Genomic DNA, 72089 nt, shown 5'->3' with positions numbered 1-72089 from the left:
TGAACGATCTGAGAGACAAGGCAAGAAGGGCATTCTATGCCATCAAAAGGAACATAAATTTCAACATACCAATTAGGATTTGGCTAAAAACACTTGAATCAGTCATATGTGAGGTCTGGGGTCCACTCACCAACCAAGACTTCACAAAATGGGACAAACACCAAATTGAGACTCTGCACGCAGAATTCTGCAAAAATATCCCCCGTGTACAATGTAGAACACCAAATAATGCAAGCAGAGCAGAATTAGACCGATACCCGCTAACTATCAAAATCCAGAAAAGAGACGTTAAATTCTATAACCACCTAAAAGGAAGCGATTCCCAAACCTTCCATAACAAAGCCATCACCTACAGAGAGATGAACCTGGAGAAGAGTCCCCTAAGCAAGCTGGTCCTGGGGCTCAGTTCACAAACACAAACACACCCTACAGAGCCCCAGGACAGCAGCACAATTAGACCCAACCATATCATGAGAAAACAAAAAGATAATTACTTGACACATTAGAAAGAATTAACAAAAAAACTAGCAAACTAGAATGCTATTTGGCCCTACACAGAGAGTACACAGCGGCAGAATACCTGACCACTGTGACTGACCCAAAATTAAGGAAAGCTTTGACTATGTACAGACTCAGTGAGCATAGCCTTAATATTGAGAAAGGCTGCCGTAGGCAGACATGGCTCTCAAGAGAAGACAGGCTATGTGCTCACTGCCCACAAAATGAGGTGGAAACTGAGATGCACTTCCTAACCTCCTGCCCAATGTATGACCATATTAGAGAGACATATTTCCCTCAGATTACACAGATCTACAAAGAATTCGAAAACAAATCCAATTTTGAAAAACTCTCATATCTACTGGGTGAAATTCCACAGTGTGCCATCACAGCAGCAAGATTTGTGACCTGTTGCCACGAGAAAAGGGCAACCAGTGAAGAACACACACCATTGTAAATACAACCCTTATTTATTTCATCTTGTGTCCTTTAACCATTTGTACATTGTTAAAACACTGTATATATATAATATGACATTTGTAATGTCTTTATTGTTTTGAAACTTCTGTATGTGTAATGTTTACTGTTAATTTTTATTGTTTATTTCACTTTATATATTCACTTTATATATTATCTACCTCACTTGCTTTGGCAATGTTAACACATGTTTCCCATGCCAATAAAGCCCTTGAATTGAATTGAATTGAGAGAGAGAGAGAGAGAGAGAGAGAGAGAGAGAGCAATTGTTCCCAAATGAGTGAGCATTCATGTGCAAAGGATTAGCATTTCAATTGTTATAATTAGCAACTGTGTGTTGTCATCTCAGTCGACCCCGACTTACCTTTTGTACAACAAGCCACCATGCCGGTAGCCCACTAGGGCACATTCCCCTATCATTTCTTGTAACCATATTTACTTTGTTTGTTTGTTTATGCATTTCTGTGATTGTTAAGTTAGTTAATAAATAAATTATTAAGACAATTGATGTATGGATGACTCATAGTGAAGACTGGGTTCATGCAGATAACCAACAATTTACGATGTTTGGAATGAGACTAACGTGAGGTAAAATAAATAATTCATTAATTCGAAGACTAAAAGATATAAAATATCTGAGAAGTTATATTAGGAAATTATAATTTTGTAATCTGAATATTTTCCTTGGTGCCCCGACTTCCTAGTTAATTACAGTTACATGATTAATCAGTTTAATCGCGTAATACTAATTACAGAGAATCTTTGATAAAACTAAAAATCTTCATTTAATGATAATGAAGACACGACAACTGGAAGGGTCCAGTACCAAGTTAAAATCCCCTGTCATTATTATCTCTGATGAGGGGCACATTAACTTAAAAAAGATGTCTTGGTAAAATGTACAATCATTATGGTTAGGCCCATACACATTCACAATGGAAATGGGCTCAGTGTTAAGGAAGCCTTGAATGATCACATACCTACCCTTGTGTCTTTAATCTGAGATTGTAGCTGAAACGGGCAATGCTTATTAATGTGAATGGCCACACCTTTTGCCCGAGAGGTGAAAGATGAATAGTACACTCTCTCTTCAGTTTATAACACTCAGAATCAGTCAAGTGTGTCTCCTGAAGAAGAGCTATATCAACCTTATGCTGCTTTAGATAATTCAGTCCTGCCTCTCGCTAAATGGTAGAACGCAGATTATTCAGTCGACATTCCTATCGGTTCTAGACTGTGGTGACATCATCTATACGAATGAATCTTCTACTTTATTAAAGCGAATAGATGCAGTTTATCACAGAGCACTGTGCTTTATTACAGGGGACAAGTTTAGTACTCATCACTGGATTCTCTAGCAGAAAGTTGGTTGGACCTCTTTGATGTCACGTAGGTTGATACATTGCTATGTTTTCATTTATAAAACCCTTTAACAAAAAGTCCCACTGTACCTAACATCATTACTAAACTTTAGACACGAGTTGCCACCCACGGTCTCAGGGATGGTCTCAAGGATGGTTAACTCTGGAAATTCCTTTGGCCTCTATGGAGGTAAATCAGCTTTTAGTTCTTTCCCCTTATTTGTGAACAATCTTCAAAATGTTCTTAAATTTGATGTGTTGGTTCCTCTAAGGCAATTCAGAAAGCTGATTGAGTGGTCTAAGGCATTGCATCGCAGTGCTAGCTGTGCCACCAGAGACTCTGGTTTCGAGTCCAGGCTCTGTCGCAGCCGGCCGCGACCAGGAGGTCCATGGCGCACGCACAATTTGCCTAGCGTCGTCCGGGTTAGGGAGGGTTTGGCCGGTAGGGATATCCTTGTCTCATCGCGCACTAGCGACTCCTGTGGCGGGCCGGGCTCGGAGCACGCTAACCAGGTCACCAGGTGCACGGTGTTTCCTCCGACACATTGGTGCGGCTGGCTTCCGCGTTGGATGCGCGCTGTGTTAAGAAGCAACGCGGCTTGGTTGGGTTGTGTTTCGGAGGACGCATGGCTTTCGACCTTCGTCTCTCCCGAGCCCGTGCAGGAGTTGTAGCGATGAGACAAGACAGTAACTACTAACAATTGGATACCACGAAATTGGGGAGAAAAAGGGGTAAAAAAAAAAAGAAAGCTGATTCAGGATCTTTATACTGATGAATGTGTTTGTTTTTTATGACCATGTTGTTCTTTCTGCTTGCATCTTGTATTGATATTGATGTGTGTATTTTCTATCATTTCTGTAATTCAGGGCTCATCTGTAAGAAACCTTGGTCTCAGTATGACTCCCTGATAGAAAAAAGGCAAGAACCTAGTGATTTCTTTTCTCATTACCAAGCTTCTCCAGCTGGTTATGGCTACCTGTGTCACCACTGCTGGTGAAATCCTCTCTGTACGGTACAACTCTAAAATCTAAATAACTGTCTCTCCTTACTGTCTCCTCATTTGAATACATTGCTTACAAATCATCTTGCTCCATGACCATTATACTTGTGTACCGTCCTCCTAAAGTCAACGAATCATTCCTCTCTGAACTACCTGAACTACTCACCATTGCTGTCCCACTCTCCCGCCGCTTACTTTTGCTTGGAGATATGAATATTCACGTGGACTCAAACTCAAAACTTGCCTCTGATTTCATTATACATACTTGACCTCATCTGCTCTGTTGGCCTCAAAATAACTAATATTTCCCCCTCCCTGTTCCCACTGTCTGACCACAAGATCCTTAATTTCTCTCTTACCTCATACTCACCCCACAACACTGACAAACTCCTTATCTCCTGCCACAACGTCAAAGCTGTTGATCACCTCCAACTCTCTGATGCCAGCTGCTCTACTCTGCCCTGCCCCTTGACCACACCCCCAACTCTCCTGATGAACTATCTGCCCAATAAAATACTGCTCTGTCTGTCTCCCTCAACTCTCTGACCCCCCCCCCCCCAAACTAAACCTGTCTCCTTCTCCTCGCCTCGGTTTACCCCTGAGCTCAGTGCCCTGAAGCAAGCTGGATGCCTCCTGGAGAGCCCAAGAGGACGTCTGGCCTCACTGTTCACGGTGAGGTCAAGAAACTCCACCTCTCCACCTACAGAGATGCCCTCCGTGCTGCCAGGTCCACCTACTTCTCCAACATCATCACTCCACTAAGAACTTCCGGACTTCTCCATTGCCAGAAAACTACTACAGCCCGGTGATGACACCTTCTCTACTCCCTCCACTGAACTCTGTAACTCCTTCCTTCAGTTTTTCAAGGACAAAATCACTAAAATAAATCAATCACTGACTGATCAATCTCCCTCAACTGCCTCTCCCCCTGTCAACCTACCAACCGTCACACCTGAAACCCGGCTCTCCCCCTGTCAACCTACCAACCATCACACCTGAAACCCGGCTCTCCCCCTGTCAACCTACCAACCGTCACACCTGAAACCTGGCTCTCCCCCTGTCAACCTACAAACCGTCACACCTGAAACCCGGCTCTCCCCCTATCAACCTACCAACCGTCACACCTGAAACCTGTGCTGGGTCCCTTGATCTTCATCATCTACATCCTCCCCCTTGGTCAGATCATCCGTCACTTCAACCTTAACTTCCACTGCTAGGCCGATGACACCCGTATCTACCTCGCATCGTATCTACCTAGCACCGAATCCCTCCTCAACCCACCTCTGACCCACATTGAATCCTGCCTCTCTGCAATAAAAACATGGATGCAACAAAACTTCCTTAAGCTCAATAGTGATAACATGGAACTCCTCATCATAGGCCCCAAATCGACCCTCAGCAACGGTGGCAACCTCACCCTCACCATTGATGACACCACTATCTCTCCCTCCCTCCAACCTTGGCATCATCCACCTCTCTCATTTGACCAGCACACAAGAGAGACTGTCGAATCCTCATTCTTCCACCTCCGCAACATTGCGAAAGTCAGGTCCTCCCACTCCTGTCCTGCCGCTGAAACCCTCATACATGTTTTTATCTCCTCCCGTCTTGACTACTGCATCTCACTACTCTCCGGCATCAGCTCAAGCTCCCTCCATAAGCTCCAAATATTTCAAAACTCTGCAGCCTGCCTCCTCACCCACACCAAGTCCTGGCAGGACATCACCCCTGTCCTCTGTGAACTACACTGGCTCGCTGTCTCCCAACACATTGATTACAAGATCCTCCTTCTGACCTACAAAGCTCTTCATTACCTTGCCCCCCCAATACTTCTCAGACCTTCTACTCCCCCACCAACCCACATGCGCACTCCGTTACGCCACATTGGGCCACCGTGTCATCCCCAGGAGAAGCTCCAGAGCTTTGGCAGCAGGGCCTTCTCAAGGGCTCTGGAATTCCCTCCCTCCAGCCATCTGTGACTCGGAGTCCATCACTATCTTTCAGTCCCTCCTAAAGCCAAACCTTTTTGACAAGGTCTACACTTAAGCCCCCCCCCCCCCTCCACACACACACAAGCAAATAAATACACTACTAAGACACACCTCTCTTCACCATAGTGAGCAGCACCTAACCCTTACCCTACCTCATACCCTAAACCAGGTTCATATCCAAACCCCCCCGCTCCCCCTACACTGATACATCACACTCTTTCCCTTCTTTGACCCCACTCCTCTCTTTGTATTGTTTAGTCTGATGTTTTGTTTTGACTCCTATGATGTTGCTTTTCTTTTACATTTCTATAATTGTAAAATGACTTTGGGTCCATGAAAAGCGTATATAAGTCCCATGTATTATTATTATAATTAAGTACACCAAGAATAAACAACATTGCATTAACATGTTGTTACATAGTAATTACCCTTTAATTGCATATTGATATAATTGATCAACTCAATTCAGTGTTACCCGCCTAAGTTCATCAGTTTACACTTTTTTATCTTTGAAAGATAAGAAAGACTAAACAATTAAATGGAATTGAACATGAAATAAATGAAATGATGGATCTTTTTAGTTGTTAAATCTTTCAAGTCTTCTGATCCTCAGATTAGTTTAGTATTGTGTTTTCATAACAACATTGCACTGAACCTTGACAGGCACGGAGTATTAATTTCTACAATTTGCAGAGTCAAAGATGAAAAATGGGAGAGAGATTCTGTTTCATCAACCTGAGAAGAATGCCTGTGTACCAAATAATATATTTTTATGTGGCCGATGTCTTTCACTCACTCACTCACTCACTCACTCATTCACTCACTCACTCAGTCCCTCACTCACTGTCTGTCTGTCTGTCTGTCTGTCTGTCTGTCTGTCTGTCTGTCTGTCTGTCTGTCTGTCTGTCTGTCTGTCTGTCTGTCTGTCTGTCTGTCTGTCTGTCTGTCTGTCTGTCTGTCTGTGTCTTTTAAAAGGCATTGTAGATTGCTTAGCCTTACCTTACTGGCCTAGAAGAAAGCAATCAGATTGCCTGGCCTTGGTAGATTGGTCCAGAAGGAGGGAATGTGTTATACAATTCTGTAGGTCCCTGCTCTTGCCAATCTTTATTTTTCATCATTTTCTTCTTGTAAAGCACACATATGCAAAAGAAATGAACTACATAATACACGTTGTTTATTATTATTACCTTCAAAATGCCAAGTAAGAGTACAAAATAAAGTGCATTTGGCTCATTTCAAATTTGATCATAATTCATGTTCAGGTCCAGCGGGACCTGTATTATGTAGTTCATTACAGCAGGAGATAGAGAGATGGAGGATAGAGATGGAGGACAGGATCTATTACACTGTTTACAGATATATTTTCTCTCAGAGCAAAGGCAGATTAGTCATAAAATTTTACCCTTGTGATACGTGTTGGTAAAATAGTGCATGAAGGGATATGAAATAAAAAGGTGGAATGTGTTTTCCTTTGCCTTTTCTTGGGATTATCCTCAACTGTAGCTTTGGGTATGTAAGATTATTGTAAGTTAAATGTAAAACTAAAAGCATAACTTGAAAATAGGCTGTATTTGTGTTCCGACTCATGTAATCTGGGAGCCTGCATTGTTGAAGCTCATGACTTTTACTTGCTTTTTTCAAAGCACCACTCTACAGTCAACAACTGCACTCCACAGTCTAGCTCCTTAATTAAATAAATAAATGATGCGTTAAAACAGTTGTTGAAGGTAGGGAGGGAAGGAGATGGAGAAGAGAGAGAGCGAGAGGCGATGGAGAAGAAAAGAGAGGTTGGCTGACTGATCGATTGGGGCTTCATTTAAAGAGCTCCAACAGTGCCTGAGAAAGTCCACAAACTATCTTCCCCAGTTAGGCTGATGTGACTTACAGACCTTATGGACACACGCTGGGCTTATACAAAAAGGAGTGTAACGTGTGCTTTGAAAATCAAGAAGCTCAGCCTGCACTCCCAAATTTCAACAAGGACACTTTGTGTCTGGGAAATGAATGATGTGTTTGGTAGTATTACTGATAATACTGTGAAGTGAAGAACTACAGTGACAAAGGTTTACCGCACGGGATAGCAGGAGGTATTTAATATAACCCTCCTTTTCTCAGAGGGTATTATAAGTAAGGGATTCTACAATAAATTGAATTTAGAGGAAGGCTTGATAGCAATATGAATGAATTCTCATGAGAAAAAAATTAGCAAAAGCTTAAGTTACAATGAATAGACTACAGTTGATTTTCAGTTTTCCAAAGTCATGTTTGATTTGATTTGATGCTGGAACCCCTGTATAGTTCATAGTTTGTGTTGCTTTAATCTCTGTTTTCAAATGCAAAAAAAGAGCTCCTCCAACAGTTGGCTGCGTTTTGAAATATGATTACCCACATAGACTGTATTGATTTAGTGCTTCCAAACACTGAGACGCTTGAAAAACCAGACAACAGCGATGCTAACTCAAAGGCAAATACCCTTAGCATTCCATGCACAGATACAGAGCCACACACCTGTGGTATGGGACGTTGATGGCAATGATCTGCCGTATCTTAACATGGTCAGCAATTTCATTTAGACTCTGTAGAGGGAGTAGATTGAAATTGGAATCCGTTTAAGCAGTTCTCACAGATCATTGTCTCTACAGGTGTCACAAGGCATTAATTTAATGCTGATGCTTGTGAGGAATGGTTATAGGAATAGAGGCAGGTATAGATAGAGAGGTGAGAGAGGTATAAAGGTGGGGAACAGGGAATTGAATGCATGGCCGGCTCTCCATCTGAATGGAAATCAGAATGGAATCTAGAATGGAATCTAGAATGGAATCTAGGATGCCAGGCTTCTTGTGCTTCAATGGATGCACCATTTTATGAGGCCATTAAAATGGTGCTGCAACAGGCAGGGTGCAGATAAATCTAGTTTGGGCCATAAAGTGAAACAGACATTTCCTGCAAGTGGTTTTTCTTGCAATGGTGACACCAAGTTGAATGTATTACTGTCATATCTGTGCTCAGGGACCATAACAGAGGGCCAATAGATATGGCTTAATAAGACACAGACATAGATTTCTGGCCACAGTGATAAAACATGCTCTCTTTGTTTGTAAATTACAAAGTGGAGTCTAACACTGTAATACCTGACCTTTTAATGCAATTGACTTCTTTTGGGCTCAGTTTTATCTCCACATTTGGTCCATAATTTTGTTTTCAAACTGCTTTAGTGTCATTTTCACTCACCTGGCCTGTAGCCTCCAGTCTGGCAACTAGAAATAACAATATCTAATCAGTTTCTGTCTGATTAACATCCTCTTGCGTAATGAAGCATTGTAAATCCATGATGTAATTCTCCAAGTTCAAATTCTCTGAATGAGAAAACTTTATCATTGCAAGTGAGTTCTATTTTTAGAAAAACCTTTTAGTGTAATGGAAAAAAATCTTAAAGGAACTCAAGTGACATATCGCAAAGGTTTGGAAGATGCATGTCCTGAAAGTCATAGGGGGCTGTCTGAACTGAATCGCTCATCATTTCAACATACTATTCAGCAAACCAATTAGATGCAGACACCTCATGAATGTCAAAGTGTGACACAAATACAAAGCATCATGTATGTGTTCCTTATCAAATCCATCTCATTATGTAACTTTAAACCATGGCATTGTTGAATACTTGTTCCTAATTGGCTTGAAGGGCATTCTTGAGTGTGCCGTATTTCCCTATAACGCACAGTGTACTCCGAGTCGGTATTCATGTCATAAGAAGGAATTCCCCTCGACCACGCCCCAAAATTGGGGAAAACAAACATTCTATCCCATTGATCCCCATTGTAAAAGAGCCAGCTTCATAGTCAATTTTTTTGTTATAAAGAAATAACAAAACATGCTGAAAAGCTGATGTTCAATGTACACTACCGTTCAAAAGTTTGGGGTCACTTAGAAATGTCCTTGTTTTTGAAAGAAAAGCATGTTTATTGTTATTGTTAAATAATATCAAATTGATCAGAAATGTGTACTATGAGCATGCTAGCTAGTGTCTTTAGCAAGTGACATTTTCAACCTTTCCCTGTCCGAGTCTGTAATACCAACATGTTTTAAGCTGACCACCATAGTGCCTGTGCCCAAGAACACTAAGGTAACCTGCCTACAGTGCCTTGCGAAAGTATTCGGCTCCCTTGAACTTTGCGGCCTTTTGCCACATTTCAGGCTTCAAACATAAAGATATAAAACTGTATTTTTTTGTGAAGAATCAACAACAAGTGGGACACAATCATGAAGTGGAACGACATTTATTGGATATTTCAAACTTTTTTAACAAATCAAAAACTGAAAAATTGGGCGTGCAAAATTATTCAGCCCCCCTTAAGTTAATACTTTGTAGCGCCACCTTTTGCTGCGATTACAGCTGTAAGTCGCTTGGGGTATGTCTCTATCAGTTTTGCACATCGAGAAACGGAAATGTTTTCCCATTACTCCTTGCAAAACAGCTCGAGCTCAGTGAGGTTGGATGGAGAGCATTTGTGAACAGCAGTTTTCAGTTCTTTCCACAGATTCTCGATTGGATTCAGGTCTGGACTTTGACTTGGCCATTCTAACACCTGGATATGTTTATTTTTGAACCATTCCATTGTAGATTTTGCTTTATGTTTTGGATCATTGTCTTGTTGGAAGACAAATCTCCGTCCCAGTCTCAGGTCTTTTGCAGACTCCATCAGGTTTTCTTCCAGAATGGTCCTGTATTTGGCTCCGTCCATCTTCCCATCAATTTTAACCATCTTCCCTGTCCCTGGAAATCTTTTTGTATCCAAATCCGGCTTTAAACTTCTTCACAACAGTATCTCGGACCTGCCTGGTGTGTTCCTTGTTCTTCATGATGCTCTCTGCGCTTTTAACGGACCTCTGAGACTATCACAGTGCAGGTGCATTTATACAGAGACTTGATTACACACAGGTGGATTGTATTTATCATCATTAGTCATTTAGGTCAACATTGGATCATTCAGAGATCCTCACTGAACTTCTGGAGAGAGTTTGCTGCACTGAAAGTAAAGGGGCTGAATAATTTTGCACGCCCAATTTTTCAGTTTTTGATTTGTTAAAAAAGTTTGAAATATCCAATAAATGTCGTTCCACTTCATGATTGTGTCCCACTTGTTGTTGATTCTTCACAAAAAAATACAGTTTTATATCTTTATGTTTGAAGCCTGAAATGTGGCAAAAGGTCGCAAAGTTCAAGGGGGGCGAAATACTTTCGCAAGGCACTGTAAATGACTTCCGACCTGTAGCATTCACGTCTGTAGCCATGAAGTGCTTTGAAAGGCTGGTCTTGGCTCACATCAACACCATCAACCCAGAAACCCTAGGCCCACTCCAATTTGCATACCGCCCCAACATATCCACAGATGATGCAATCTCTACTGCACTCCACACTGCCCTTTCCCACCTGAACAAAAGGAACACCTATGTGAGAATGCTATTCATTGACTACAGCTCAGCGTTCAACACCATAGTGCCCTCAAAGCTCATCAATAAGCTAAGGACCCTGGAACTAAACACCTCCCTCTGCAACTGGACAGTTATGAAGCTGGCACGACAAATCCTATCTCCCCTCAGAAGACTGAAAAGATTTGGCATGGGTCCTCAGATCCTCAAAAGGTTCTACTGCTGCACCATCGAGAGCATCTAGACTGGTTTCATCACTGCCTGGTATGGCAACTGCTCAGCCTCCGACTGCAAGGCACTACAGTGGGTAGTGCGTACGGCCCAGTGCATCACTGGGGCCAAGCTTCCTGCCATCCAGGACCTCTTTACCAGGTGGTGTCAGACGAAGGCCCTACAAATTGTCAAAGACTCCAGCCAACCTAGTCATAGACTGTTCTCTCTGCTACCACACGGCAAGCGGTACCGGAGCGCCAAGTCTAGGTCCAAGAGGCTTCTAAGCTTCTACCCCCAAGCCATAAGACCAATGGACATCTAGTCAAACGGCTAGCCAGACAGGTGCCCCTGCACATTGACTCTGTACCGTCACCTCCCTGTATATATTACTATTTTTTACTGCTGCTCTTTAATGACTTTTTATTTTTATCTTTTATTCTTATCCGTATTTTTTTAAATTGCACTGTCGGTTAGGGGCTCATAAGTAAGCATTTCACTGTAAGGTCTACACCTGTTGTATTCGGCGCATGTGACTAACAACATTTGATTTGATTTGAAATACAGTATAGACATTGTTAAAACCTTTTTGGGATAGGGGGCAACATTTTCACTTTTGGATGAATAGCGTGCCCAGAGTGAACTGCCTCCTACTCTGTCCCAGATGCTAATATATGCATATTATTATTAGTATTGGATAGAAAACACTCTGACGTTTCTAAAACTGTTTGAATCATGTCTGTTAGTATAACAGAACTCATATGGCAGGCGAAAACCTGAGAAAAATCCAACCAGGAAGTGGGAATCTGAGGTTTGTAGTTTTTCAAAGCTTGGCCTACCGAATACACAGTGTCTATGGGGTCAAGGTGCACTTTCTACGGCTTCCACTAGTCCTCAACCGTCTTTAGAAACTTGTTTCAGGCTTCTGCTATAAAGGAGGGGGAATGGGAGCTGAATGAGTCATGGGTCTGACAGAGTGTCTCAGGCTCGGGATGCACGCTCCCGACAGAGTTAGCTTTCGTTCCAGTGCTTTTCTTCAGACAATGAAATTCTCCGGTTGGAACCTTATTGATGATTTATGTTAAAAACATCCTAAAGATTGATTCCATACATCGTTTGACTTGTTTCTATGACCTGTAACGGAACTTTTCGAGTTTTTGTCTGGACGAAGTGCTCGCGCCTCACGAAGATGGATTACTGGGCTGAACATGCTAACAACAAGTGGCTATTTGGACATAAATGATGGACTTTATGGAACAAATCAGTCATTTATTGTCAAACTGGGATTCCTGGGTGTGCCTTCTGATGAAGATCATCAAAGGTAAGTCAAAAGTTATAGTGTTATTTCTAATTTCTGTTGACTCCAACATGGCGGATATTTCTTTGGCTGGATTGGGCTCTGAGTGCCGTTCTCAGATCATGCTTTTTCCGTAAAGTTTTGTTGAAATATGACACAGCGGTTGAATTAAGGAGAAGTCTATCTTTAATTCTGTGAATAACACTTGTAGCTTTTATCAATGTTTATTATGAGTATTTCTGCAAAATCACCGGATGTTTTGGAATCAAAACATTACTGCACGTAACGCGCCAATGTAAACTGAGATTTTTAGATATAAATATGCACATTATCGAACAAAACATACATGTATTGTGTAACATGATGTCCTATGAGTGTCATCTGATGAAGATCATCAAAGGTTAGTGATTCATTTTATTTATATTTCTGCTTTTTGTGACTCCTATCTTTGGCTGGATAATGTCTGTGTGTTTTTTTGACTTGGCTATGACCTAACATAATCATATGTTGTGTTTTCGATGTAAAGCCTTTTTGAAATTGGACACGATGGGTAGATTAACAAGAGGTTTATCTTTCATTTGCTGTATTGGACTCGCTGCCTTTTCAGCGGAATGTTGTCGAGGTGTTTCGCTAGCAGAACGCCTGCCCTAGAAAGGTTAATGTTGTAAATTACTATTGTAGCTAGAAACGGCAGATTTGTTATGGAATATCTACATCGGCGTTTAGAGGCTCATTATCAGCAACCATCACTCATGTGTTCCAATGGCACGTTGTGTTAGCTAATCCAAGTTTATAATTTTTAAAGGCTAATTGATCATTAGAAAACCCTTTTGCAATGATGTTAGCACAGCTCAAAAATGTTGTTCTAATTAAAGAATCAATAAAACTGGCCTTCTTTAGACTAGTTGAGTATCTGGAGCATCTTCATTTGTGGGTTTGATTACAGTCTCAAAATGGCCAGAAACAAAGACCTTTCTTCTGAATCTCGTCAGTCCATTCTTGTTCTGAGAAATGAAGGCTATTCCATGAGAGAAATTGCCAAAAAACTGAAGATCCCGCACAACGCTGTGTACTACTCCCTTCACGGAACAGCACAAACTGACTCTAACCAGAATAGAAAGAGGAGTGTGAGGCCCCAGTGCACAACTGAGCAAGAAGACAAGTACATTAGAGTGTCTAGTTTGAGAAACAGATGCCTCAAAAGTCCTCAACTGGCAGCTTCATTAAATAGTACCCACAAAACACCAGTCTCAACGTCAACAGTGAAGAGGTGACTCCGGGATGCTGGCCTTCTAGGCAGGAAGGCTATCACTCCATTTTCCAACACCATGCCATACCGTGTGGACAATGCTTAATTGGAGCCAATTTCCTCCTACAACAGAACAATGACCCAAAGCACAGCTCCAAACTATGCAATAACTATTTAGGGAAGAAGCAGTCAGCTGGTATTCTGTCGATAATGGAGTGGCCAGCACAGTCACCGGATCTCAACCCCATTGATCCGTTGTGGGAGCAGCTTGACCCTATGGTACATAAGAAGTGCCCATCAAGCCATTCCAATTTGTGGGAGGTGCTTCAGGAAGACTTTGGGGAAAACAGCCTGTGGTTGCATTGATTACCCAATTGGCTCACAGCAATTTTTTTGTTGCGTGTTTTAGTCCATTACAAATCTACACTTAAGAAAAGTACGTCTTTGTTAATCCGGACGACGCTAGGCCAATTGTGCGTCGCCCCACGGACCTCCTGGTCGTGGCCGGTTACGACAGGCTGGGCGCGAAGAAAAGTACATGTCTAAATAATACTTTTCAACATTTCTGCCAAGCGTTCTCACTAGACAAATGTAATATTATATGGCTTCCCTCATGCCCCTTCTTATGACAGCGCTAACTTTACCATTCAAAAGTTTGGGGTCACTTAGAAATGTCCTTGTTTTCCATGAAAACATACATGAAATGAGTTGCAAAATGAATAGGAAATGTAGTCAAGACGTTGATAAGGTTTTGAATCATGTTTTTTAATTGAAATAATAATTCCATCCTTCAAACTTTGCTTTCGTCAAAGAATCCTCCATTTGCAGCAATTACAGCCTTGCAGACTTTTGGCTTTCTAGTTGTCAATTTGTTGAGGTAATCTGAAGATATTTCACCCCAAATTCAGGCAGCACCGCAATGTTCTATTTAATACTGACTGGTACCATATCAGCACGGTAGAATTACATGTCTATATAGTTTATTCTTACATGTTCTGTGTTTGAGCTGCTTTTGAAAGCGAAAGTAAAATTGAAAAAATTATTAGCATTGTTGAATTCGATTTTCACAATAGCAAGCTAGGACTGATGGTTTGGTTAGTTAAACTAGCAAGTCTGTTTGTTTGGTTACCAAGGCAGCTACTGTAGCTATCTAGTAAACGTTCAAGCTACTTCAGTGGATGAACACATTTTTTTGTGACAAATGTGTTCAATTATAGCTATGGTATAAATGGGATAATGTTCAGGAAAATAAGGCAACTCAGAGGAAGGTTAGTTCCACTCCACTAGTGAGACTTGGAACACCCCTTCCACGTCGTTCATTATTTTCCATAGAACGCATAGCCCCTCGTTGATTATCCCTTGCAAGATCTCCTGTTGATGCTGTTTGGAATACAAAACTACTTAATTTACTGCATTTACTGAGATATCAGCATTCCACCTCACAATACCAATGTAGCTAGCTCCGAGAGTGTATGCCACCTCACAATACCAATGTAGCTAACTCCGAGGGTGTATGCCACCTCACAATACCAATGTAGCTAGCTCCGAGAGTGTACGCCACCTCACAATACCAATGTAGCTAGCTCCGAGAGTGTACGCCACCTCACAATACCAATGTAGCTAGCTCCGAGAGTGTACGCCACCTCACAATACCAATGTAGCTAGCTCCGAGAGTGTACGCCACCTCACAATACCAATGTAGCTAGCTCCGAGAGTGTACGCCACCTCACAATACCAATGTAGCTAGCTCCGAGAGTGTACGCCACCTCACAATACCAATGTAGCTAGCTCCGAGAGTGTACGCCACCTCACAATACCAATGTAGCTAGCTCCGAGAGTGTACGCCACCTCACAATACCAATGTAGCTAGCTCCAAGAGTGTACGCCACTTGAGCCATGGGGTTCTTGATGGAACCCTTCCAACTCATTGAAACATTTCTACCCAATATTAGAGTAGCAGTTTAGTGATGCACATTAATCTCACCAGATAATAAACTGCTAAAGGACCAAAAGAGATACCCAGACACTAGAATTACAAAGAGATTACTCTTGCCATGTATGATACCATACTACAATGTAACTATTGTTACACAGGTACAGCAAGTTAATGTGATGTGTTACCCTAAATTATTCAATCACTCTTTCACTTAGGTATCGATTGAAGGGCACACAGCTAATCATTTGATTCATGATCACTCAATTACACCGTTGGGCACAATGAGAGCAAAGATACCTTGTCTTGTGGTCTGCATGTCAGTGTATACAGTGGAGCACATGACCAAAATAAAATAAAATGTTATTGGTCACATACATATGTTTAGCAGATGTTATTGCAGGTATAGTGAAATGTTTGTGTTCATACAGTAGCTCCCACAGTGCAGTAATGTCAAATAATGCACAAGAATACTGTCACGTTCATTAGAATAAATGTCGGACCAAGGCGCAGCGGATGTTGATTCCACACTATTTATTCGAAAGTGAAACTGAGTAAAGACAAAAACAAATAAACAATAAACTAATAACGAACCGTGACTACAGAGATGCTACGTGCACTAACTCAAAACAATATCCCATAAACACAGGTGGGAAAAACAGCTACTTAAATCAAATCAAATCAAATCAAATCAAATATGATCCCCAGTTAGGGACAACGATTACCAGCTGCATCTAATTGGGAATCATACACAATCCCCAACATAGAAAAACAAACCTTGAACCCCACATAGAAATAATAAACTAGACTAACTCCCCAGTCATGCCCTGACCTACTCTACCATAGAAAATAAGGACTCTCTATGGTCAGGACGTGACAAATACACACAAATCTAAAAAGTAAAATAATGGAATTAAGAAATATAGAAATATTAGGACGAGCAAAGTCGGAGTCTAGAGTATAAATATATATGCAGTGCCTTCGGAAGTATTCAGGCCCCTTGACATTTGGTTACATCATAGCCTCATTCTAAAATTGATTAAATTGTTTTTTCCCCCTCATCAATCTACACACAATAAAAAATAGCAAACGGAAATATTACATTTACATAAGTATTCAGACCCTTTACTCAGTACTTTGTTGAAGCACCTTTGGCAGCGATTACAGCATCGAGTCTTCTTGGGTATGACAATACAAGCTTAGAAAACCTGTATTTATACAAGCTTGGCACACCTGTATTTTGGGAAGTTTCTTCCATTCTTCTCTGCAGATCCTCTCAAGCTTTGTCAGGTTGGATGGGGAGTGTTGCTGCACAGCTATTTTCAGGTCTCTCCAGAGTTGGTCGAAAGGGTTCAAGTCTGGGCTCTGGCTGGCGCTCTTAATGACATTCGGGGACTTGTCCCGAAGCCACTGTTGTGTTTGGTGGAGTGCTGCAGAGATGGTTGGGAGGAGGTCGCATTGTCGCATGGAGGAATGGGCCAAAATACTAGCAACAGTGTGTGAAAACCTTGTGAAGACTTACAGAAAACCAATTGACCTATGTCATTGCCAACACATGGTATATAACAAAGTATTGAGATCAACTGTTGTTATTGAACAAATACTTATTTTCCACCATAATTTGCAAATAAATTCATTAAAAATCCTACAAAGTGATTTTCTGGATTTATTTTCTCTTGTTTTGTCTGTCATAGTTGAAGTGTACCTATGATGAAAATTACAGGCCTCTCTCATCTTTTTAAGTGGGAGAACTTGCACAATTGGTGGCTGACTAAATACTTTTTTGCCCCACTGTATTTCAATTGACAGGTGTGCCTTGTTAAAAAACGTTTCTTAACTGATTCAATCTGTTGTGTTGTGACAAGGTAGGGGTGGTATACAGAAGATTGCCCTATTTGGTAAAAGACCAAGTCCATATTATGTCAAGAACTGCTCAAATAAGCAAATAGAAACGACAGTCCATCATTACATTAAGACTTGGTCAGTCAATTCAGAAAATGTCAAGAACTGTCAAATCATCAAGCTCTATGATGAAACTGGCTCTCACGGGGACCGCCACTGGAAAGGAAGACCCAGAGTTACCTCTGCTGCAGAGGATAAGTTCATTAGAGTTACCAGCCTCAGAAATTGCAGCCCAAGTGAATGCTTCACAGAGTTCAAGTAACAGACACATCTCAACATCAACTGTTCAGATGAGACTGTGTGAATCAGGCCTTCATGGTCGTATTGCTGCAAAGAAACCAATACTAAAGCACACCAATAAGAAGAAGAGACTTGTTTGGGCCAAGAAACACTAGCAATGAACATTAGACCCGTGGAAATCTGTCCTTCGGTCTGATGAGTCCAAATTTGAGATGTTTGGTTCCAACTGCCGTGTCTTTGTGAGACGCAGAGTAGGTGAACAGATGATCTCCGCATATGTGGTTGCCACCGTGAAGCATGGAGGAGGAGGTGTGATGGTGTCGGGGTGCTTTGCTGGTGACACTGTCAGTCATTTATTTTGAATTCAAGGCACACTTAACCAGCATGGCTACCACAGCATTCTGCAGCGGTACGCCATGCCATCAAGTTTGCGCGTAGTGGGACTATCTTTTATTTTTCAACAGGACGATGACCCAACATGCCTCCAGGCTGTGTAAGTGCTATTTGACAAAGAAGGAGTGTGATGGAGTACTGCATCCGATGACCTGGACTCCACAATCACCCGACCTCAACCCAATTGAGATGGTTTGGGATGAGTTGGACTGCAGAGTGAAGGAAACTCCAAACTTGCAAACTTGATGATGGAGTTGGAGAATTGAGTGGCCACGTAGTCAAGGGTGAACAGGGAGTACAGGAGGGGGTTGAGCACACATCCTTGTGGGGCCCCTGTGTTGAGGAGCCGCGAAGTGGAGGTGTTGTTGCTTACCTTCACCACCTGGGGGCGGCCCGTCAAGAAGTCATGGACCCAGTTGCACAGGGCAGGATTCAGACCCAGGGCCCCAAGCTTAATTATGTACTATGGTACTATTGTGTTCAAGACTGAGCTGTAGTCAATACACAGCATTCTTACATGGGTATTCTTCTTGTCCAGATGGGATAGGGCAGTGTGCAGTGCGATGGCGATTGCATCGTTTGTCGATCTATTGGGGTGGTATGCAAATCACAGTGTGTCTAGGGTGTCTGTTAAGGTGGAGATGATATGATCTTTAAGTAGTATCAAATCACTTCATGAGTTACCTCCACTTTCTTGGGTCGAGGAACAGTGGTGGACATCTTGAAGCAAGTGGGGACAACAAACTGGGATAGGGAGAGATTGAATATGTCTGTAAACACTCCAGCTGGTATGTGCATGCTCTGAGGACGCGGCTAGGGATGCCGTCTGGGCCGGCAGCTTTGCGAGGGTTAACCTGCTTAAATGTCTTAAATCAGCCACAGAGAATGAGCTCTCACAGTCCACAGGAGCAGTGGTGGTCGGCGTCGACGACACCCTGTTTCCCTCGACTTGGATGGTTTTCCCTTTATAATCCGTGATTGTCTGGAGTCCCTGCCACATGCGTATCGTGTCTTGGCCGTTGAATTGCGACTCCACTTTGTCTCTGTAATGACATTTTGGCTGTTTGGCTGCCTTACGGAGGGCGTAGCTGACACACGTGTGATTTGATGAGAGTGGTGGTGATGGTGAGACACCCAGTGGACTGTCTCAGCGAGAGAGGACTCACTGTTAGTCTGACTAGAAGTTGCTTTACCCTCGCTAGAAATTAGTGCAGCTTGGAATCTGTCACAGATTGTCACATTGAGTCCTTAATGCAATCCTTTCACTCTGATAGAGCTGCCCTCAGAGGTACAGCAGGGCCAGACTGAAAATCAGTGAGCAAATTAGCAATGAATAAATCATTTGGCGGAAAGAGAGACGGGCCAAAGATCAGAGGAATCTGTGACGATTAGTTTCTAGAGTTTAAGGTTAGTTTGGAAAGCACAAAATGTGCTCATTTGTTTCACCTGTTCAAGCTGTTCCTCTGGCCGTGTGGCTATGATCCCGTGTCACAGCTGTTCCTCTGGCCGTGTGGCTATGATCCCGTGTCACAGCGGTTACTCTGGCTGTGTGGCTATGATCCCGTGTCACAGCGGTTCCTCTGGCCGTGTGGCTATGATCCCGTGTCACAGCTGTTCCTTTGGCCGTGTGGCTATGATCCCGTGTCACAGCTGTTCCTCTGGCCGTGTGGCTATGATCCCGTGTCACAGCGGTTCCTCTGGCCGTGTGGCTATGATCCCGTGTCACAGCTGTTCCTCTGGCTTTGTGGCTATGATCCCGTGTCACAGCTGTTCCTCTGGCCGTGTGGCTATGATCCCGTGTCACAGCTGTTCCTCTGGCCGTGTGGCTATGATCCCGTGTCACAGCGGTTCCTCTGGCCATGTGGCTATGATCCCGTGTCACAGCTGTTCCTCTGGCCGTGTGGCTATGATCCCGAGTCACAGATGTTCCTCTGGTCGTGTGGCTATGATCCCGTGTCACAGCGGTTCCTCTGGCCGTGTGGCTATGATCCCGTGTCACAGCGGTTCCTCTGGCCGTGTGGCTATGATCCAGTGTCACAGCTGTTCCTCTGGCCGTGTGGCTATGATCCCGTGTCACAGCGGTTCCTCTGGCCGTGTGGCTATGATCCCGTGTCACAGCTGTTCCTCTGGCCGTGTGGCTATGATCCCGTGTCACAGCTGTTCCTCTGGCCGTGTGGCTATGATCCCGTGTCACAGCGGTTCCTCTGGCCGTGTGGCTATAATCCCGTGTCACAGCGGTTCCTCTGGCCGTGTGGCTATGATCCCGTGTCACAGCTGTTCCTCTGGCCGTGTGGCTATGATCCCGTGTCACAGCGGTTCCTCTGGCCGTGTGGCTATGATCCAGTGTCACAGCTGTTCCTCTGGCCGTGTGGCTATGATCCCGTGTCACAGCGGTTCCTCTGGCCGTGTGGCTATGATCCCGTGTCACAGCTGTTCCTCTGGCCGTGTGGCTATGATCCCGTGTCACAGCTGTTCCTCTGGCCGTGTGGCTATGATCCCGTGTCACAGCGGTTCCTCTGGCCGTGTGGCTATGATCCCGAGTCACAGATGTTCCTCTGGTCGTGTGGCTATGATCCCGTGTCACAGCGGTTCCTCTGGCCGTGTGGCTATGATCCCGTGTCACAGCTGTTCCTCTGGCCGTGTGGCTATGATCCCGTGTCACAGCTGTTCCTCTGGCCGTGTGGCTATGATCCCGTGTCACAGCGGTTCCTCTGGCCGTGTGGCTATGATCCCGTGTCTTTCTCTGGTTTTCCACTGCCAGTGATGATACAATTTAGCGCTGCTTCATGAAGGCAATTATTCTTCAGAACAAGTTAAATATTTGACTCTCTGACATTTACATTTTTGCTGCAGATTATTTCAAAAGGTCTTAATCACTAGATCATGCAAATTATCTCATTTGACACATACATAATAAACTTGATAAGCTTTGATGCATTTTGCTTCTGTGGGGTTAGAAGGGTTAGACGTGCTTTCATTGCTCTCCTTGCCATACACACACGCGCACTCGCACGCACGCACATTTCTCCTCTACCAATGTAGACCCTTATAGCCAAACTACCCATCCATTTTCAATCGCCACCCTTCTCGGTACAGGGAGCTGCAGCTGCTTCCCATTCCATTATAAATTGGAGAGGTGCCCGACAGGATGTTAATTGGCATCTCATCATCTTCCCGAGCCCTGATTATGCTCCAGCTTCTAAAGATGAGCACCTTCTGTGCTGCATGGCACCGGGGCAAACCAGTGGGATTCACAAAGAATGGATCATGGCATGTCCAAAAGCCATGTCTATGAAAAAGAGACGGATACGGACTGGAGTTAGCTATGCTAAAATTATATTTCCACAGTGTTTACTTTAGATACATTTGCAATTTCACACTTCAGAGAAGGATAAATGAGCTATGCATTAATCATGTTCTTCTGGAACATACAGTCATTTTTCTTCCTAAGGCTTATCTCACAGCATAAACAAAATTCCCTTTGCCCCCTCTTTTGAGGTTCATAATGTATGTGTTTTGTGGAAATCTGGCTTCATGGTGGATATTGATGAAGCATCCTGTGAAGGTTGAATAACATTAGGTATTCAGTGCAGAGCTAAAAGCAACCCAAAATTTGCAGAAAACTTACCAATTATCCTGATATTCAGGCAATTGTTGTAGTTCCTATATTTTCGGCCGATCTTGATTTGCAAGTTCTCCAAAGTTCTCAACATGAGAGTCTGTAGACTAGATCTGACAGCTTTATTAAAGTGGTCTGAACCTAAAATGAAATCAGAACTGTATTACAATTGGTTACGGTTTGGGTCAAGGTGGGTATGTTTCAGAAGTATATAGCATTCTGTAAGAGATGTGAATTACTGGCATGATTGCAAAGCACTATAAAGACCCTGGCTGGGATATTATTGTACTCTAGACAAGGATTGTTTAATCTAGCCTAGGTGACGATGCAGAGACAGTCTGACTTGGATCCGGTAAGATTTTTGTCAATAAAGAATGTTCTTGAAGATCCGTCTAATGGAATTGGAACTGAGAGAGAGACTGCCAGGCAGTATTGCACTGATTAAAAATTAAATCTAATTCTTACATTACTCCACGTAGGCTGTTATGAGGTATGAGTAATGAAGAGTGCTGAAGTCTGCATAATACATTATGAATGGGCTAGAGTTATGAACATCTATAATGGATCACAATGAAGGTGCTGTCAAACTTTTTGTCATATCCAACCTTGGTTACTGAAAGTGTGTTTGACTCTACTGCTAAATCCAGATCAAATCAACGTTTATTTGTTGCATACACATATTAGCAGATGTTAAAGCAGGTGCAGCAAAATGCTTGTTTTCAGCAGTGTCTAACAGTACAATACTAATACACAAATAATCCCAAGGTGGGGCTATGGTGGGCAAAGTTGAGAGGATGGATGACCTTGTTTCACCCAGATCAGTGATTTTGAAAGGGACAACAGATGCACAGGTATTTCACATATGTACAGTACGTAGCTGTGACGTCTGGTGGTGGGCGGCAGTTAGCCTAGCGGTTAGAGCGTTGGGCCAGTAATTGAGCCAGGCACTTAACCCTAATTTCTCCAGGGTCACCGTTGATAATGGCAGACCCTGGCCGTGACCCCGCTCTCCGAGGATGTCTCAGAGAGAGTCGGGATATGCAAAAAACACATTTCCAATTCACACATTAATATACACATGTACATGTGTGAAACAGGACAAATATACACACCCACCAAAGTTTTATTAGGTCACCAGGCCCTCCCACTGGTGAAACAACAACACAGTGCCTAATGGGAAAGGTTCTATTCAGAATAATGAAGACATCCGTTGACTCATTTCCTCTAGTAGACTGAGTGGTATTCTTCTGTGAAAGAAAACGTCAGTCAGTGCCCTCTGACACAGTTCACATTTTACTATGATAAAGTCCCTGTAACTCTGAGTTACCTTTGAGGTGTGTCCCTATTCCCCTCACACTCTAGTACAGGACAGTAGGTCACTTGGGAACTAGATGGAGAATTAGGTCATGGTAGTCCAGAGCCCTGTTCTGTTTCACTTGGCCCACAGGCCCTTGGATGTACTGAAAGTAAAGATTGGCCTTATCACAAACACTAACTTTAAGTGATGTGTGACAAATGACTTTAAAATTGACTTTGCCTCCGGTGTGACACAAGGGTCAAAGGCACTGCATAACAGTGCTAGAGGCGTCACTACAGACCCTGGTTTGTTCCCAGGCTGTGTCACAACCGGACGTAATCAGGAGTCCCATAGGGCGGCGCACAATTGGTCCAGCGTCGTCTGGCTTAGGGGAGGGTTTGGCCAGGGGTGTATGCCGTCATTTTAAATAAGAATTTGTTCTTAACTGACTTGCCTCGTTAAAAAATATTGGAGTAATATAATTAAGTAGAACTCTTGTTAAAGTCCCAGAGTACATACCGTAGTTGTGCCAAATACCTTCCAAAGTAGTAATCCCGTTATATGCTTTGTTGTTCATTGGGCCATATTTGGATCCTTACAGACTTGTATTTTTTCCCCACTCAATCTTAAGTGTAAGCTATTGATGTGGTTGCCAAAACATTCTTTGTGAGTTGAAAAGTAAGATTTTCTTTGTGACCGTTTGTAAAAGGCTAAACTAGCGTTCTGCAGTTTGAACACGTCCCATGGCGTAGCCACCTCTGGCCTCAGCACACAAACTAGGAGACATATTTATGCCAGCAGTTTTTGTTGCTCTTTGATGGAAAATGTACCCTTTGTTCTGAGAGGCGGGAAACCAAACCTGGACTCTTTAGTATTCTTCAGGGCTGTGTCTTTCTCCCAAGTGAGGAACGTATTCTCCTTCGAGCTTGCTGCATCATTTTCACCCCATATATTTATTTGTTTTAAGAAATAGAGGAATAATATGAAAAGGATAAACAGTGAGGCGGAATGCAAATGCATTTTTTTCCAAAGCAGTCACGCTAGTTCCTCGGGCACAGCTGCATAGCACAGCAGAGCAGTTGCTCTTGCTTAAAGCACCTCCCTCAGGTAGCGCAGGAGCCTGTGGTTAAGCTGCAGTAGTTACATTGTTACTCTAACCAAATGAAACAGTATCAAAGCACAGTGGACAGATTGTTCTTCAGATAACATCCACCTGGAATCTGTCTGAACATTATAGGGTTTGTTTTTGCAAAAGATGTCATCATTTTTATTACATTGTGGGCAGATATCAAGTCTTTGATCTCTGTCAGAGAATGACAACTATCTACAGTAGATTCAGCCTTGCGGCGATTTCTGTCGGAGCGGAAGGTTAGCGGGCCGGAACATAAATGTAATAAATGACACACTGCAAATTGAACACAACTAAGCCCAAAATGAGATTGTATTTGAAAATAATAACAATTTCATACCTTGATTACATTGAGACGCAATAACATACTGTATATTCCCAGCTATGAACCCAGCCTAACCAATAACATACTGTATATTCCCAGCTATGAACCCAGCCTAACCAATAACATACTGTATATTCCCAGCTATGAACCCAGCCTAACCAATAACATACTGTATATTCCCAGCTATGAACCCAGCCTAACCAATAACATACTGTATATTCCCAGCTATGAACCCAGCCTAACCAATAACATACTGTATATTCCCAGCTATGAACCCAGCCTAACCAATAACATACTGTATATTCCCAGCTATGAACCCAGCCTAACCAATAACATACTGTATATCAGTTTTTTATGTTATTTGTGGAATGTTTTTTGCTGATTTCCTGGTGATTTTACAGTCTTTTTTTCACCCCAGAAAAAAAACATTTCCAGAGTGGATTTGGTCCGTTGGCCGCCTGTTGCCAAACCCCGGCATACTGTATATTCCCTGCTATGAACTCAGCCCGACCAATGGCATACTGTATATTCCCTGCTATGAAGTCAGCCCGACCAATGGCATACTGTATATTCCCTGCTATGAAGTCAGCCCGACCAATGGCATACTGTATATTCCCTGCCTTGAACTCAGCCCGACCAATGACATACTGTATATTCCCAGCTATGAACTCAGCCCGACCAATGACATACTGTATATTCCCAGCTATGAACCCAGCCTGACCAATGGCATAGTGTATATTCCCAGCTATGAACCCAGCCTGACCAATGACATACTGTATATTCCCAGCTATGAACCCAGTCTTCACGTAGAAGTCATCAAAGGCATAGACATAATAACAAAATAGATGTTCTTTCTCTAGTTGATTTAATTGGAAGGGAAATTTGTCTAATTCACCGGCATTAAAATGTGCCAGCATTACAAAACTTTCACTGGCACCGTATCTCAATATTGCTTTCATCTCTACACCCATGGCACTAAACTGCTGGCTTAGCAGATCCAATATAGCCTACATCAGGATCTTAATGTACATGTGGATATGTCAATATACAAGATTCATCTATAGCTTTACAACCTGTTTTGTTCCCCATTCTCCTTTAACCAGTCAGATGTGCACGGTCTAAGATGACCCCATCGATGTACACCACCCCATGATTACAGCAGGCCTGTAATCTCTACACAAGTTGAACGATTGATGAATTACCATATACATGGTGCCCACTTTGTTTTATGTGTGTCAGCAAAATCCTGTGGTGCCTCATTTGTAGAGGAGTTCTGAGCGATTAGCGAACTCCCCTGGTGAGGTCTGTGGGGAACGGCTCCCTTTGAAGGCCAAGCACCACATTCCAGCTCTGTGCCGTTCTCCCGAGACCACACGGTGCCCTGACCTATAGAGAGAAGGAAATCCAATCTAGTGACACAATGGCCTGAAAAATATCACTCATTGGCCCTAGTTCATTGAAAGCTGACTCTGGACACTGAGGTACGGGTAGCGGTGGCGCCGCTGCGATGGCCTCATCTGAGAAAAAGCAGCTGTCAGGAGAACTGTGTGCCCACAAGCATATAATAGAGCCTCTCTCTTTTCAACTATTTTTCACAGGTGCTTAATGGACGTACCAATGACTATTACTAAGAACTCTAAGTGAGTTTCCATTTTAAAATCCAATTTAAAATCAAAAGTTTATTGGTCGCATATACAGTTTTGCAGATGTTATCGGAAGTGCAAGTGAAATGATCCAGCTCCAACAATGCAGGAATATCTAGCAATACAATAATGCACACAATATCTAACAGTAAAAAACAAGAAATTAAGACATAACAGAACGACCAATGTCAGAGTATAAATATATATACGAACATGCTCAAATTTGTTGGCACCCTTCCACAAAAAACGATGAATGCACATTTTTCTCTGAAATAACTTGAAACTGACAAAAGTAATTGGTATCCGCCATTGTTTATTCCATATTTAATAGAAATCAGACTTTGCTTCTGATTGTCACGGGATTCTTCTGTTGAAGGAGAGGCGGACCAAAATGCAGCGCGGTAGTTGTCCATGGTTTTTTAAGGAGAAAACTGAACATGAACACATAACCAAAACAACACCGTGAAAACCCAAAAACAGTCCCGTGTGGCACAGGCACTAACACAGGAAACAATCACCCACAAAACCCAACACCAAACAGGTTACCTAAATATGGATCCCAATCAGAGACAATGACTAACACCTGCCTCTGATTGAGAAACATATCAGGCCAAACACAGAAACAGACAAACTAGACACACAACATAGAATGCCCACTCAGATCACACCCTGACCAAACAAAAAATAGAAACATACAAAGCAAAATATGGTCAGGGTGTGACACATATTTTTTATTCTACATAATATTGTAAATAATAAAACCATTTTTAAATTTTTTAATTTCTAATTTTCTTAATTGTTTTAGTTTTTTAACCAGGTAGGCAAGTTGAGAACAAGTTCTCATTTACAATTGCGACCTGGCCAAGATAAAGCAAAGCAGTTCGACACATACAAAACACAGAGTTACACATGGAGTAAAACAAACATACAGTCAATAATACAATAGAAAAAATGTAGTCTATGAGATAAGGGAGGTAAAGGCAAATTAAGGCCATGGTGGCAAAGTAAATTCAATATAGAAAGTAAAACACTGGAATGATAGATTTGCAGTGGAAGAATGTGCAAAGTAGAAATAGAAATAATGGGGTGCAAAGGAGCAAAATAAATAAATAAATACAGTAGGGGAAGCGGTAGTTGTTTGGGCTAAATTATAGATGGGCTATGTACAGGTGCAGTAATCTGTGAGCTGCTCTGACAGCTGGTGCTTAAAGCTAGTGAGGGAGATAAGTGTTTCTAGTTTTAGAGATTTTTGTAGTTCGTTCCAGTCATTGGCAGCAGAGAACTGGAAGGAGAGGCGGACAAAGAAAGATTTGGTTTTGGGGGTGACCAGAGAGAGATACCTGCTGGAGCGCGTGCTACAGGTGGGTGCTGATATGGTACCAGCGAGCTGAGATAAGGGGGGACTTTCCCTGGCAGGGTATTGTAGATGACCTGGAGCCAGTGGGTTTGGTGACGAGTATGAAGCGAGGGCCAGCCAACGAGAGCGTACAGGTCGCAGTGGTGGGTAGTATATGGGGCTTTGGTGACAAAACGGATGGCACTGTGATAGACTGCATCCAATTTATTGAGTAGGGTATTGCAGGCTATTTTGTAGATGACATCGCCGAAGTCGAGCAGCAAGAGCGACATCATTGATGTTTACAGAGAAGAGAGTCGCCCCAAGAATTGAACCCTGTGGCACCCCCATAGAGACTGCCAAAGGCCCGGACAACAGGCCTTCCGATTTGACACATTGAACTCTATCAGAGAAGTGGTTGGTGAATCAGGCGAGGCAATAATTTGAGAAACCAAGGCTATCGAGTCTGCCGATGAGGATGTGGTGATAGACAGAGTCAAAAGCCTTGGCCAGGTCGATGAATACGGCTGCACAGCAATGTCTCTTATCGATGGGGATTATGATGTCATTTAGGACCTTGAGCGTGGCTGAGGTGCACCCATGACCAGCTCTGAAACCAGATTGCATAGCGGAGAAGGTTCTGTGGGATTCAAAATGGTTTGTTAACTTGCAGTTTGGGTCTAGAGTGTTACCCCCTTTGAAGAGGGAATCTCAGACGACACGAAAGAGAGGTTGAACAGGCTAGTAATAGGGGTTGCAACAATTTCGGCAGATAGTTTTAGAAAGAAAGGGTCCAGATTATCTAGCCTGACTGATTTGTAGGGGTCCAGATTTTGCAGCTCTTTCAGAACATCAGCTGATTGGATTTGAGAGAAGGAGACGTGGGAAAGGCTTGGTCGAGATGCTGTGGGGGGTGCAGTGCTGTTGACCGGGGTAGGGGTAGCCAGGTAGAAAGCATGGCCAGCCGTAGAAAAATGCTTATTGAAATTCTCAATTATAGTGGATTTATTGGTGGTGACAGAGTTTCCTATCCTCAGTGCAGTGAGCAGCTGGGAGGAGGTGTTATTATTCTCCATGGACTTTACAGTGTTCCAGAACTTTTTTGAGTTTGTGTTGCAGGAAGCACATTTCTGCTTGAAAAAGCTAGCCTTGGTTTTTCTAACTGCCTGTGTATATTGGTTTCTAACTTCCCTGAAAAGTTGCATATCACGGGGGCTGTTCGATGCTAATGCAGAACACCATAGGATGTTTTTGTGTTGGTTAATTAAGGGCAGTCAGGTCAGGAGAGAACCAAGGGCTATATCTGTTCCTGGTTCTACATTTCTTGAATGGGGCATGCTTATTTAAGATGGTGAGGAAGGCATTTAAAAAAAATGACCAGGCGTCCTCTACTGACGGGGTGAGGTCAATAATCCTTCCAGGATACCCGGGCCAGGTCGATTAGAAAGGCCTGCTCACTGAAGTGTTTCAGGGAGCATTTGACAGTGTTGAGTGGAGGTCGTTTGACCGCTGACCCATTACGGATGCAGGCAATGAGGCAGTGATCGCTGAGATCTTGGTTGAAAAGAGCAGAGGTGTATTAAGAGGGCAAGTTGGTTAGGATGATATCTATGAGGGTGCCAGTGTTTACGGCTTTGGGGTGGTACCTGGTAGGTTCATTGATAATTTGTGTGAGATTGAGGTTATCAAGCTTAGATTGTAAGATGGCTGGGGTCTTAGGCATGTTCCAGTTTAGGTCAACTAGCAGCACGAGCTCTGAAGATAGATGGGGCGCAATCAGTTCAAATATTGTGTCCAGGGCACAGCTGGGGGCAGAGGGTGGTCTATAGCAGGTGGCAACAGTGAGAGACTTGTTTTTAGAGAGGTGTAAGTATAAGTTCAAATTGTTTGGGTACAGACCTGGATAGTAGGACAGAAGTCAGGCTATCTCTGCAGTAGATTGCAACCCCTCCCCCTTTGGTCGTTCTATCTTGTCTGAAAATGTTATAGTTAGGCATGGAGATTTCATAGTTTTTGGTGGTCTTCCTAAGCCAGGATTCAGACACGGCTAGGACATCCGGGTTGGCAGAGTGTGCTAAAGCAGTGAATAAAACAAACTTAGGGAGGAGGCTTCTAATGTTAACATGCATGAAACCAAGGCTATTACTGTTACAGAAGTCTTCAAAAGAGAGTGCCTGGGGAATAGGAGTGGAGCTAGGCACTGCAGGGCCGGTATACACCTCTACATCACCAGAGGAAAAGAGGAGGAGTAGGATAAGGGTACGGCTAAAAGCTATGAGAATTGGTCGTATAGGACGTCTGGAACAGAGAGTAAAAGGAGCAGGCTTCTGGGGGCGATAAAATAGCTTCAAGGTATAATGTACAGACAAAGGTATGGTAGGATGTGAATACAGTGGTGGTAAACCTAGGCATTGAGTGATGATGGGAGAGATATTGTCTCTAGAAACATAATTGAAACCAGGTGATGTCATCGCATGTGTGGGTGGTGGAACTGAAAGGTTGGATAAGGTATAATGAGCAGGGCTAGAGGCTCTACAGTGAAATAAGCCAATAAACACAAACCAGAACAGCAATGGACAAGGCATATTGACATTAAGGAGAGTAGAGGTCGACCGATTATGATTTTTCAACGTGGATACCGATATCGATTATTGGAGGACCAAAAAAGACGATACCGATTAATCGGCCAAATTATTTATTTTATTTGTAATAATGACAATTACAACAATACTTATTTTAACTTATATAATACATCAATCAAAATCAATTTAGCCTCAAATAAATAATGAAACATGTTAAATTTGGTTTAAATAATGCAAAAAATTGTGTTGGAGAAGTAAAAGTGCAATATATGCCATGTAAAAAAGCTAATGTTTGAGTTCCTTGCTCAGAACATGAGAACATATGAAAGTTGGTGGTTCCTTTTAACATGAGACTTATTCCAATATTCCAAGGTAAGAGGTTTTAGGTTGTAGTTAATATAGTATTTATAGGACTATTTCTCTCTATACCATTTGTATTTCATATACCTTTGACTATTGGATGTTCTTATAGGCACTATAGTATTGCCAGTGTAACAGTATAGCTTCCGTCCCTCTCCTCGCTCCTACCTTGGCTCGAACCAGGAACACATCGACAACAGCCACACTTGAAGCAGCGTTACCCGTCGCTCCCATCGCTCTTTGCAGAGCAAGGGGAATAACTATTCCAAGTCTCAGAGCGAGTGACATTTGAAACACTACTAGCTCGCACCCCGCTAACTAGCTAGCCATTTCACATCGGTTACACCAGCCATTAAGCTGATAGGCTTGAAGTCATAAACAGTGCTCTACTTGCGAAGAGCTGCTGGCAAAATGCACGAAAGTGCTGTTTGAATGAATGCTTACGAGCCTGCTGCTGCCTACCATCGCTCAGTCAGACTGCTCTGTCAAATCATAGACTTAATTATAACATAATAACACACAGTAATACGAGCATTTGGTCATTAATATGGTCGAATCCGGAAACTATCATTTCGAAAACAAAACGTTTATTTTTTCAGTGAAATATGGAACCGTTCTGTATTTTATCTAACGGGTGGCATCCCTAAGTCTAAATATTCTTGTTACATTACACAACCTTCAATGTTATGTCATAATTACGTACAATTCTGGCAAATTAGTTCGCAATGAGCCAGGCTGCCCAAACTGTTGCATATACCCTGACACAATTTCACCTGGTTAATATTGCCTGCTAACATGGATTTCTTTTACCTAAATATGCAGGTTTAAAAATATATACTTCTGTGTATTGATTTTAAGAAAGGAATTGGTGTTTATGGTAAGGTACAGTCGTCCAACGATTGTGGTTTTTCGCAAATGCGCTTTTGTTAAATCATTCCCCAGCGTTGCATCAATTATATGCAATGCAGGACACGCTAGATAAACGAGTAATATCATCAACCATGTGTAGTTATAACTAGTGATTATGTTTGATTGTTTTTTGTAAGATAAGTTTAATGCTAGCTAGCAACTTACCTTGGCTTCTACTGCATTCGCGTAACAAGGTGAAAATCTGCCATTCTGCCCCTGAACAAGGCAGTTAACCCACCGTTTCTAGGCCGTCATTGACAATAAGAATGTGTTCTTAACTGACTTGCCTAGTTAAATAAAGGTCTACAATTTTTTTTTTTATATAGGCAAAATCGGCGCCCAAAAATACCGATTTCCGATTGTTATAAAAACTTGAAATCGTCCCTCATTAATCGGCCATTCCGATTTTAATTGGTCGACCTCTAAAGGAGAGGCATGCTTAGTCGAGAGATCATAAGGGTCCAGGGAGTAGTGAGGTTGGTTGGGGTCACGGCGATTCATACAGCTAGCCGGGAAAATGGCATGGACAAAAATGATGGGACCCTTAACCTAATATTTTGTTGCACCACGTTTAGAGGCAATCAAACATTTTCCGTAGCTCTCAATTAGATTTCTACATCTGTTAACAGGTAGTTTGGCCCACTCTTCCTGAGCAATCTGCTCCAGCTGTCTCAGGTTTGATGGGTGCCTTCTCCAGACTGCAAGTTTCAGCTCTTTCCATAGATGTTTGATAGGATTCAGATCAGGACTCACAGAAGGCCACTTCAGAATAGTCCAATGTTTTGTTCTTATCCATTCCTGGGTGCTTTTAGCTGTGTGTTTTGGGTCATTATCCTGTTGCAGGACCTATGACCTGCGACTGAGACAGAGCTTTCTGACACTGGGCAGTACGTTTCGCTCCAGAATGCCTTGATAGTCTTGAGATGTCATTGTGCCCTGCACAGATTCAAGGCACACTGTGCCAGGTGCAGCAAAGCAGCCCCAAAACATAACCGAGCCTCCTCCATGTTTCACTGTAGGTTATGGTGTTCTTTTCTTTGAAAGCTTCATTTTTTCCCATCTGTGAACATAGAACTGATGTGACTTGCCAAAAAGCTTCAGTTTTGACTAAGGACATTCTCCCAGAAGGATTGTGGCTTGTCAATATGCATTTGAGCAAATTCCAGTCTGGATTTTTTAAATGTTTTTCTTTCAAAAGTAGAGTTCTCCTGGGTCTTCTTCCATGGAGCCCTCTTTCGCTCAGAAACTGACGTACCTTCACCTTGGAGTTCAGCTTGTATCTCTTTGGCCTTGGTTCTTTTTCTATCATTCGCACTATCCTTCTGTTCAATCTGGGGTTGATTTTCCTCTTGCTGCCCCGCCCAGGGAGGTTGGCTACAGTTCCATGAACCTTAAACTTCTTAATAATATTTGCATCTGTTGTCACAGGAACATTGAGCTGCTTGGAGATAGTCTTGTAGCCTTTACCTTTACCATGCTTGTCTGTTATTTTCTTTCTGATCTCCTCAGACAAATCTCTCCTTTGCTTTCTCTGGTCCATGTTCAGTGTGGCACACACAATGATACCAAACAGCACAGTAGCACAGTAACTAATTTTCTCCATTTAAATAGGCTGACTGACTTCATTACAAGATTGAAGATGTGTGATACTAATTAAAGAAACAAATTAGTTTGAAATATCACTATATTCCAATTATTTATTATCTTTTCTAAGGGGTACTAACAAATGTGTCCAGGCCATTTTAGAATATCTTTGTAGAATAAGCAATAATTCATATCCTTTCACAGCTTCTTTGCTTTATTCTATGACATACCAAAGGCATGCAAGTATACATGATAAAATAGCTTTTAATTGCATCACTCTTCAGGAGGAATTTAGCATTATTTCAAAGAGCTTCAAGGGTACCAACAAATTTGAGCACATCTGTATATGTACAGTATGTATGCGAACTGTGTCTATACAGTATGGACAGCATCTGAATAGGAAAAGTGTGTACAGCAGTAGTTATATAGGATAAGCCATGACTAGAAGTATACTATACATATAGTGTATAGTATACAGTATACACATATAGACTGGGTTAAACATTACGTAAACATTATCAAAGTAACCAATGCTCAATGACTATGTACACAGGGCAGCAGTCTCTAAGGTGCAGGGTAGAGTACAGAGCAGGGTACTGGGCGGGGGCCTGCTAGTGGTGACTATTTAACAGTCTGATGGCCTTGAGATAGAACCTGTTTTTCAGTCTCTCGGTCCCAGCTTTGATGCACTTGTACTTTCCCTGCCTTCTAGCCGGTAGCAGGGTGAACAGGCCGTGGCTCAGGTGGCTGAGGTCCTTGATGAACTTCTTGGCCTTCCTGTGACACTATGTGCTGTAGATGTCCTGGAGGGCAGGCAGTGTGCCCCTGATGATGCGTTGGGCTGAACGCACCCCCCTCTGGAGAGCCCTGCGGTTTTCGGCGGTGCAGTTGCCGTACCAGGCAGTGATACATTCCGACAGAATACTCCCAATGGTACATCTCTAGAAGCTTGCGAGGATCTTATGGACCAAGCAACATTTCTTCAGCCCCCTGAGGTTGAAGAGGTTGTACCTTCTTCATCACACTGTGTGTGTGAAGGGGCTATTTCAAGTCAGTGATGTGCATGCCAAGGAACTTGAAAGCGTTTGACCATTAACACTGCAGCCCTGTCAATGTGGATGGGGGCATGCTCTCTCTGTTGACTCCTGTAGTCCAAGCTTCTTCATTTTGTTGATGTTGAGGGAGAGGTAATTTTCCTGTCTCGTCGTTGTTGGTAATCAGGCTTAACACTGTTGTGTTGTCAGCAAACGTAATGGTTGAGTTAGAGACCTGTGTGGCCAGTCAGTCATGGGTGAACAGGAGTACAGGAGGGGGCTGAGCACGCACCCTTGTGAGACCCACGCGTTGAGGATCAGCGTGGTGGAGATGTTGTTGCCTACCTTCACCACCTGAGGTCGGCCTGTCAGGATGTCTAGAACCCAATTGTACTGAGAGGGGTTTAATCCCATGGACCTGAGCTCAGTGATGAGCTTGAAGGGTACTAAGGAATTGAAGGCTGCACTGTAGTCGATGAACAGCTTTCTTACTTTGGTATTCCTCTTTTCCAGGTGGGATAGGGTATTGTGCATTGTAATGGTGATTGCGTCATCAGTGGATCTGTGGGGCTGTATGGAAATTGTAGTGGGTCTACTCCAGGGTGTCTGGGATGTTGGTGCTGATGTGAGCCATGACCAGCATTTCAAAGTATTTCATGGCTACTGATGTGAGTCATTTAGACAGGTTACCTTGGCATTCTTGGGCAAAGGGCCTATGGTGGTCTGCCTGAAACATGTAAGTATTACAGACTGGGTCAGGGAGAGGTTGAAAATGTCAGTGAAGACACTTGCCAACTGGTCAGCAGATGCTCTGAGTAAGCATCCTTTCCCTAGGGCCTTGTAAATGTGAGTTATCTTACACAGTGTTGGAACTGTCCATGGTGCTGATCATGGTGCAATAACACCAAATAGAGTCTTTAAGAAATATCATGCTGTAGTAGAGAAAAAAAACATGTCAGGAAAAGAAACCCCCTGAACATGCGCATTAGGAACACCTACAAAACATTAGGAACACCTGCTCTTTCCATGACATAGACCAGGTGAATCCAGGTGAAAGTTATGATCACTTATTGATGTCACTTGTTAAATCCACTTCAATCCGTTTAGATGAAGGGGAGGAAACAGGTTAAAGAAACATTTCAAAGACAATTGAGACATGGATTGTGTATGTGTGCCATTCAGAGGGGGAATGCACAAGACAATATTTATGTACCTTTGAACGAGGTATGGTAATGGTAAGTGCCAGGTGCACCAATTTGGTATCAAAAACTGCAACCCTGCTGGATTTTTCACGGTCAACAGTTTCCCGTCTGTATGAAGAATGTTCCACCACCCAAAGAACATCCAGTGGTGGGAAGCATTGGAGTCAGCATGGGCCAGCATCCCTGTGGAATGCTTTTGACACCTTATAGAGTCCATGCCATGATGAATTGAGGCTGTTATGAGGGTAAAAGGGAGGGGTGCAATGCAATATTAGGAAGGTATTCTTAATGTTTTGTACACTCAGTGTATATTCCAGGTGCAGTATATGGGATATGTCTACCTTCAAGATCTATACTGAACAAAAATATAAACGCAACATGTAATAATTGAATAGATTTTACAGAGTTACAGTTAATATAAGAAAATCAGTCAATTGAAACAAATGAATTAGGCCCTAATCTATAGATTTCACATGACCGGGCAGGGACGCAGCTGTGAGTGGGCCTGGGAGGGCAGAGGCCCACCCACTGGGGAGCCAGGTCCAGCCAATCAGAATTTGTTTTTGTCACACAAAAGGGCTTTATTACAGACGTAAATACTTCTCAGTTTCATCAGCTGTCCGGGTGGCTTGTCTCCGACAATCCCGCAGGTGAAGAAGCCAGATGTGGAGGTCCTGGGCTGGTGTGGTTACACATTGTACAGTTGTAAAGCCAGTTGGACGTACTGCCAAATTCTCTTAAATTACGTTGGAGGACGCTTATGGTAGATAAATTAACAGTAAATTCTATGGCCACAGCTTTGGTGGACATTCCGGCAGTAAGCATGCCAATTGCACGCTCCCTCAAAAATTGAGCCATCTGTGGCATTGTGTTGTGTGACAAAACTGCACATTTTAGAGTAACCTTTTATTGTCCCCAGCACAAAGCGCACCTGTGTAATGATCATGCTGTTTAATCAGGTTCTTGATTTTCCACACCTGTCAGGTGGATGGATTATCTTGGCAAAGGAGAAATGCTCACTAACAGGAATGTAAACAAATGTGTGCACAAAATTTGAAATAAATAAGCTTTTTGTGCCTATGGAAAATTTCTAAGACCTTCTATTTCAGTTAATGACACATGGGAGCAACAGTTTAGTATAGTTAGGCAAGCTGATGTGAACAGTAATATACTCTCAATGAGACATATTACATATTGATGACGGCCCTGACATGAGGAGATATCAGGTTGTCACGACTTCCGCCGAAGTTGGCTCCCCTGCCTGTTCGGGCGGCGCTCGGCGGTCGTCGTCACCGGCCTACTAGCCGCCACCGATCACTTTTTCGTTGTCTATTTGTTTTGTCTTATTAGTTTCACCTGTGTCCTGTTGTATGTGCTTAATGGGCTTCCTTATTTAAAGTACGTGTACACACCCTTGTTTTGTGCGGGATTGTATTTATGTTACGTGTGTGCGTTAGGTAGAGCTGTCCCTGTTTCAGGATCTGGCACCCTGTGTTTTGGGTGGTCCACATTATTGTCCGCGCCCTGTGTTTTGGGCTTGTTATTTTTTGTGCCACATTAAATTGCACTTTTCCCCAGTGGAACTCTCTGCGCCTGATTCCTTCCTCACCCACCTAGTCCCGCGTGACACAGGTAGGGTTAAATGGCAGGAATCCGGTTACTGAGATTTGGCAGGATTTTTTTCATGCAAAACCACTCCTTTTTTCCCGGGATAAATAACTGCTAGAAACCGGTAAATTGTAATTAAAAAAAATATATGAACAGCAAGGTGTGAAATGGAACTGTTCAATTATATGAGATGTCTAAATCGGTCTTCTCTATGGCCTCTGCATGATGAATCATCAACGCTCAGGGTGGGCACAGACCCATCTCTGTATGGAGCGCAGTTCACAATACATGTAGACCTATCACCTCATGCTAACTTTTTTTTATTTTACTTTTATTTAACTAGGCAAGTCAGTTAAGAACAAATTCTTATCTACAATGACGGCCTACCCCGGACGATGCCGGGCCAATTGTGCGCCGCCCTCACGGCCAGATGTGATGCAGCTTGGATTCGAACCAGGGACTGCAGTGATGCTGCTTGCACTGAGGGCTTCAGGGCTCACCATGTTTTTACATTGTAAAGATTTTTTAAATGTAATTGCAATGCACGCGCAAGCACTCTCTCGTAATCTTTTTCTCTCTCCATCAACCTCATACAAATAGCATCCAAAATTGATAATTCTGTTCTAAATTGATATATAACTCTATACAGTATATATATGTCCTAGTCTATGCAGCATTTATATTTAGCTAATGAATGATGAGTTATGCATAATAAGCTTCTAACTTATAGTCGCTGTCTCTTGTGCAATACACACACACCTGTGCTCCACTGGCCTCTCCTTTAAAAAAAATCCTTAGCTCTTGGAGTCCCAGGCAGGAAAAGCTAGACTAGATTAGCTTGCTGGACATTTTTTTAATTTTTTGTGCATTTCTTATACCAATATAATATTAGAAGAAGAATGCAGGCTCTTTTTTTCTGAATGTGAAATACAGCAGCCAATAGAGCTCACGGATAGTTTAGAAGAAGAGCAAAATAAATAACAGAAGTTATTTATTCCAGCCCAACCATTCAATTTATTTGTGAAAGTGAAAGTGAAAGACTTCTGCATCTAATGAGCGGCCTTTCAGGTTATGTCGATATAGGATTCATTTTACTGTGGATATAGGTACTTTTGTACCTGTTTCCTCCAGCATCTTCACAAGGTCCTTCATCTCTAGAGGACAGAACGTGTCTCCTTCTTGAGCGGTATGATGGCAGAGTGGTCCCATGGTATTACTGGTACAGATGAACGTTGTACCTTCAGGCTTTTGGAAATTGCTCCCAAGGATTAACCAGACTTGTGGAGGTCTACAATTTTCTTTCTGAGGTCTTGGCTGATTTCTTTTGATTTTCCCATGATGTCAAGCAAAGAGGCACTGAGTTTGAAGGTAGACCTTGAAATACATCCACAGGTACACCTCCAATTGACTCAAATGATGTCCACTTTCTATGTTTTGAATGCTTTTGAATGACACTTCCTGTTTTGGCGGGAAATACAGGGTTACCCCGGGATGGAACATTTGTAAAATACCCAGAAAATATTCAACCATAATATCAGGTGACTTGTTGTCATGTAGGCCTACACATCGAACACTTTCCTATTATGTGGAGGCAACTGAGGGGAGGATGGCTCATAATAATGTCTCGAACGGAGTAAATGGAATGGAATCAAACGTTTTTTTTTTATGTGTTTGATGCCATTCCATTCACTCCATTCCTGCCATTATTATGAGCCATCCTCCCCTCAGCAACCTCCATTGTTTCCCATGTAGCCTAGACGTTCATGAATAAAAAAGTACTTTACCTAACCAACAGTCTTTTTTTCTCAAAATTGCATTCATGGGAACTTGGTGTTCTGGCAATAAAGTAGTTCCTCACCAGCAGTGAAGAGGTTAAACGCTAGTGGCTATCATACCTGTGTTATGTATCGCCGTGGGAAAATCTATAAATATGACCACCTCTCAGGCAGCGAAGCACAAACCATTAACTGGGGAGCAGGCTAGCCTCCTGATCTCTCCACCATACTCGTTCTGACATCATAAAGAGACCTGTCAAAATGTTGACAATACCCTCTTTCTGCCCTCCTGTGTTGTCATTTTGTGCAACTGATGCTGCCTAACTAGACAAAGTTAGATGTTTGAAAATCCACTTCTTCAAAGCAGAAGCCAAGTCTGACAGGCACGGGTTTCTGTACAGTCCCTTTTTGCAATTCAAGATGGAGTGGATTTACAGTAATTTACAGTTGCTTCAGACATTTATGATCAACATTTATCCTCCAGATTTGACCATTTCAGGGGAAAATGTGACTAGTTTGAATCCTTGAGATGTTCAGAGTACCTTTCTCAACTGCTTGGATAATGTACAGTGTATGTGTGTAGCCATTTGCATTCCACAATACTAGGTGGATTATACTCTGGATAACACAGAGGTTATGTCACCCAAAAAGTGGTTATGAGGAAATCATTAAGATAAATATATTCAGTTGTATACTGATAGATCTTTTCTTATTCTCAGCTTCCTCAAACAGTAGGCCTACAAGCTCAAGGGCTGCGTAGCCTATTACGGTATCACATGTCATGTAACAACATCATGTTACCACATCATCATGTACCTTGTAACAACAAACTTAACACCATGTCGGTCTAATGTAACAACAAATAGTTAAGGGTGTGCTGTGGTTCGTATTGCTATCAGTTTTGAATTACTGACTGTTATTTTCAATTGCTCTGATTCGCTGGGATCCTCAGAAGACCACTGTGGACAAAATGAAAGGAGGACCACCAAGACAGAGGTCAATCTAATGAGCGCTATATCTGCTGGATGAAAACGGCCGCAAGCCAAAAGGTCAAAGTTGTGTGTACAGCAAACAACAAACAAGGCCTCAGAGGACTATCATAAGAAACATAAGGGCCAATTTTTTTTTCTCCAAGAAACTAGTCTGAGCGGAGTCTCTTTGGCTACATTCCAGCACAAACACAGCCATGTTTACATTTTCAGTACATTCTGAAGTCTTTTTAATGACAAGCCATCTTTACATGGGTCATTTGAAACTTTGCTTCACACGTGCATAAGCTATCTGATTATCACCAGTGATAAGGGAGGCTGTAAACTTGTGAATATTTACCCACTTCACACTTTTATATGTGTGAATAAGGAAGATGTTGCATACACAGGGTTTAGCCAATTGAGAACAGAAGGAAACCCTCACAAATAGAGCATAAAGACATCTTCCGATGTTGGGTTATAAACAGACTACATTTGGAGAGAAAAAACTCCCTATAATGACTGGAAATTATTCATGAACGTTCAAATGAACTGGAATAACTTGGAATGTGAAATGAGCAGCACAGTTCACGAATGCACACAGCACATGAACCCAAGCGATCTACCATCTGATGAGAGATTTCCAACTGCCAGTATTCCTGTTCTGAAATTAAAGGCTGAGGGTTGAACCTCGCAGGATTATTGAAGCTAGCACTCCATGCCGCAGGATGGATCCATGTAAGAAGCAGCAACTCAAAGCTTTGATGCAGTACTATCCCCCACCCCACACAGGAGATGAGAGAGAACGAACGAGACCAGCTCTTTGGAAAAAGAGAGGAAAGAAAGCATTTTTGTGACTATGGTTAAGTGTGTGTTCAGCTGAGATAAAGCCAAAAGAAAGCCACAGCAACAACTGTATATATGCTAACTTCTCTCAGGGATATTTGCTGAATCACTCATCATGTTTCTCCATTTTATACTAGTAAAAACAGAAGGCTATACATTTGGGGTTATAAGCATAGAAATAGAATAAATAGAACAGGCTTGGAACCTTTAACCCTGGCAATTTGAGTGGACACCCATTCTATTAATTATGTTTCTATGAGTATAAGTAGATTCCTTCATTGACTAATAAGAAGAGCCAATGAAAATAAGGCATGTGTCCATTTTATTCATTCTCACAAAGACAACTCTGGAAGCAATTACCTCAGCATTAGGAAGATAAAACACTAATTCATTTCTTTCTACCTCCAGAGCTGCCCAAAAGCCTCTCCATAATTTATTGAAAGTCTTCCCCTCTCTCCAAATGAAAGCATCAATTAGCCTTATATATAGGCCTAACATGGGAGATAAAAGTGGTTTTCTCTCTCGTGAATGTGGGGATGATAGGACAGCTTCCCTTGTGGATAAAATGCAATGATTTTACATTATTTTAATTAAAATGATAAGTCATCATGAAACCAGTTGGTAGTTCATGTTATCTTTGCAGAGACTCAGTTGCACCACCTACCACCAACAGAGTGATTTTGTTGTCTTATCATGTGTCTTTGTTCTCTATGGTTCAGCCAGCTGCACGTTTGGTAGCCTCCTTCCCTTCCAACAATTGGATTCTGATTCCTTACAAAAACATATGCAGTGCTCCCATAACCATCATAACCATTTTATATTACAGTGCTATTACATCGGGAGAGACAATGGGCTCACACACAGCCAGTGGTTGGTGTTATTTGGTACAGGACTGGCACCTCTCCAGTCCATCGGGGTAGCAGGCCTGGCATCGCAGCACACTGATAGACTCATTGAAGCGGTTGGCCAGCATTGACAGCTTGCTGCCATGGCATAGAGAGCAGGGGGCACAGCCCGAACCTCCACAATGCTGGCAGCCAGACACTGCATCCTGCTGGAGGCACACACACATACACACAGTGTCACTAACAACCCAGAGAAACACTGCCACCCATGTCAACTCATTTGACATATCATTACTAATGAATCAAACAAAATGGTAGAAAAGTACAAGTCAAAAAAAGATGACCTGGGTCCAAACAGAGAATGTTAAAAAGGCAACAAAGAGAGAGAGAAAAAATGAAATATTAGAAAATATGGAGAGGCAGAGGAAATGAGAAACCCAGTGAGAGAAAGAGAGATGAGTTAGGAATGGAAAGACCGAAAGAGAGGGAGAGAGAGAATGGAGGAGCGAGGGGGAGAGCAAGAGGGAGAGGGAGAGAGGGGGGAGGGGGGGAGCGAGGGGGAGAGTGAGAGGGGGAAGGGGGAGAGAGACGGAGAGCGAGAGGGGGGAGAGAGGGGGGTGAGGGGGGGGGGAGAAAGAAGGAGAGAGTGCAACTGGCAATCAGTTGAAGAAGCGACCATGGGGAATTACTGAGAGTATTCCGGCTCATAAATGGCAGCAGAGAAACTGAGTAGTCATCACTATCTGTGCAGTCGGTAGGCAGAGATGTGGTTAGAGAGAGACAGAGAAGGGGATAGCATTGCTGAAGCACATTAACATGGTGCAAGGTGTTCTGGTCAGGCCTTTTTACCCCGTCCGGTCGATGGGTGCTCTGCTCCTCCCCGTCCTGTGGATGTGTGCTCTGCTCCTCCCCATGAGCACAGAGGGCTTTCGGCCTCCGCTTACCCCCTCTGTTACGCCCCTGTGAGTACTCGTCCACTCTCCCCGGGGTCTGAGGATGGCGCCCCGTCCCTTCTTCCCTCCGAGGGGCCCGGATGATCCGCAGATTGCTGGTGTAGATTATTATCTTTCCGAAGTCCAATACTGAAGACTAGAGGGCAAACAAAAAAGCATGGTCATGGTCTTTGATGAGCATTACTTAGTACAAAGTAGTTGATGTGTGTCTCTTTGTTAACAACAGAGGCGTCGCTCCTAATGGCCGGTGATTCCACACATAGAAACGCACACAACGCTCTCTCTCATCCTCCATTTGGCAAATCTGACAATAATTCTATCCTCCGGATTCCTGCTTACAAGCTAAAACTCATACAGGAAGTACCAGTGACATGCCCAATATGGAAGTGGTCCGATGAAGTGGATGCTAAGCAACAGGACTGTTTCAGTAGCACAGACTGGAATATGTTCAGAGACTCATCCGACGGCATTGAGGAGTTTACCACATCAGTCACTGGCTTCATTAATAAGTTCATCGACAACGACGTCCCAACAGTGACCGTACGTACTTATCCCAACCAGAAGCCATGGATTAAAGGCAACATCCACACTGAGCTAAAGGCTAGAACTGGAGTGGGAGTGGGACACTAACCTGAACGCTTATAAGAAGTCCCGCAACGCTCTCTGACGAACCATCAAACAAGCAGAGCGTCAATACAGGACTAAAATCGAATCATACTACATAGGCTCTGATGCTCATTGAATGCTTCTAACAAGATGCCCAGTTACATGAGCACACCAGACTAAATGCCTTCTATGCTCACATCGTGGCAAGCAACACTGAACCATGCGTAAGACTGTGTGATCACGATGTGTGATCAGTCAATGTGAGCAAGACCTTTAAACAAGCTAACAATCACAAGGCCGTAGGGCCAGATGGATTACCAGGACGAGTACTCAGAGCACCCACTGACCAGCTGGAAAGAGTCTTCACTAATATTTTCAATCCAGTCTGTAATACAAACATGTTTCAAGCAGACCACCATAGTCCCTGTGCCCAAGAACTCCAAGGTAACCTGCCTAAATGACTATTGCCTCTTAGCAATCACATCTGTAGCCATGAAATGTTTTGAAAGGCTGGTCTTGGCTCACATCAACACCATCATCCCAGACACCCTGGACCCACTCCCATTTGTATACTGCCCCAACACACCGACAGATGATGCAATCTCTATTGCACTCCACACTACCATTTCCCACTTGGATAAAAGAAACAGCTACATGAGAATGCTGGTCATTGACTACAACTCAGCATTCAACACAATAGTTCCCTCCAAGTTCATCACTAAGTTAAGGACCCTGGGACTTAACACCTCCCTCTGCAACTGGATCCTGAACTTCCTGACGGGACGCCCCCAGGTGGTGAGGGTAAACAACAACAGATCTTCCACGCTGACCGTCAATACGGGGACTAGTCCCCTCAAGTACTCCCTGTTCACCCACAATCACCCACGATTGTGTGGCCGCGCACGACTCCAATACCATCATTAAGTTTGTCAACGACACAATGGTGGTAGGACTGATCAGTGACGACGATGAGATAGCCTATAGGGAAGAGGCCAGAGACCTGGCTGTGTAGTGCCAGGAAAACAACCTCTCCCTCAACGTCAGCAAGACAAAGGAGCTGATTGTGGACTACAGGAAAAGGAGGACCCGAGCACGCCACCATTCTCATCAATGGGGCTGTAGTGGAGCAGGTTGAGCGCTTCAAGTTCCTTGGTGTCCACATCACTGCTCTATCATGGTCCAAACACACCAACACAGTTGTGAAGAGGGCACAACAATGCCTCTTCAAACTCAGGAGACAAAAAATATTTGGCATAGGCCCTCAGATCCTCCAAAAGTTTTAGAGCTGCACCATTGAGAGCATCGTGACTTGCTGCATCACTGCTTGGTATGGCAACTGCTTGGCATTCGACTGCACGGCGCTACAGAGGGTAATGCATACGGCGCAGTACATCACTGGAGTCAAGCTCCCTGCCATCCAGGACCTTAAAACCAGGCGGTGTCAGAGGAAGGCCAAAAAACTGTTAAAGACTCCAGCCTTCTAAGTCATAGAATTAAAATATGGCGCAGACAGATAGGGCAGCCGTGCTTCTAGCTCCTAAGCAACTTTGCAGTATTTTGTTATTTTATGTATTCGACCTTGAGACCTTGTCTGTGCCTCGAACTAGGTTTGGGCAAAACTAAACGTTTTCATCTCTTGAGCTTCTAGTCATGAAATCTATGTAGCCTACCCAATCACTTTTTATAGCTACTGTTTACAGGCCTCCTGGGCCATATACAGCGTTCCTCACTGAGATCCCTGAGTTCCTATCGGACCTTGTAGTCATAGCAGATAATATTCTCATTTTTGGTGACTTTAATATTCACATGGAAAAGTCCATAGACCCACTCCAAAAGGCTTTCGGAGCTATCATCGACTCAGTGGGTTTTGTCCAACATGTCTCTGGACCTACTCACTGTCACAGTCATACTCTGGACCTAGTTTTGTCCCATGGAATAAATGTTGTGGATCTTAATCTTTTTCCTCATAACCCTGGGCTATCGGACCACCATTTTATTACGTTTGCAATCGCAACAAATAATCTGCTCAGACCCCAACCAAGGAGCATCAAAAGTTGTGCTATAAATTCTCAGACAACCCAAAGATTCCTTGATGCCCTTCCAGACTCCCTCTGCCTACCCAAGGACGTCAGAGGACAAAAATCAGTTAACCACCTAACTGAGGAACTCAATTTAACCTTGCACAATACCCTAGAGACAGTTGCACCCCTAAAAACTAAAAACATTTGTCATAAGAAACTAGCTCCCTGGTATACAGAAAATACCCGAGCTCTGATGCAAGCTTCCAGAAAATTGGAACGGAAATGGTGCCACACCAAACTGGAAGTCTTCCGACTAGCTTGGAAAGACACTGCACGGCACTATCGAAGAACCCTCACTGCTGCTCGAACATCCTATTTTTCCAACTTAATTGAGGAAAATAAGAACAATCCAAAATGTATTTTTGATACTGTCGCAAAGCTAACTAAAAAGTAGCATTCCCCAAGAGAGGATGGCTTTCACTTCAGCAGTAATAAATTCATGAACTTCTTTGAGGAAAAGATCATGATCATTAGAAAGCAAATTACGGACTCCGCTTTAAATCTGCGTATTCCTACAAAGCTCAGTTGTCCTGAGTCTGCACAACTCTGCCAGGACCTAGGATCAAGAGAGACACCCAAGTGTTTGAGTACTATATTTCTTGACACAATGATGAAAATAATCATGGCCTCTAAACCTTCAAACTGCATACTGGACCCAACTAAACTACTTAACGAGCTGCTTCCTGTGCTTGGCCCTCCTATGTTGAACATAATAAACGGCTCTCTATCCACCGGATGTGTCCCAAACTCACTAAAAGTGGCAGTAATAAAGCCTCTCTTGAAAAAGCCAAACCTTGACCCAGAAAATATAAAAAACTATTGGCCTATATGGTCTAATCTTCCATTCCTCTCTAAAGTTTTTGAAAAAGCTGTTGCGCAGCATCTCACTGCCTTCCTGAGGACAAACAATGTAAACAAAATGCTTCAGTCTGGTTTTAGACACCATCATAGCACTGAGGCTGCACTTGTGAAGGTGGTAAATTACCTTTTAATGGCGTCAGACCGAGGCTCTGCATCTGTCCTCATGCTTCTCGACCTTAGTGCTGCTTTTGACAACATCGATCACCACATTCTTTTGGAGAGATTGGAAACCCAAATTGGTCAATACGGACATGTTCTGGCCTGGTTTAGATCTTATCTGTTGGAAAGATATCAATTTGTCTCTGTGAATGGTTTGTCCTCTGACAAATCAACTGTAAATTTCGGTGTTCCTCAAGGTTCCGTTTTAGGACCACGATTGTTTTCACTATATATTTTTCCTCTTGGGGATGTCATTCGAAAACATAATGATAACTTTCACTGCTATGCAGATGACACACAGCTGTACATTTCAATGAAACATGGTGAAGCCCCAAAATTGCCCTCGCTAGAAGCCTGTGTTTCAGACATAAGGAAGTGGATGGCTGCAAACGTTCTACTTTTAAACTCGGACAAAACAGAGATGCTTGTTCTAGGTCCCAAGACACAAAGAGATCTTCTGTTGAATCTGACAATTAATCTTGATGGTTGTACAGTCGTCTCAAATAAAACTGTGAAGGACCTCGGCGTTACTCTGGACCCTGATCTCTCTTTTGATGAACATATCAAGACTGATTCAAGGCAGCTTTTTTCCATCTACGTAACATTGCAAAAATCAGAAACTTTCTGTCCAAAAATGATGCAGAAAAATTAATCCATGCTTTTGTTACTTCTAGGTTAGACTACTGCAATGCTCTACTTTTCGGCTACCCGGATAAAGCAGTAAATAAACTTCAGTTAGTGCTAAATACGGCTGTAGAATCCTGACTAGAACCAATTTTTTTAAATTATATTACTCCAGTGCTAGCTTCTCTACACTGGCTTCCTATTAAGGCTAGGGCTGATTTCAAGGTTTTACTGCTAACCTACAAAGCATGACATGGGCTTGCTCCTACCTATCTTTCCGATTTGGTCCTGCTGTACATACCTACACGTACACTATGGTCACAAGACGCAGGCCTCCTAATTGTCCCTAGAATTTCTAAGCAAATAGCTGTAGGCAGGGCTTTCTCCTATAGAGCTCCACTTTTATGGAATGGTCTGCCTACCCATGGGAGAGACGCACTCATTCTCAACATTTAAGTCTTTACTGAAGACTCATCTCTTCAGTAGGTCATGTGATTGAGTGTAGTCTGGCCCAGGAGAGTGAAGGTGAACGGAAAGGCTCTGGAGCAACGAACCGCCCTTGCTGTCTCTGCCTGGCCGGTTCCCCTCTCTCCACTGGGATTCTCTGCCTCTAACCCTATTACAGGGTCTGAGTAACTGGCTTACTGGTGCTCTTCCATGCTGTCCCTAGGAGGGGTGCGTCACTTGAGTGGGTTGAGTCGCTGACTTGGTCTTCGTGTCTCGGTTGGCACCCCCCGTTGGGTTGTGCCGTGGCGGAGATCTTTGTGGGCTATACTCAGCCTTGTCTCAGGATGGTACGTTGGTGGTTGAAGATATCCTTCTAGCGGTGTGGGGGCTGAGCTTTGGCAAAGTGGATGGGGTTATATCCTTCCTGTTTGGCCCTGTCCGGGGGTATCATCGAATGGGGCCACAGTGTCTCCTGACCCCTCTTGTCTCAGCCTCCAGTATTTATGCTGCAGTAGATTATGTGTCGGGGGGCTAGGGTCAGTCTGGTATATCTGGAGTATTTCTCCTGTCTTACCCGGTGTCCTGTGTGAATTTAAGTATGCTTTCTCTAATTCTTTATTTCTCTCTCGGAGGAGGACCTGAGCCCTAGGTCCGTGCCTCAGGACTACCTGGCATGATTACTCCTTGCTGTCCCCAGTCCACCTGGCCTTGCTGCTGCTCCAGTTTCAACTGTTCTGCCTGCGGCTATGGAACCCTGACCTGTTCACCGGACATGCTACTTGTCCCAAACCTGCTGTTTTCAACTCTCTAGAGATGGCAGGAGCGGTAGAGATACTCTCAACGATCGGCTATTAAAAGCCAACTGACATTTACTCCTGAGGTGCTGACTTGTTGCACCCTCGACAACTACTGTGATTATTATTATTTGACCATGCTGGTCATTTATGAACATTTGAACATCTTGGCCATGTTCTGTTATAATCTCCACCCGGCACAGCCAGAAGAGGACTGGCCACTCTTCATAGCCTGGTTCCTCTCTAGGTTTCTTCCTAGGTTTTGGCCTTTCTAGGGAGTTTTTCCTAGCCACCGTGCTTCTACACCTGCAATGCTTGCTGTTTGGGGTTTTAGGCTGGGTTTCTGTACAGCACTTTGATATATCAGCTGATGTAAGAAGGCCTATATAAATACATTTGATTTGATTTAACCATGGAAAGGTGACTGGGAATATGGCCGAATACAAACACTGTAGTTATTCCCTCCGTAAGGCAATCAAACAGGCAAAATGTCAGTACACAGACAAATTTGAGTCGCAATTCAACAGCTCAGACACCAGATGTATGCAGCAGGGTCTACAGACAATCATGGACTACAAATGGAAAACCAGCCACGCTGAGGACACTTATGTCTTGCCTCCGGATAAGATATACACCTTTTTTTGCCCACTTTGAGCATAACACAGTGCCACTGACGCTGCAAGCTACCAAGGACTGTGGGTTCTCCTTCTCCGTGGCAAGGCTGCCGACCCAGACAGCATCCCTAGCCTCATCCTCAGAGCATGCGCGGACCAGCTGGATGGAGTGTTTATGGACATATTCAATCCCTCCCTCTCCCAGTCTGCTGTCCCCACAAGCTACAAGATGTCCACCATTGTTCCTGTACCCAAGAAAGCAAAAGTAACTGAACTAAATGACTGTAGCGCTCACTTCTGTCATTATGAAGTGCTTTGAGAGACTGCCCTATCCCATCTGGACAAGAGGAATACCTATGTAAGAATGCTGTTCATTGACTATAGCTCAGCATTCAACACCATAGTACCCTCCAAGCTCAGCTTTTATCTCAAGGCCATCGGACTATAAAATAGCCACCACTAGCACCTTAGAGGAGTTGAAATCACTGGCCAGTTTAATAATGGAACACTAGTCACTTTAGTAATGTTTACATATTTTGCATTACTCATCTCTTATGTATATACTGTATTCTATTCTATTCTACTGTATTTAAGTCTGTGCCTCTCCGACATTGCTCATCCAAATATGTATATATTCTTAATACCATTCCTTTACTTTAGATCTGTGTGTATTGTGTGTATTGTAGTGAAATTGTTAGATATCTGACTGGCCATCTGGCATTTCGGGCAAATGACAGATAGGCTGGTAAATGTTTTGCCTAGTGGGCTTGTCTAAGCTAGTTCTTTTTGCACAAAATGATTCTGATCTGGCTAATAATGGGGGCCTGTCATGCCAAATAGTCCTCTCTGCATCACAATGGGATTAATAAGTTAGCAGACTCCACTGATATAGTTAGACATCTGTCATATTGAGGTGTTTAGCTATAAATTTAACCTGATCAATCAAATGGATAGGTGTAAGCAATTTTGGTAATTCCAAATGCCCTTAACTAGGTGTCTTTGCTAGACAGACAAAGAGAGAGGGGGGGGGGAAAGTAAGAAAGAAAGGATGAGAGGGAGAGAGAGGTTGGAAAAGACTGAAAGACCGAGAGAGAGATGGAGAGAAAGAAACAGAGAGAGAAAGAGAGCAGTGGAAATGTACTTAGACTTGAGTATTTCAACAACTCTTCTCTTCCAACTTTTAGGCAATCATATGTACCTACGGGGGAAGGTCGTGCTGATAGAGATGCATGCTGGCCATGTCGGAGTGAAGAAGATTTTTTAAATAAAAAATAAATAATAATTAGCCCCTTTTTCTCCCCAATATTGTTACTGTCTTGTCTCATCGCTACAACTCCCGTGCTGACTTGGGAGAGGCGAAGGTCGAGAGCCATGCGTCCTCCGAAACACAACCCAACCAAGCCACACTGCTTCTTGACACAATGCACATCCAACCCGGAAGCCAGCCGCACCAATGTGTTGGACGAAACACCGTACACCTGGTAACCTGGTCAGCGTGCACTAGCCTGCCACAGGAGTCGCTAGTGCGCGATGAGACAAGGATATCCCTGCCGACCAAACCCTTCCTAACCCAGACGACGCTGGGCCAATTGTGTGCCGCCCCATGGGCCTCTCTGTCACGGCCGGCTGCGACAAAGCCTGGGCTTGAACCCAGAATCTCTGGAGGCACAGCTAGCGCTGCAATGCTGTGCCTTAGACCACTGCCCCACCCGGGAAGCCTGTGAAGCGCATGAATGCCAAATTCTTCTGACGGGGAATTGTCAAGGAGGTGGACAGCTGGGCAAATGAAATAGCCTTTTGTTTATCAATCACATTCTATTATATCTGAATTTATTATGATTTCAATGAATGTCATATCAGAGAATACACAATGTTTCAATTTGTCACTTTGTTCTTAAAGGTCAGTACCCTGTCTAACCTGCCAGAAGTTTGAGAGTGTGAAGACTGTGGCGCCGGAGTTGAATCCCATCAAAGTTGTTTCACCATGGCACATGATCGGTATGTGTCCCAATTCAAATTTTGCCCTGATATGTTGTTTTGTAATGGTTGCTTTACTTGACCACAGCAGAGTTCAATATTATAGCACGTGTGTGTGTGTCAGTATGCTTACAAATATGAAAATCTGCATTCTGTAGGACACATATATATATACGGATAAGAATAAAGTAATCTTCTCTCTAACACTTCAAATGTTATGGGTGGACCTCATCGGTCCCTTCACGAAATCCAGGAATATCAACAGCTGGTGACTGACGGTGACCGATTGCTTTACCAAGTGGGTGAAGGCAATACCCATTAAGGTTAGTAAAGGAAGAGTACGTGCTTAACTCTAAATTCCCTTCTGTAACCCATTAAAAAGGGTGCTTGGAACCAAAAATATATATTTGTTTAGTTGTTTTGTATGATACCCATCAAGTACGAGACTGGCGAGGCCACCTCCAAGGCAATGATAGACATCTTCAACACCCACGGTTCTCCTGAGGTCAGGTACGGATGTTATAGGTTATATTCTGTCAACAATGGTTTGTTTGATTTATTATTTACAATTCGTTTTTTGTTTTTCCATTGTATGGAAAACCAGAATCTGACATATTTCAATATCTTACATTGTTAATTGATATCCCTTTCCTACCCTCTCCTCCAGGTTTGGTGAATGGACCAACCAGACCCTCAAGACTGCCATGGGCAAGTACCTTGATTGGTACCAGGAAGGGTGGGCGAACAACCTGAAGGTAATTCTCTTTGCACACAACAACAGCATCCAGCCCGCCAACGAGTCTGGACGCAAGCCGCAGCTGTTGACTGAGGTAACAATACAATTGTATGTACAGTTATGGTATTTACTGTAGTCTTTCCAATTTGTGATGAGACTTAGTGTTGTTGTTTGTCTATTGCTATTTTTGTAAAACATACTTTCAGATCACTGAAACCCCACCTGATGTGGTGGAAGTTGTAGAACCAGATCAGAACGCCTTCGATGACCACCTTCGGACACAGACTGAGAAGGATGTGGAGGTTTTTGACCAGGTAAAAATGATTGTCCGCTGTTAATTTATTTTCTGGCCCTGCAAGAGATATGTAAGTAATGTATTTGTAAATAGAAATATAATTGCATTTATTCCTGTTATCAATCAAGGTGAGACTGAACATGGACAAAGCGCAGGAGAAACAGAAGGAGAGCTACCAGAGCAGAATAAAAAAGGGGACCAAGTGCTACGACATCCAGGCGAATTACTTGGTTTAGAAGAAGGGCGAAAGGACGACAGGAAGGCAAGACCTAGGAAACCTCGCTGCTCTTTTGTTCTAGCTGGGGTCACCATCTGTTAAAGTAAATAGAAACAATTTCAGACTATTTGCATTTGATAACAAAATAACATGAAGCTAGTTTGAGTTTCCATAACACTGATATTTTTTATCTTTGTCGTCTTAGGGTTAACCTCGGTGGAAGTCAACGAGCAGTTGGAGCAGTTGGAGAGGTTGGACGCTCGACCACTGGAAGCACAGACGCCCTACACTTTATTTGAAGCCCAATAGTCAAGGTATGTTAAGCTTTGGTTGCCATTCGAGAAAGCAAGAAATCGTAGTTATGCTGAGCTTATAATGATGTACCTCTTCAATTTACCTCTCCAAATGACTTTAGGACCATCGACTGTCCGAGTCCCCCAGGAGGAACAGTGGCAAGAGAAAGTATGTGAACCCTTTGGAATTACCTAGATTTCTGCATAAATTGGTCATAAAATTTGATCTGAACTTCATCTAGGTCACAACAATAGACAAACACAGTCTGCTTAAACTAATAACACACAAACAATGATGCATCTTCCTGTCTTTATTGAACACACTGTGTTGAAATTCAAAGTGCATGGTCCGGTGTGTTAGAAAAAACAGCTTTTTGGTCCCAGTCCAACCCTGCTCGTTTTCCTGCACATTGACTCAGGACTACTTGTATAAAGCCTAGTTATTGTTACTCATTGTGTATCTATTGCTACTTTTATTATTATGTGATTTACTTTTCTATTATTTCTCTCTACATTATAAGTAAGCATTTCACTGTCAGTCCACACCTGTTGTTTACGAAGCATGCGACTAATAACATTTTAATCGTTTTGATTTGATAGACGGACTTGAATAAAAATGTCTGTTTTAGTGGTTAATACCTATGTGATAAAATACTAATTGCGTGTTTACAACGTTTTACTGTCTCTTTAAGTGTATTCATTTGCTATTCAGCGGACAACTTGACAACACTCCGAGGGCATTTGTAAGTGTACAATCATAAACTTTTTATTGGACTGTGTGATACTTGCTTAGTCTTTTAGTCTTTTCATTAAAAGTAATTTGGAGAAATATGACATAGTGATAAAAGTAAACATCTTATGCTTTTCGTATTTTGTTCAGTCTGAACTTCACAGGACAGACTAAAGTAAAGACTGGCTGCAGAGAATGAAACACTGAAGATGTGACTGTTATCTGATCAGCTGATACTTGATTGCTGTATTGCCACAGTATTGTACACACATTGAGCTTGGTAAATAACAGCATACAACAAAAACATTGTTTTGTCCTTCATTTTAACACAATTTGATAAACTATAGCCCAACAGCTCATATGCTATAATGAAATGCTTTGCAATTATGCAGAATAAAAATTGTACAGCCTTTTAATTTGCAGGCATGGGCACTCTTGAATGTCTTAATTATAGGCTACCCCGACTTTCTCTGTTTCTTACTTCTATCATGTTAAATATTAGCCATCACTAGGCCTAATAACCACATATTAAACTGCCAATGTACTGTTTGTTCCCTTCAGTTGCTATAAACATTGTTTTGTTAACCTTCATTAGCTTCCTCTGTAAACGCTGTCACGGCCGTGTGGTTGTTGCTGAGGATCATTAGTAACAGTTGATAATATAAAAGAAGTAATGCAGGGTAATTAAATCATTATGGACTGGAGCGCAAGACCAAGCCATAACAGTTTGAACCCGACGCATGGCTCAATACTTAGTTGTCATCCACAGTTACATGGTTAGTGCAGGCAATAGACGAGGGTATAACCTACTAGTGTACACTATTCTCCCTATTATAATTCTATGTACACTCATTTAACATTACCATGGGTTAAAGAACTGAATGTGGCAATTTTCTGAATGAATCAAATCACCGTTTTCGTTCTTTTGTGTGTAAAGACTCTCCAAACCTGTTTTTATGATTAATAAATACGTTCCTAAACCTAAATCATCTAATAGTTTATCTACCAATTGTTGCTGAAATGGAGAAGAATATGCATATATTTAGATGTCTTTTCTTTTTCTGATCCCTAATATTCTGAAACCGTTTTCTCGATATATTCTAGTCTGTCGCCAAATGTATAACTAAAAGGTACTCCGTATTTAAATGGATGGTTTAAGATAAATAAGTGTACTGAAAGCGTATTGAATGGCCAGCAAGTGGGAGGGTTTTCAGAGATTGAATACATTTTATTCAGAGCTCGCAAGACAGCCACACCTGCAGAGTGCGTTACGTAACTGAATAAGCTAACACGGAACCCAAACCAGCTGCGTGCGTGCGCCATCGTGCATAAATGTATTTTGTCTCCCCACAACAAACGTGATCACGACACGCAGGTTAAAATATCAAAACAAACTCTGACCCAATAATATTAATTTGCACTTGCTAGCTAATTTGTCCTATTTACCTGAAATGCACAAGGTCCTCTACTCTACACATAAAACGGTCAACAAAATCGTTTCTAGTCATTTCTCTTCCTTCCAGGCTTTTTCTTCTCTTGACTTTATATTTCAATTGGCAACTTTCATAAATTAGGTGCATCACCGCCACTGACCTCATTTGTCTTCAGTCACCCACGTGGGTATAACCAATGAGGAGATGGCACATGGGTACCTGCTTCTATAAACCAATGAGGAGATGGGAGAGGCAGGACTTGCAGCGAGATCTGCGTCAAGAAATAGAACTGACCTCCATTTTAGCCCTTACCAACGCAGACGCTCGTTGGTGTGCGTGAGCAGTGTGTGTGCAATAATTGAATAATATAGATTTCTACATGTATTTTGCAACGCTTGCGCACGCGACGTAGTCAGCCTGTAAGTCTGAATCTCAAATACTGAGAAGTGAGTAGGAGAAGGGTGTGAAGGATATTCGTCTTCCTCCGACGAGGAGTATGAAGGATCGGACCAATATGCAGCGTGGTACGTGTCCATGTTGATCATTTATTAACATTGAACACCAAAAACAAAATTACAAGGAGAACGAACGAATGAAAACAAAACAGTTCTGTCTGGTGAAGACACAGAGACAGAAAACAAACACCCACGCAACACAGGTGGAAAAAGGCTACCTAAGTATGATTCTCAATCAGAGACAACTAACGACACCTGCCTCTGATTGAGAACCATAACATGCCAAACTCAAAACACAACATAGAACAACAAACATAGACAACCCACCCAACTCACGCCCTGACCATACTAAAACAAAGACATAAATAAATAGAACGTGACAAAGGGAGTGCATTTCCTAAGTCTGAATCGGCCCCTTAAATTCTAATCGGCAAGCAGACACCCACCAGGATAGAATACATTACTGATCTGAGATGATTAACCATGCATTACAAAAGGCAATGAAAGCAAATAGGGGTGTGGTGAAGGTTGTGTATTGTGCTACCAATCAACAGTTTCATAGCATGTTTTTTCAACCAAGCTACAACTACTCACATTGGGGACTCCCTCTGGTGTATCATTGTGGGCAGAGGGTCTGTAGTTAGCACCCCCCCTGTAGACGTTGATCCTCTGGGCCATCAGTCCGGTAGGGGGGTACAGACCCTGGTCCTGCATGTCCTGGAAGCCACAGAGCTGCTCCATCTCCAGGTGTCTGGGCATCTTGTGGCTGTGGAAGCTGTGGGGGTATTTCTCCTCTGGGCTGTCCAGCTCCTGGCCATCCTCGTACACATGCTTCAGCACCCTGCCGCTGACCGACGAGGCCAGCTTGAACCTCACCTTTCTGGGTTTGCTGTCATACAGCTGATCGCTGTCATACCTCTTGTCCAGTTTCCTCTGGAGCTCCTCCATGGTTCTCCTGCTGGGAGATGTGACTTTGAGAATCCACCTGAGACCCTAACGACCCTATATACTGTACCTACTTGAACAAGGAGCTGATACGATACGGGGTGTTCAATGGACTGCTTGAGATCAGCCTACCTCTACCTGCTGTCTGTCTTTAGCTACCACAGCTGAATTATTCAGTGTCAGATCGTATTCACTAAAGGATAATGGGGAAACTGAGACCGTATCATCAAATAATCATGTTTGCAGGAGTAGTGGAGTGTTGCTAAAAGCAAGAATTGTAGGCATGGAGCAGAGTGTGAATTACGGGGGGCCCAGGGAGTTCTCAGGCCCCCTCAATGAGACATGAATCCCCCTAAATGCAACAAGTATAACTGGGGAGGTGGTCCTAAATAATTCTAATTTATCCATTCTCCTATTTGTTTAAAAGGACATTTCTACTGCTACAGTGGTACATATTAAAATAAAAGCTTATCCAAATTTAACAAACACCCCCAACCGCTGAGTCATGGTTTAAAACATTTTTCTTTTTTTTCGTGGCTGCATCCTGGAACAATCCCGTATTTTAGCCACTTTTCAAATCAAATCAAAGTTTATTGGTTGTGTACACAGATTTGCAGATGTTTTCGCAGGTGCAGTGAAAGGCTTGTGTTTCTAGTTCCAACAGTGCAGTAATAATACAAAACAATATTCACCAATCCAAAAAGTTTAAAGAAAGAAATTAAGAAATATCAGAATGAGCAATGTCAGAGTCCAGAATATAAATATACACTGAATGTATAAAACATTAGTAACAACTTCCTGATATTGAGTTGCCCTAAGAACAGCCTCATTTCATCGGGGCAGGGACTCTGCAAGGTGTAAAAACCTTTCAAAGGGTTTCTGGCCCATGATGACTACAATACTTTCCACAGTTGTGTCAAGTTGGTTGGATGTTCTTTGGGTGGTGGACCATTCTTGAATACCAAATACTGAAAAGTGAGTATAACGACTTGGAGCTAGCCATTGTAAGTTCAGAGTCACTCGCCCCAACAGTGTGTATGTGGTGGAGGCGAGCAAAAGCTCGGGAGAGAGGGGGGAGTGTGGTTGGGGTATCAGATAGGGTGAGACAGGCCAGGGCACACAGTGAATCCAAGCAGCAGTGTCGAATCCAAGCAGCAGTGCAGCAGGCAATGGGAGTAGGTGTCACCCATTTGGGAGAAGCTATAGCAAAGCACCCCCTGCAGCAAAGCACCCCCACAACATGATGCTGCCACTCCCGTGCTTCACGGTTGGGATGGTGTTCTTCTGCTTGCAAGCTCCCCCTTTTTCCTCCAAACATAACGATGGTCATTCTGGCCAAACAATTCTATTTTTGTTTCATCAGACCAGAGGACATTCCTCCAAGAAGTACGATCTTTGTCCCCACGTGCAGTTGCAAACCATAGTGTGGCTATTTTAAGGAGGTTTTGGAGCAGTGGCTTCTTCCTTGCTGAGCTGCCCTTCAGGTTATGTCGATATAGGACTCATTTTACAAAGGATATAGATACTTTTGCACCTCTTTCCTCCAGCATCTTCACAAGGTCCTTTGCTGTTGTTCTGTGATTATTTTGCACTTTTGGCACCAAAGTACATTTATCTCTAGGAGACAAAACGCGTCTCCTTCTTGAGCGCTATGACGGCTGTGTGGTCCATTGGTGTTTATACTTGCGTACTATTGTTTGTACAGATGAACGATGTACCTTCAGGCGTTTGGAAATTGCTCCCAAGGATGAACCAGACTTGTGGTGGTCTACAATTGTTTTCTGAGGTCTTGGCTGATTTCTTTTGATTTTCCCATGATGTCAAGCAAAGAGGCACTGAGTTTGAAGGTTTGAAGGTAGGCCTTGAAATACATCCACAGGTACACCTCCAATTGACTCAAATTATGTCAAATAGCCTATCAGAAGCTTCTAATGCCATTACATCATTTTCTGTAATTTTCCAAGCTGTTTAAAGGCAGTCAACTTAGTGTATGTAAACTTCTGACCCACTGGATTTGTGAAAGTGAATTATAAGTGAAATAATCTGTCTGTAAACCAATGTTGGAAAAATTACTTGTATCATGCACAAAGTAGATGTCCTAACCGACTTGTCAAAACTATAGTTTGTTTACAAGAAATGTATGGCGTGGTTGAAAAACGAGTTTTAATGACTCCAACCTAAGTGTATGTAAACTTCCAATTTCAACTGTATGTCCCTGCCGAAAAATTATGCAGCTGTGTCTCTCTCTCTCTCTCTCTCTAAACGTGATGCATTAAATGTACTTTTGGATTACACAAACTCAGTATCGTAATCTGATTACATTCCGTTATTTTTCGATTACTTTCCCCTTAAGAGACATTGGAAGAAGACAAAAATGTATGTTACCAATTGAACAATATTTATTGCAGTTAACAAAGCTGGATGTAAAATTTTACTTTATGGGTAGGTTAGGTAGGCTTCTTCTAACCCATCACTTTCTACATATATGATTCAATTATATATTTACATTAAAAACCAAAGTCTATCAGAATTCCAGTCATTCCAATAAATGTTATACCCCTTGATCTTCAAGAATAGGACTTGGAAATATGGAAGTATAGATTATCCAAATTGTTTTACCTAAGCATGACCCCAAAACTAAGGACTTATTAGCCAGCCCTACTCTGTTGTTTATGATTTTGTTGTCATGGAGGACTGATTGGGCACATTGATTCAAGCTGAAAAATAAATGCTGCGCTCATGGAATGCCATGCTTTGAGCACTACTGAAATGTGCTATTTACGTGTGAAAAATTAATGCCATATGCTACATTTGCTATAGGCCTATTATTTAACTTTTAGCTTGTGACACTGATATCTTGATATTATGCAGCTGTTTAAAGGGCAAATCCATTGATGAAACAATAACAAAACGGTTGCCCAGCCTCTGTTTTGGTAAAAAGCTGAGGGATGGGCCTGAAGAAATGTAACTACTCTCAGATTAATAGACAGAGCTATGGATGCAAGGACTAACCATCCATGATATAGCAAGTGTTGTTTTAACCATTGTCGTGTCTTTGGCTATGCCGGATTAAGTGATATGACATGCTATTCTATAAAATAATTTATTCGTAATTAATATCACCTGATGAGCTAATCATGTAAATGTAATTAACTAGAGAGTCGGGCACCACAAAATATTATATATCTTCCGCATAAACCTTTAAAGACCTAGTAATATTTTACATCAATAGCAGTCAATATCAATCCTCATTCTCATCTGAAAGTTGTAAATTCTTGGTTATCTGCAAGAACTCTGGCTAACAATTTGAATCAGCAATACAAAATTGGGTTTAATTATTTATTTACTAAATACCTAACTAATCACACAGAATCACACATACAAATAATTAAATCATAACTTGATTACAAATGACGTCATAAAGGAAAACGTCCCTTGCGGGCGGAACAGATATGACAGCTTGTTACACAAAGGAAAGGGGCTGGGTTTGAGTGAAAGAGCGGGAAGACTGAGGGACACAGGGAGAAGCTGTGCTATCGTATATACAGTATCTGATGCATTCTACATTACCGCCCATTTGGAAAAGGAAAATGCAATAAATATTTACTCTGAACTGCGCTTCGGTAGGTTGGTGGTAGATGGAAGGCCGTGTTGCCAAACCGAGTCCTTTGAAGAATGTCTCTGGTTGTCAGTTCAATACGTTGTAGTAACATTGTTGGGTGATAGACGGGATACTCTGTCTGTTCCTTCCTAACCCTCGTTGCATCTGCTGTTGCTAACTCAACGGCTAGGAGGTATCACTTCTGTAGTGAATAAGAGTTCAAAGTTCATACCATTCACAACCATGCTCACACGGATGTTGGCTTCGTTCTGTAGTTTTTAGCGTCGTCCTCACATCATCGGAACAGGAAGTCATATTATCGTCAAGGGCTTATATAGGAAGGGAGAGGAGGGCGTGTTTGAAAAGTTTTATAGCCCATGTCCCTTCACAGGGGCGGGCCACTGATTTAACAGAGCCATATCTTATGAAGACCCAAATCTCATATTTTAGAAGCTAAAATCACATTTCATCTCGTCACGAATAATTTGTTTTGAACAACAATTCCATGTGAATCCGATAACTCGTGTAGACTTTCCACTGTAGAGTTTATGTCATCTTATCATTGATGAGAATGTCTCAGATGACAACCGAACTGTCATCATATTCATTAAGTACCACCGCATATGTTCAATTGTTTCCGATTATGTCACGACTTCTACCGAAGGTAACTCCTCTCCCTGTTCGGGCGTCGCTCAGAGGTTTACTAGCCACCACCGATCCCTTTTTCCTTTTCTGGTTGTTTTGTCTGTGTTCCTTTTCACACCTGGTTTCAATTGCGTTTATTTCTGTGTGTATATAGGGCACCTGTTGCCTGCCTTAATTTGTGCGGGATTAAGCTAGTGTGTATTTTGGCTTGATTATCTTTGATGTTTATTGTTTTCACTATTAGCAGGTGTAGTTAAGTTTCGGAACTGAGTTTGTGCATTGCTTTCACTATTTAGGCACTTGTATGTAAATCAAATAAAATCAAATTTTATTTGCCACATACACATGGTTAGCAGATGTTAATGCGAGTGTAGCAAAATGCTTGTGCTTCTAGTTCTGACAATGCAGTAATAACCAACAAGTAATCTAACTAATAATTCCAAAACTACTGTCTTATACACACAAGTGTAAGGGGATAAAGAATATGTACATAAAGATAAAGAGTGATGGTACAGAGCGGCATAGGCAAGATACAGTAGATGGTATCGAGTACAGTATATACATATGAGATGAGTATGTAAACAAAGTGGGATAGTTAAAGTGGCTAGTGATACATGTATTACATAAAGATGCAGTAGATGATATAGAGTACAGTATATACGTATACATATGAGATTAATAATGTAGGGTATGTAAACATTATATTAGGTAGCATTGTTTAAAGTGGCTAATGATATATTTTACATAATTTCACTTCAATTCCCATTGTTAAAGTGGCTGGAGTTGAGTCAGTGTGTTGGCAGCAGCCACTCAATGTTAGTGGTGGCTGTTTAACAGTCTGATGGCCTTGAGATAGAAGCTGTTTTTCAGTCTCTCGGTCCCAGCTTTGATGCACCTGTACTGACCTTGCCTTCTGGATGATACCGGGGTGAACAGGCAGTGGCTCGGGTGGTTGTTGTCCTTGATGATCTTTATGGCCTTCCTGTAACATCGGGTGGTGTAGGTGTCCTGGAGGGCAGGTAGTTTGCCCCCGGTGATGCGTTGTGCAGACCTCACTACCCTCTGGAGAGCCTTACGGTTGTGGGCGGAGCAGTTGCCGTACCAGGCGGTGATACAGCCCGCCAGATGCTCTCGATTGTGCATCTGTAGAAGTTTGTGAGTGCTTTTGGTGTCAAGCCAAATTTCTTCAGCCTCCTGAGGTTGAAGAGGCGCTGCTGCGCCTTCTTCACGATGCTGTCTGTGTGGGTGGACCAATTCAGTTTGTCTGTGATGTGTATGCCGAGGAACTTAAAACTTGCTACCCTCTCCACTACTGTTCCGTCGATGTGGATAGGGGGGTGTTCCCTCTGCTGTTTCCTGAAGTCCACAATTATCTCCTTAGTTTTGTTGACGTTGAGTGTGAGGTTATTTTCCTGACACCACACTCCGAGGGCCCTCACCTCCTCCCTGTAGGCCGTCTCGTCGTTGTTGGTAATCAAGCCTACCACTGTAGTGTCGTCCGCAAACTTGATGATTGAGTTGGAGGCGTGCGTGGCCACGCAGTCGTGGGTGAACAGGGAGTACAGGAGAGGGCTCAGAATGCACCCTTGTGGGGCCCCAGTGTTGAGGATGTCAGGTAGGGTGTCAGGTAGGGTGGAGGTGATATGGTCCTTGACTAGTCTCTCAAAGCACTTCATGATGACGGAAGTGAGTGCTACGGGGCGGTAGTCGTTTAGCTCAGTTACCTTAGCTTTCTTGGGAACAGAAGCATGTGGGAACAGGAGACTGGGATAGGGATTGATTGAATATGTCCGTAAACACACCAGCCAGCTGGTCTGCGCATGCTCTGAGGGCGCGGCTGGGGATGCCGTCTGGGCCTGCAGCCTCACCTCGGCTGCAGTGAAGGAGAGGCCGCATGTTTTGGTTGCAGGCCATGTCAGTGGCACTGTATTGTCCTCAAAGCAGGCAAAACAGTTATTTAGTCTGCCTGGGAGCAAGACATCCTGGTCCGTGACGGGGCTGGTTTTCTATTTGTAATCTGTGATTGACTGTAGACCCTTTCACATACCTCTTGTGTCTGAGCCTTTGAATTGAGATTCTACTTTGTCTCTATACTGACGCTTAGCTTGTTTGATTGCCTTGCGGAGGGAATAGCTACACTGTTTGTATTCGGTCATGTTTCCGGTCACCTTGCCCTGATTAAAAGCAGTGGTTCGTGCTTTCAGTTTCACGCGAATGCTGCCATCAATCCACGGTTTCTGGTTTGGGAATGTTTTAATCGTTGCTATGGGAACGACATCTTCAACGCACGTTCTAATGAACTCGCACACCGAATCAGCGTATTCATCAATGTTGTTGTCTGACGCAATACGAAACATATCCCAGTCCACGTGACGGAAACAGTCTTGGAGTGTGGAATCAGATTGGTCGGACCAGCGTTGAACAGACCTCAGCGTGGGAGCTTCTTGTTTTAGTTTCTGTCTGTAGATCAGATTTTCCGAAAGGAGGGCGGGGCAGGGCCTTATATGCGTCGCGGAAGTTAGAATAGCAGTGATCCAAGGTTTTGCCAGCCCTGATTGCGCAATCGAGATGCTGATACAATTTAGGGAGTCTTGTTTTCAGATTAGCCTTGTTAAAATCCCCAGCTACAATGAATGCAGCCTCAGGATGTATGGATTCCAGTTTGCAAAGAGTCAAATAAAGTTTGTTCAGAGCCATCGATGTGTCTGCTTGGGGGGGAATATATACGGCTGTGATTATAATCAAAGAGAATTCCCTTGGTAGATAATGCGGTCGACATTTGATTGTGAGGAATTCTAAATCAGGTGAACAGAAGGACTTGAGTTCCTGTATGCTTTTGAGACCACACCACGTCTCGTTAGCCAAAAGGCATACGCCCCCGCCCCTCTTCTTACCAGAAAGATGTTTGTTTCTGTCGGCGCGATGCGTGGAGAAACCAGCTGGCTGCACCGACTCCGATAGCGTCTCTCCAGTGAGCCATGTTTCCGTGAAGCAAAGAACGTTACAGTCTCTGATGTCCCTCTGGAATGCTACCCTTGCTCGGATTTCATCAACCTTGTTGTCAAGAGACTGGACATTGGCGAGAAGTATACTGGGGAGTGGTGCACGATGTGCCTGTCTCCGGAGTCTGACCAGAAGACCGCTACGTTTCCCTCTTTTACGAAGTTGTTTTTTTGGGTTGCCGGCTGGGATCCATTCCGTTGTCCTGGGTGAAAGGCAGAACACAGGATCCGCTTCGCGAAAGTCATATTCTTGGTCGTACTGATGGTGAGTTGACGCTGCTCTTATATTCAGTAGTTCTTCTCGAATGTATGTAATGAAACCTAAGATGACCTGGGGTACTAATGTAAGAAATAACACGTAAAAAAACAAAATAGTGCATAGTTTCCTAGGAACGCGAAGCGAGGCGGCCATCTCTGTCAGCGCCGGAAGTAAAAAAAAGAATAATAAAAAAACACAATCCGTATGGCGCAAATAGCTAAATGAGAGAGCAGTAGCGTGATTCACATCAATGCGCTATGTAAATATCAATAATAAGTTAAATCCATTTTGACGAAGACTACACCACTGCTGTCATCCTTACCTCCAAGCATTTATTCAAGTTGGATCATCTTTGAATGCTGACAGCAATTGCACCATTGGAAGACATAGCTTGGACTGTGGCCTACAAAAGCCTATTTGTGATATTTTCCTGTGATCCATCAAACATGTTTTGTGTCATCATGGTGGTCTTTGACTTGTGGTCAGACTCACTCAGGTGGAACGAACTTAAACTAGCTCCTTTTTTCAATGCTGATTTGAATGTCATTGAGAAAACAGAGAAGTGTCAAATATTTTTTTTCACAAACATCCTTTATGAATTTAAAAGTAATCCTCAAAGTAATCATCTAATTTTTCAAGTATCTGTAATCTGATTACAATATTTTTGCTGGTAATGTAATGGATTACTGTAATGGCTGTCTTGGGTGGAAGAGAGGACCAAAGCGCAGCGTGGTTAATGTTCATCTTTTTAATAAACAACTGAACACTTCAAAAACACAAAACAACAAAGTGAAAACCGAAACAGTTCTGTCTGGTGCAGACACACAAAGACTGAAAATAACCACCCACAAAACACTATGGAAAACAGGCTACCTAAATATGGTTCTCAATCAGGGACAACGATAGACAGCTGCCTCTGATTGAGAACCATATCAGGCCAAACTCAGAAATAGAAAATATAGATAAACTAACATAGACTGCCCACCCCAACTCACGCCCTGACCATACTAAATAAAGACAAAACAAAAGAATAAAGGTCAGAACGTGACAATTACAGCTATTTATTTATTTTTGTTTTATTTCACCTTTATTTAACCAGGTAGGCTAGTTGAGAACAATTTCTCATTTGCAACTGCTACCTGCCCAAGATAAAGCATAGCAATTTGACACATACAACAACACAGAGTTATACATGGAATAAACAAAACATAGTCAAAAATACAGTAGAGCAAAAGAAAACAAAAAGTCTATATACAGTGAGTGCAAATGAGGTAAGATAAGGGAGTTAAGGCAAAAAATAGGCCATGGTGGCGAAGTAATTACAATTAAAAACTGGAATGGTAGATGTGCAGAAGATGAATGTGCAAGTAGAGATGCTGGGGTGCAAAGGAGCAAGATAAATATATAAATACTGTATGGGGATGAGGTAGGTAGATAGACGGGCTGTTTACAGATGGGCTATGTACTGGTGCAGTGATCTGTGAGCTGCTCTGACAGCTGGTGCTTAAAGTTAGTGAGGAGGAATTGGCTTTGGGGGTGACCAGTGAGATATACCTGCTGGCGCGTGTGCTACGAGTGGGTGCTGCTATGGTGACCAGTCAGCTGAGATAAGGCGGGGTTTTACCTAGCAAAGACTTGTAGATAACTGTTGCCAGTGGGTTTGGCGACAAGTACGAAGTGAGGGCCAACCAACGAGAGCGTACAGATCGCAATGGTGGGTAGTGTCTGGGGCTTTGGTGACAAAACGGATTGCACTGTGATAGACTGCATCCAGTTTGTTGAGTAGAGTGTTGGAGGCTATTTTATAGATAACATCACCAATGTCGAGATTCGGTAGCATGGTCAGTTTTACGAGGGTATGTTTGGCAGCATGAGTGAAGGATGCTTTGTTTTGATAAAGGAAGCCAATTCTAGATTTAATTTTGGATTGGAGATGCTTAATGTGAGTCTGGAAGGAGAGTTTACAGTCTAACCAGGCACCTAGGTATTTGTAGTTGTCCACGTATTCTAAGTAAGAGCCGTCCAGAGTTGTGATGCTGGACGGGTGAGCAGGTGCGGGCAGTGATCGGTTGAATAGCATGCATTTAGTTTTATTTGCGTTTAAGAGCAGTTGGAGGCCACGGAAGGGGAGTTGTATGGCATTGAAGCTCGTCTGGAGGTTAGTTAACACAGTGTCCAATGAGGGGCCAGAGGGATACAGAATGGTGTCGTCTGCGTAGAGGTGTACCAGAGAATCACCAGCAGCAAGAGCAACATCATTGATGTATACAGAGAAGAGAGTCGGCCCGAGGGTTGAACCCTGTGGCACCCCCATAGAGACTGCCAGAAGTCCGAACAACAGGCCCTCCGATTTGATACACTGAACTCTATCAGAGAAGTAGTTGGTAAACCAGGCAAGGCAATCATTTGAGAAACCAAGGCTGTCGAGTTTGCCATTAAGAATGTGATTATTGACAGAGTCTAAAGCCTTGGCCAGGTCGATGAATACGGCTGCACAGTAATGTCTCTTATCGATGGCGGTTATGATGTTGTTTAGGACCTTGAGTGTGGCTGAGGTGCCCCAATGACCAGCTCTGAAACCAGATTGCATAGCGGAGAAGGTACGGTGGGATTCAAAATGGTCGGTAATCTGTTTGTTAACTTGGCTTTCGAAGACGTTAGAAAGACAGGTTGGATAGACATAGGTCTGTAGCAGTTTGGGTCTAGAGTGTCACCCCCTTTGAAGAGGGAGATGACCGCGGCAGCTTTCCAATCTTTGGGAATCTCAGACGATTCGAAAGAGAGGTTGAACAGGCTAATAATAGGGGTTGCAACAATTTTGGCAGATCATTTTAGAAAGAGAGGGTCCAGATTGTCTAGCACTGCTGATTTGTAGGGGTCCAGATTTTGCAGCTCTTTCAGAACATCAGCTATCTGGATTTGGGTAAAGGAGAAATGGTGGGGGCTTTGCTGGGTTGCTGTGGAGGGTGCCGGGCAGTTGACCGGGCTGGGGGTAGCCAGGTGGAAAGCATGGCCAGCCGGAGAGAAATGCTTATTGAAATTCTCAATTATAGTGGATTTATTCGGTGGTGACAGTGTTTCCTAGCATCAGAGCAGTGGGCAGCTGGGAAGAAGTGTTCTTATTCTCCATGGACTTTACAGTTTCCCAGAACTTTTTTGAATTAGTACTACAGGATGCAAATTTCTGTTTGAAAAAGCTAGCCTTAGCTTTCCTAACTGCCTGTGTATATTTGTTCCTAACTTCCCTGAAAAGTTGCATATCACGGGGGCTATTCGATGCTAATGCAGAATGCCACAGGATGTTTTTGTACAGGTCTGGAGTGAAACAAGGACTATATCTATTCCTAGTTCTACATTTTTTGAAAAGGGCATGCTTGATTAAGATGGTGAGGAAGGCACTTTTAAAGAGTAGCAAGGCATCATCTACTGACGGGATGAGGTCAATGTCATTCCAGGATACCCCGGCCAGGTCAATTAGAAAGGCCTGCTCGCAGAAGTGTTTTAGGGAGCGTTTGACAGTGATGAGGGGTGGTCGTTTGGTCGCAGACTCATTACGGATGCAGGCAATGAGGCAGTGATCGCTGAGATCTTGATTGAAAACAGCAGAGGTGTATTTGGAGGGTGAGTTAGTTAGGATGACATCTATGAGGGTGCCCGTGTTTACGGATTTGGAGTTGTACCTGGTAGGTTCATTGATGGTCGGGGTGTCCCAGTTTAGGTCACCTAGTAGCACGAGCTCAGAAGATAGATGGGGGTCAATCAATTCACATATGGTATTGAGGGCACAGAGAGGGCAGAGGGAGGTCTATAGCAAGCGGCAAAATTGAGAGACTTGTTTCTGGAAAGGTGAATTTTTGAAGTAGAAGCTCGAATTGTTTGGGTACAGACTTGGATAGTAATACAGAACTCTGCAGGCTATCTTTGCAGTAGATTGCAACAACGCCCCCTTTGGCATTTCTATCTTGGCGGAAAATGGTTTAGTTAGCGAAGGAGATTTTTTGGCAAGTAACTAAGACATCCGGGTTGGCAGAATGTGCTAAAGCAGTGAGTAAAACAAACTTAGGGAGTAGGCTTCTTATGTTAACCTGTCTACGATACTGGTTCCCAATTGGGGATCAACCCTCCCACGTTCAGCTGAAACGGTGGCGCATGGAACGCAAAAATATTCTTAAAAATATTTAACCTCCACACATTAACAAGTCCAATAGCTCAAATGAAAGATAAACACCTTGTTCATCTAGCCAGCAAGTCAGATTTCTAAAATGTTTTACGGCGAAAACATAGCACATATATATGTAAAACCACCACCAGACACAGCTCATTTCAATAGCCAAAACATGCAATCAACAAACGCAGGATTAAAAAATAAATCGCTCACTAACCTTTTGAAAATCTTCATCAGATGACAGTCATATGACATATTACACAGTACATATTTTTTTTTTTCAATAATATGCCATTTATATCCATAAATGTCCATTTACAGTGAGTTCACCTTCAGAAATTACTCAAAAATGCCCGCAGGAAATCTATGTAGCGCGGCAAGATAACGTAAATAGACATCATAAACTTTGACTAAATATACATGTTCTACATATAGTTAGAAAGATACACTGCTTCTTTATGCAACCGCTGTGTTAGATTTATTTTTAACGTTACAGAAATCGCACACTATTCCATATGCTGAGACAGCGCTCAGTTCCAAGCTACATTTCCACGTAATGTTGGAGTCAACAGAAACACAGATTTAAGCATAAATATTCCCTTACCTTCGATGGTCTTCGTTCAGAATGTTCTGGAAGGCTTCATACTTACCCAATACATCGTTTGGTTTCAAGTCTTGCGTCTTTGTATTAGCTACTGCTAATAACATCAGCTGAAATGCACCCAAAACGTCCTCTGGTCCGGATAAGTTGCGCATCAAAACTTCAAAATTACACATTATATGTCGACTAAACAGGTCAAACTAAGTGCAGAAGCAAGCTTTATGATGTTTTAGACGTGCAAAACAAACTTCAATTCAATCGGCCATCGTCTGCCCTTCTCTTGAGTGCTGGACACAAAGGAATGGCTGGGACCAATTCGCGCCCATACGCACAGCCTATTCTCTCGTGGCACGCACTAATTTCACTCCCATAGGGTCAATTCTCGCGGGATTTCAACGATTTGAAGCTCTAATGAAAGAGGACATCTAGCGGAAGAGAAAGAAAGTGTCCCCAGAATCATAGCTCGTTGGGAAGGGTGGGGGCCATGACGTCAAAGTTGCTCCAACTTTCATGGCCACAAAAACTAGTTTGGAAGAATGCCTGCCCTGTGAGTTCTGCTATACTTACAGACATAATTCCAACGGTTTTAGAATCTTTAGAGTGTTTTCTATCCAATAATAATTTTTATTTGCATATATTAGCAATTTTTGACAGATTTTTTTTCCAGTTTACTAGGGGTACCCAATCTCTCCAATATGTCTGCCATATCCTTATTAACATGCATGAAACCAAGGCTTTTACGGTTGCAGAAGTCAACAAATGAGAGTACCTGGCGAGTGGAGCTAGGCACCGCAGGACGTGTATTAACCTCTACATCACCAGAGGAACAGAGGAGAAGTAGGATAAGGGTACAGCTAAATGCTATACGAACTGGCCGTCTAGTACGTTCGGAACAGAGAGTAAAAGGAGCAGGTTCTGGGCATGATACCATAGATTCAAGGCACAGCACACAATTCTCGCGGGATTTCAACGATTTGAAGCTCTAATGAAAGAGGACATCTAGCGGAAGAGAAAGAAAGTGTCCCCAGAATCATAGCTCGTTGGGAAGGGTGGGGGCCATGACGTCAAAGTTGCTCCAACTTTCATGGCCACAAAAACTAGTTTGGAAGAATGCCTGCCCTGTGAGTTCTGCTATACTTACAGACATAATTCCAACGGTTTTAGAATCTTTAGAGTGTTTTCTATCCAATAATAATTTTTATTTGCATATATTAGCAATTTTTGACAGATTTTTTTTCCAGTTTACTAGGGGTACCCAATCTCTCCAATATGTCTGCCATATCCTTATTAACATGCATGAAACCAAGGCTTTTACGGTTGCAGAAGTCAACAAATGAGAGTACCTGGCGAGTGGAGCTAGGCACCGCAGGACGTGTATTAACCTCTACATCACCAGAGGAACAGAGGAGAAGTAGGATAAGGGTACAGCTAAATGCTATACGAACTGGCCGTCTAGTACGTTCGGAACAGAGAGTAAAAGGAGCAGGTTCTGGGCATGATACCATAGATTCAAGGCACAGTGTACAGACAAAGGTAAGGTAGGATGTGAGTACATTGGGGGTAAACCTAGGCATTGAGTAATGATGAGAGAGATATAGTCTCTAGAGACGTTTAAACCAGGTGATGTCATGGCATATGTAGGAGGTGGAACAACATGGTTGGTTAAGGCATATTGAGCAGGGCTAGAGGCAAGTCTGTTTGTGCCTCTTCGTGCGGTGACGTCGATAGACCAGTCATGGAGTTAGTAGGGTTCCAAGTAGCTCTAGGTAGCTAGCAGGCATAACAGGTTAGCAGAATGGGTCTTCAGCCGGCGTCACACCTGAGGGGCCTGTTGGAATCCTCGGGCATATTACGTCGGTATTCCAGTCGTAGAGGATCGGCGGGGTTCCATGCCCCGTACCGGCAGTAGAAGGGGTCCGGATATTGTAGCCCAGGAGTGGGCTTCAGTGGTAGCACAGAAGCCCTGGCCGGGCTAGCTTCAGGCTAATTGGTGCTTGCTCCGGGATGGAAACGCTAGCCAGGAGTGGTCACCCGGGATTGCGGTTAGCTAGTTGCGAAGATCCAGATGAAAATGTTCAGAGTTTGCGGTAGGAATCGCGGGATTTGGAGAGAAATGGGTCCGTTATGCTCTGGTTTGAGTCACGTTGTTCAAACTAGCGAGAGCTTTCCAACCTAAAGGTTAGCTGATGACTGCTAGCAATGGTTTGCTAACTGATAGCTGGTAGGTAGTTAGCTGGCTAGCTTCAGTTGAGGGATTCCAGATCCGAAGTAAATATAAATACTTTCGAAAAAAGCAGATCCACGCCACATTGGGTGAGGCGGGTTGCAGGAGAGTATTTAGAAGTTGAGGTTTAGGAAAATATTTAAAAAATATATGCGAAGAAAAAGATGTAAAATATATATATACAAGGAACACGACAGGACAAAAGACAAAGACGTCTGACTGCTATGCCATTCCTTACATGTAACGAATTACATGTAATCCATTGCTCCCCAACCCTGTCCTTACTGAAGTATTCCCAGTTTGTCATTTATCAACTTTAACAGATCGCTTTCCACCCTTACCAGTCCCGGTGGTGAAAAGCATAAATCGTCTGTATCCGTCAAGGAGCCACGTTTTTTGGGGGAAGATTGATTCTCCTCGTTTACTCTGTCACGTCTGAGTGTTGCTTGTTTTCTTAATATTTGTTGATACTTTTCTCTTGCCTTATGATTTGTTTTCTGTTGTTATCCAGATTGAAGGTTATTACCTACAAGTATATGATGTGCTAATATTTAGTCCAATTTACTGACATTGAATATTATGTTTTTATCTTGAGGCGATCTGCACCGCTGTGTTCAGTCATCATCTTGAGAAATTATTGGCACAAAAGCTGATCTGATTGGTCAAAAAAAAATATCAGAATTGTGCTGCCTGTGTAAACATAGCCATAAATATTCAGACTATCATGCTCCCATGGAGTGTGTTAATATCTCAGTTTAGAAATCTCAAATGGCATTAGTAACTTTTCGGGTTGGGGCTTAATGCCTGTGGAGAGCCATTTTAGATAGGCCCACTAATCTAATCAATGGCTGCCATTAACCCCCATGCATGTCTAAATCAATCTTGCAATTATCTCCACGGAGGACTGTTATTGTATTATGCTTAGATTAATCCCCTTTTGTTTCCTTTTACCCAGTCCAAGTCTGTGTAATCTGTTTGCGCTACAACTGAGGGCTCGTTCATGCAAGAAATTGTTTTGGGCGCTTCTCAGTAAAGGAATAACTTAAAGTGTCAGGAATCCTACTGGTTTGGTTGAAATGATTGACACTGTAATCTACATGTAGGCTATGATGTATATTATTAAAGCAATAAGACACAAGGGGGCGTGGTATATGGCAAATATACTTCAGCTAAGGGATTTTCTTATGCACAACGCAGCCCTTAGCCGTGGTGTATAGGCCATATACCATACCCACTGATGTGCCTTAATGCTATTGTAAACTGGTTACCAACGTAATTAGAGCAGTAAAAATAAACGTTTTGTCATACTGGTGGTATAAGGTCTGATATACCACGGCTGTCAGCCAGTCAGTATTCAGTGCTGGAACCACCCGGTTTATAATATTCCTTTTAGCACTCAAATGATGCATTTCATATATGTTCATCTAATAAGGCCATAATAAATAACAGTTTTCAGGTACACATCCCGCAAAGTATACCTCTGCTTGTCTTCAGCATGCACTTGCAGATACAATAAAGACTTGAATATATTCCATGTCTGGGCTAAATAATAAATTGTATATGGCTTAAAAAACACACAAAAAATGTAGTCATGACTATCTAAAATGTTTTTCTGAACTGTTTTTGAAGGCCTTTACAAGGTTTTACACTACATTATTTCTCATTTCAATGGCCTCTAATGGTATACAATCTGGAAATAGGATTGAGCCCAATTTCAAATTCTCCCATGTGTTAAATCATATATAATCCTAATAGAACATAGCTGAAAATCTGTCGTAAGATTTAATTCACTAAAAACAGGGAGAAAATTACTGAGAGAGCCCTATCAGAGTTGCTGAGGAAAAGCTCCTCTTTGTAAAATGACTTCAATAGGCTTTCGTGAGTCCAGCCCAAGAAAAGACAATTTCTGAAAGACAGCCAATATAGTTCCCTTTTAGAATCTCATCCATAATGCATTGCAGGTGATTTGTTCCAGGCAGACATTACGGGTCTATTATCGTCCTGCACATGGAAGTGAAGTTGTACTTTTTGACTTTGTCATCACACTCCAGCCTCCTCTGACAAGAAGGAACGCTACAGATGAGCATGCAATATTCATGTCTGTCTTAAATGACTGGCAAACTGATTCAATACATCATTATTTTGGACTGGGATTTGATATTTTGGTATTGGTATTTTATTAGGATCCTCATTAGCTGTTGCAAAAGCAGCAGCTACTCTTCCTGGAGTCCGACATTTGAATGGCATTTATTGCAGCACAATGGATTTTATTTGGCAAACAGACACACAGATGATTCAGGAGTTTCAGATGTGTTGAAGGAATCTGTT

The 72089-nt window shown here is 42.8% G+C and overlaps 1 protein-coding gene across 3 annotated transcripts; it reads right to left on the bottom strand.

Annotated features, from left to right (window-relative positions):
- Positions 1–40504: 40504 nt before the first annotated feature.
- LOC110533346 (glutaredoxin domain-containing cysteine-rich protein 2) lies at positions 40505–68122 on the bottom strand. 3 transcript variants are annotated; one of them, XM_090188600.1, is made up of 3 exons: positions 67587–68122; positions 41894–42133; positions 40505–41253 (listed from the first exon to the last, which is right to left on the bottom strand). In XM_090188600.1, the coding sequence occupies exons 1-3, from the start codon at positions 67593–67595 to the stop codon at positions 41077–41079; spliced, it is 426 nt and encodes a 141-aa protein (XP_090044726.1). In that variant the 5' UTR covers positions 67596–68122; the 3' UTR covers positions 40505–41076. The 3 variants fall into 3 exon arrangements, with proteins under 3 accessions (XP_090044726.1, XP_021473133.1, XP_036845597.1); XM_021617458.3 differs by lacking the exon at positions 67587–68122 and adding an exon at positions 54914–57199; XM_036989702.2 differs by lacking the exon at positions 67587–68122 and adding an exon at positions 54914–57199 and having other exon boundaries at positions 40505–41250.
- Between the last annotated feature and the right edge of the window lie 3967 nt (positions 68123–72089).

This window comes from Oncorhynchus mykiss, chromosome 10 (assembly GCF_057628025.1).
Source record: "Oncorhynchus mykiss isolate SJ-2025 chromosome 10, ASM5762802v1, whole genome shotgun sequence".
Lineage (NCBI taxonomy): Eukaryota > Metazoa > Chordata > Actinopteri > Salmoniformes > Salmonidae > Oncorhynchus > Oncorhynchus mykiss.
Note: the sequence above shows the minus strand (reverse complement) of the source record. Positions and strands in the feature narration are given on the sequence as shown.

Bases quoted from the DNA above. Each gene is read 5' to 3' on its own strand.
- LOC110533346 (XM_021617458.3), bottom strand. From the start codon at position 55,267: ATGGAGGAGCTCCAGAGGAAACTGGACAAGAGGTATGACAGCGATCAG. The intron at 42,134-54,913 runs GTGAGTAGTTGT...TTTGCCCTCTAG, and splicing joins CACCAGAGGGAGTCCCCAAT to TCTTCAGTATTGGACTTCGG. The intron at 41,254-41,893 runs GTAAAAAGGCCT...GTGTGCCTCCAG, and splicing joins GCACCCATCGACCGGACGGG to CAGGATGCAGTGTCTGGCTG.